The 72,089-nt window shown below is 39.6% G+C and overlaps 3 protein-coding genes across 3 annotated transcripts; 2 read left to right on the top strand and 1 right to left on the bottom strand.

Moving 5' to 3' along the window:
- The first annotated feature begins 27,256 nt into the window (after positions 1-27,256).
- Positions 27,257-28,123, top strand: LOC145812792 (uncharacterized). The gene has a single exon (XM_082908018.1). It carries the CDS (start codon positions 27,257-27,259, stop codon positions 28,121-28,123), a length of 867 nt encoding a protein of 288 aa, XP_082764144.1.
- A 1,087-nt stretch (positions 28,124-29,210) lies between these two features.
- Positions 29,211-30,137, top strand: LOC145812791 (uncharacterized). Its single transcript, XM_082908017.1, has one exon. The coding sequence runs from the start codon at positions 29,211-29,213 to the stop codon at positions 30,135-30,137; it is 927 nt and encodes a 308-aa protein (XP_082764143.1).
- An 11,751-nt stretch (positions 30,138-41,888) lies between these two features.
- On the bottom strand, positions 41,889-45,756 carry LOC114305819 (uncharacterized). The gene is made up of 5 exons (XM_082908016.1): positions 45,543-45,756; positions 45,362-45,454; positions 45,168-45,269; positions 44,753-45,067; positions 41,889-41,987 (listed from the first exon to the last, which is right to left on the bottom strand). The coding sequence occupies exons 1-5, from the start codon at positions 45,723-45,725 to the stop codon at positions 41,889-41,891; spliced, it is 792 nt and encodes a 263-aa protein (XP_082764142.1). The 5' UTR covers positions 45,726-45,756.
- Between the last annotated feature and the right edge of the window lie 26,333 nt (positions 45,757-72,089).

Below are 72,089 nucleotides of genomic sequence, written 5' to 3'. Positions count from 1 at the left end.
GCCTGAAGTGGGCTCAAGTTATGGAATCAGAGCCAGAGATTGGCCTCCTAGATCAGCCTCAAACAAGATGGAAGGTAACCACCCTGACAGAGGGCCTGAATTAGGCCCAAGACAGGGAAGTAGGGCCAAGCAATGGCCTCCACAGGTAGCTTCGAAGCTGGCTTCGAAGGCAGAAAGAGCTAGTTCAGCAACTGAGCTTGTGAGTTCATGGGTACCTTAGGTTCCAGATTGGTTTGTCATACAGAACAAGCCTAAGGAAATGCCTACCTAGAGAAGTGTTGTTGGAGACCAGGATAGAATGGTTAAACCTCCCTTGGTGGCTCCAAATAATTGGGTGTTACTGCTGCACCCAAAAAACAAAGGAACCAGATATGGTTCCAATAATTTCAAGGTCCCAAACGAGGAAGATCCAACGAAGGTACACTTAGTACCAAAAGGATTTGAAGGAAAGTGGGAAGAGTTCTTCATTGGCCCAACCAAAAGGCCAAACAGAGGAAAGAGAAAGTCCAAAATTGGATCACAGTCCAAAATCGACTCCTCAGAAAAGAAGAAGTTTCAGCAAAGAGCAATTGGCTAAAGTTCACTCTGAACTAAAAGCCAAGGAAAGATCCAGCTTAGCAGGTCTTGAAAAGGCCTTGATGAAAAGCGACAGTGAGACAAAAGGAGAAGTTAACCTAGGCCAAAGGAAAAAAATGGTTGAGGAGGAGATGTTTGAAGCCTTCATGGCTGAACGAACATTTTTGGTCAAAAAACTAGCAGGAACAGACCATTCGAAGGAAGTCACTAGTACTGAAGTGCCAAAATGCAGCATGGAAGATGCTTTTGAAATAACTGAACAAGTTAGTCTGGAAAAGAAACAAGTGTAGCCAGTAGTTCAGTTTGGCTCATTTCTTCCAGTGTCAGTGAATATGGTGCATATACTACCACAGGAGTTCCAGGCTGAAGATGGAAACCAAAAAGGTCAGGAGATTGACCCTATTCTAGTTTCTAGTGAAGATTCACAGGTTAGTATGGTTCAAGATGAATCTAAAGTGGCCATACCAATAGAAACTGAGGAAGAAGTGAGTATTAATCTCTCACATCCTTTTGAGTATCCTACAACATCCATGACATAGCATGTCAAGCCCTTGTATATCAAGGATTTTTTCGATGAGATACAGATGAATAGGGTATTGGTGGAAATGGGGCAGCAGTGAACCTGCTTCCGAAATCCTGTTTGAAGAAACTAAGAAAAAGGAACCCCAGATTAATCCCAACCAGCACAACCATTGCTAGTTTTGTTGGGGATAAGCAGATAGCTCAGGGTATTCTACCCATTAACCTGAGTGTGGGAACTAGAGATTACATGATGACAATCTTTGTTATTGATAATAATGCTAAGAATAATGGTTTACTTGGCAGGGATTGGATTCACACTGACAAATATGTGTCTTCCTCTCTACATCAGAAGATAATGATGGACTTATGCAATGGAGAGACAGAGGAGATCAATGCAGACCCTTAACCCTCAACCCTTTGTCGCTTGTGTTGACTTTGCAGAAGCCAAGTTGTATACTGAAGAAGTGACACCACTCAGTATATTGAGAAAACCTGATGGTTCAGCCGAAGTGACGGCTGATGAGGAAGTGGCACACTTGAAGCACTTAGTACAGGAGAGTGCCGATGAAGAATTCGTCATCAAAGATGATAATGATGCCTGGTTATAGGCAAGAAGATGAAACCCAAAAAGCCAGACCTTTGGCTTTAGTCAAGTTTTCAGCATTGGACTTAAAATCAGTAGTCCAAAAAGTTCAGATTCAAGAGAAGGAAGCCATGGTAGTTAGCTGTAAGTAGGAACAACAACAGGTCAGACCTGTGACCTTTGATAAATGCTGTACATTGGACATCGAAACAAAAGTCTAGGAAATATAGGAAGAAAAAGCCTTATGGACAGACTTTGTCTTTGAGGAAGAAGGCAAAGATGTTGGATCAGAGAAAGTGGGAGTAAAACAAAGCACATAAATAGCTTCAAGGACAGAAGAAATCAAAAGAGAAGCATTAGTGAGTTCTCAAATACAAGACCCCTTGGAAGAGGTTAATTTAGGGAAAGGTTCTGTACAGTAACCCACTTACATCAATGCTTGGTTAAGTGCTCTTGATAGGGACCAATTATTAATGGTTTTAAAGAAATATAAAGATTGTTTTGCATGGTCTTATAATGAACTGCCAGGATTTGATAGGTCATTAGTAGAACATAGGCTCCCTATGAAGCCTAATTTCAAGCTATACAAGCAGAAGCCAAGAAAGATGAGTCCTGAAGTGATTTAGAAGGTCAATGAGGAAATTCTTAGGCTCCTTAAGGCAGACTTTATTAGAACAACCAGATATGTTGAATGGTTATCCAATATTGTGCCTGTGGTTAAAAAGAATAGTAAAATGAGGGTATGCATTGATTTTAGAAACCTGAATTTAGCAACTTCAAAAGATGAGTACCCCATGCCCATAGTAGACTTATTGGTAGATAGTTCAGCAGGGCACACGATTTTATCTATGATGGATGGGCATTTTGGTTACAACCAAATCTGCATTGTAGAGGAGGATGTCCATAAGATATCATTCAGATATCCTGGGAACATTGGCACCTTCGAATGGGTTAAAATGCCATTTGGCCTAAAGAATGCTGGGGTTACATATCAAAGAGCAATGAACACTATCTTTCATGATCTCATTAAAGGATATTTAGAGTGTTACATTGATGACATTGTAGTAAAATCCCAGTCCATGGAGGAACATTTGGTTCACTTGGAAGTAGCCTTCGAAAGAATGAGAAAGTTCAAGCTGAAACTTAATCCTCTCAAATGTACTTTTGGTGTATCAACTGGAAACTTCTTGGGCTATGTAATACACAAGAAGGGAATACAGATTGATTAGAATAAAGCCAAAGCCATCATTGAAGCCAAGCCTCCATCAAGTAAGAAAGAAGTATAAAAATTCCTTGGACAAGTTAATTTTCTTTGAAGATTTATTTTTAACACTGCAGGGAAAACTAAAGTATTCTCTTCCTTATTAAGGTTGAAAGATGATGAGGAGTTTGTGTAGACAACAGAGTATCTAACTGCTTTCGAAAGAGTTAAAGCTTATTTGGCCAAACCTCCAATGCTGATGCCACCATAAAGTGATAAGCCCTTGAAGTTGTACATTGCTGCAGCAAAAGATTCATTGGGAGTTTTCTTAGCCCAGGACAATGAAGAAGGCAAAGAGCAAGTAGTCTATTACCTTTGTAGGTTTTTAAATTCTTGTGAATGTAAATATTCAGCTGTAAAAAAGTTGTGCCTTGCATTGTGTTTTGCTACAATGAAATTAAGAAACTATCTTCTGCCTACAATTGTCTTAGTAATTACAACCACAGATTTGGTTAAGTATATGTTATCTAGACTTATGTTAAGAGGAATAATTGGCAAATGGATACTAGTTTTATCAGAATTTCATCTAGAATATGTCCCCCAAAAGGCAGTAAAATGACAAGTTTTAGCTAATTTCTTGGCAGATCATCCATGTCAGATAGAAAGCCAAGAGATAATGGATCTTGGTATGGTTAATATTGAGCCATGGAAAATGTGGTTCGATGGATCAAAAGCTAATGGTCTAATTGGAATTGGTGTGGTGATTAAGTCACCACAGGGGGTAGAAACCACACTTGGTTTCAGAGTTGATGAAATTATTTGTTCCAATAATCAAGCTGAATATGAAGCTTTAATAATGAAACTGGAAATGCTTATTGGATTACAAGCTCATACAGTTGATATATTTGGGGATTCTCAATTGGTGGTCAACCAAGTGAAAGGAATTTTCAAATGTCAAAGGGCAAGCATATTGCCATACTATGTTGTTGCATTACATTTGCTTTCTCAGTTTCAGATAGCAAATGTGACTTATATCCCAAGATTCATGAATGACAAAGCCAATGATGTAGCTCAGAAAACTTTGAATTTCAGGAGAAAAGATGACACTCAAATGAACATAAGTCAAGCAGCATATCAAAAATTAATACCACCTTTAACTAAAAGGAATGTAGTGTTATAAGTCAATCATAATGACTTATAAGATCAAGATTGGAGGCATCTAATAATGCAATACTTAATTAGCCCATCTTCGAAAGCCAACAGAAAGATCAAACTACAATCTATGCAATACATAGTGTGTTAGACTTATTTATTTTGATGATTTATTTAATTATGTTTTAATTTATTTGAAAGAGAAAAACAGAATCCAAAATTTGTTTTGATGATTTATTTAATTATGTTTTAATTTATTTAAAAAAGAAAAATACAATCAAAATTTATTTTGTCCCATTATTTCTCACCTAAACCTTTATCCTAAATGTTATTAGAATGTATTTAATATTTGATTAAATCAAGAGTTCAAATAGCCCAAAATAGAGATTCAAACAGCTTAGCACAACAACAGTTCAAAAGGTTCAAGTGGAAGATATTCAAATTTATAATAATGGAGTGGAAGATATTCAAATTAGTAATGATGGAGTACAACGACTATAAATTCAAATGAATACAACGGCTATAAACGGCCATAAGTTTCATTATATATACCAAAGCCTCTAATGTAAACAAGTAACAAAAAAAATTAGAAAATATTCTTTGATCTATAATCACTCATATCTATTATTTGAAACATTCTCTGAGAAGTGTTCTTCAATTTTTGTTTACATCCTCTCTCAGAAATTATACACTGAGCCTTATAGCATTAAGCTCATCTTTCCAGTGTGAGATTTATAGAAAAATCAAAGTTTCATTTTATATATCTATCTTTGAGAGATAATTCTTGTACCTTTCTGTGAAAGCAAAAACACATTCTTTTTAATCTTGTAAGAGTGTAATACACTCAGTGTTCTTGACTTAGAAAGTCTGTGTAAAATCCATGGAGGATTGCTCCATTTGTAAAGAGCTTGCTAGCACCCCCGTAAAGCTAGAGTATAGTGGAAAATCACTAGTGAAGCTTGAGGAGTGGACGTAGGCCGAGTTGAAGCCGAACCACTATTAATTTGTTTGCCTCTCTTTCTCCCTTATCTCTTTATTTTATTTAAATTATTGTAGCTATATTTCACATTTTCACTGTGTTAAAATCATTAACTGACATAGTTGTTAGAACACTTGTTTTAATTATTTTTATTTCATTAACTATATTTATCTATTGTGCTAGTCATAATTTTTATTAGGGTATTATCAATTTTTAATTGTAAAAACCTAATTCACCCCACCTCTTAGGTTGTCTTTTGGGTAACAATTGGTATCAGAGCCTGGGGCTCTTGTTTAGATTTAACAATCTTGAGTTTTTGATCCATAGCAACCATGTATTCTACTTTCTCTATTGTAGGACAACCTAGCAATAGGCCACCTCTCGTTGATGGTAGTAATTACATTCATTGGAAAGAAAAAATGACTTTGTATCTTCAAGTTACCAATTATGCTTTGTGGCTCATTATCACTAAAGGTCTTAAAACCCCTACCAAGGTAGTAGACCATATCAGTGTGCCTAAACTTGAGGATGAATTTGATGAGCGTGATTATAAACTCTTTCAAGCTAATGCTAAAGCCAAGCTTATTCTTGTGTATGAACTAGATGCAAATGAGTACAAAAGAATTTCTGGGTGTATTACTGCTAAAGAGATTTAGGATAAACTGGAAATCACCTATGAAGGAACTAGCCAAATAAAAGAGTCTCGGATTGACATGCTTATTCATGATTATGAACTCTTTACTATGGAATCATTTGAATCTATTTTTGAGATGTTTTATAAATTTACCAATATTATTAATGCTCTAAAATCTCTTGGTAAATCTTATACTAATGGTGAGTTTGTAAGAAAAATACTTAGGTCTTTGCCAAATGAATGGAAAACTAAGGTTACAGCTATTCAAGAAGCAAAAGATCTAACAAAATTAAGCATTGAAGAACTCCTAGGTTCACTCATGGCTCATGAACTTTCAATGATGGATGGCAACAAAAGGAAGCCATTTGGGGAGAAAATGATGAAGTAGCCAACCTGTGTCTCATGGCTCTTGGAGAAGAAGAATCCACTCAAGATGAGGTAATTTCTAATTATGTAAAACTTGAAAGTGCTTTCAATGAATTACATGACATATTTAGAAATGTTTGTGTTAAGAATTCTAAATTGAAGAAATTAGTTATTTCTCTTTCAAATGATGTGGGTGTTTTAAAAATGAAAAATGCTACTTCGAAAAATGACTTTACGTCTATTGCTAATGAGAAAAACATTTTGAAAAACAATGTTGAGGATTTAAACAAAACTCTTGAAAGTTTTGTAAAAGGAAAAGAAAACCTCAACAAGTTTCTTGGAAATAAAAGATGTGTTTTTGACAAAGTAGGCATTGGTTTTGATCTTCCTAAATCTTTTATGAAATTAAATGTTCTTGAGACTAATCCCCATGGACCCAAAAAAGTATAGGTACCAAGAAAGAAATCAAGATATTTTGTAGGTGGAATCTCAAAGAATACCGAGGACTTCGAGAGGAAATGCACAACAAGAGTGTTCAATCTAAATAGCAAAATCAGCTCCTACAAGAAGAAGAATGATGAAATGAAAATCACTAAGATGAACAAAAGAGGTAAATGAAGGTATAACTCCTAACACACTTTTAAGCTTAAAGTTCTATATTCTTTAAGGTGTGATTTGTGTATAATAGGTTGTGTCTAATCATTGCTTCCATGTAACTTAATTGTACTAAGTTTGCTAAGTCATGTTCTGTTAGTTTCTTTCAAACATTCATTGAACTAAAAAATGAGAATTATATTATTTTGAGGAATGCCTATTAGAATATGAATGATTCATGTATTCATTAACATTTTATATCACGTCATCCATTGCTATGAAAAAGAGATAAGAAGTGATAAATTTTTTTGTGAGCATACTTTTCATATCTTATATATGACTTCATACTAATAGGTTAATTCCTTTTTTAGTCATATCTTTGTAAAATCAATTTTGATGTCATAGCATGTTTTTGAGATGTATACTATCTATATATTTTGAATTCTATATTTGTGATATCAAGTATATGCTCAATATGAAAATTGCATGCTTATATGTTTTACATTAGAATATTTGAATGAGTTGTGAAATTCCTTGATTATGATCCATCAGCAATGTCTAAATGAAAAGAAATATCATACGTTTGTAGAGACATTGCATCTATCCTATTGAATATCTTTTGAATATGGATTATATTAGCATACATTTCATGAAATGCTTTTGATTGATAAATTGTTGAATTAATTGTTTATAACATTCATGTTGTGTTCCACATTAAGTAAAATGTTTTATCACACTTGAGTATGCGGATTGAATTGATGAAAATGCCTCTTGATAATGTTATGTGATTAAATGAGATTGTTGCATCATTTCTTAATAAAACAAAAAGCATAACACTATTTTCTTATGCACATTATGCTATGTGCTACAACTTGAAAATTCTGAAAAATAGCATTCCAAACTCTTGTTTGATCATTGAATTATTTTTCACCTTTTGAGTTTGTGATAAGAAGTTATTTGTGCTGTATTTTTATTGAGTAATAGTGATTGTTCTATGAATGCTATATTTACGCAAAATCATATTAGAAAATGGTAACACCAACTTAGGGAGAGAAATCATTTTGCTAACATACTTGTTAAACCCTTTTGAGATGAACTCTTCATGAAAGAAAATTGAAGATTGAAAAGCTTTTAACTCATGAACCAAATGTATGCCTCCTACACTCTTTTAAGCTTTTGAGGTAAAAATTTTCTCTTATATCCTTTGTAACGCCCTCAAAATAGACCCATTATATATTTGTCACTGACATGCAATATTTAAAGTAAACCATTCATTATCTCATTCATCAGAGTATTTCTAAATAAAAGCATTACATGTAACATCAAATTAAATGCCCTACGGGCTTACATCTTTTCAAGCCAACACTTGGACACAAAAATATGAGTTCTAACTCAAATACAAGTAAAGCCCTAGGCTTGAATGTTTACATGTACTATCAAATCAAAACAACTAACTGAAGATAGTCTTCAAAATCCAAAAGTCAAATCCTTCCAAGCTAAGTCCTTGGAGGTAGCTTATCACCTGAACCTGAAAATGATGTTTCCATAAAGGGTGAGCCACAGCCCAGTAGAAAAATACTAAACCAAATATAAGCATTGAATAAAGCTATAGCATTCAATAGATGGTTAACCAAGATAATCAATTGTATCATTATACAGTCTCATGACACTAATGTCTAAGACACATTTCACTTTCCATTATTATCAACATGGCTCAGAACCTGGCCAAACTTACAACAGTGAACTATATATTATATTCACATTACTTTCAATATCAACAAAACAAATGAGACTCAGGCTCATATCAAAACACTTCATATTTCCCGTTTGATACACATTGTAGTGCTGTATCAATAACATGTAAAAACACTTCAATATAATAAGCACACATAATAGTGATGCTAATGGAGTCCATCCCCTATCTCCTCCCAAACAAAAATCCGGTTTAGAGGTCCATCCCCTATCTTCCCTTAAACCGTGGAGTACATCCCCTATCTCCTCCCAAACAATATGCATATGCAATGCTCAATCAATACATGTAATTTCTGTATTAATTCAATAGTCTAAATTTATGACTTAAACAAATTGATTAGTTTCAATTTTCCCTAATCCACATGCAATGTCTACAACAAACACGACTATCCTCCACCGATAGCCCAAAACAGTTACTTCTAGACTGGAAATAAATATATCAACAATTCAATAGGCGAGTGATTTTAATTATCCAACTACACCATTTAATCAATGAATTCCTCAATTTCATGCATCTAACCAATTTCCCCAATTTCCTTAAATTAATCATACAAATTAATTTATTAATACAACTAGGGTTTTTCCCAAAATTACCAAAGCACTCCCAACATATCAAAATACCAAAACTTAGAACAAAACTTATAGGATGGAGTAGGAAATCCCTACCTCGAAGAAAATAACCCGAATGGAGAAGACGAAGATGAAGACCTAAATTCCAAAGTGCTCCAAACCACCAAACGTTCAGATTAAATGGAAGCCCTTGACTCACTTTATCTTTTTAATAAAGGACTAAGGTTAGATACTCACCCCAGGTAGATCAATTCTTAGAGAGAAGGCAGGTTTAGAGAGAGAGAGACTCTCAAGGGGCGGTTTTTAAAAGTTAAGAAAGAAAAGTAGGTCAAAAAGTGATCCAAAAAGTGAAATCACGGACTGATGTAGTCGACTCCCCGCTCGAGCGTCCAAACTCCCGCTTGAGCGTCGAATACGCACTCCCAGTACTTTTGCAGAACCAGGTCCCCGCTCGAGCGTCCAACTCCACGCTCGAGCGGCACTCACACATTTCCGCTCGAGCGTCCAATCCCACGCTCGAGCGTCCAACACTGCACAGGAAATACTGGATGGGTGATAATCCCGCTCGAGCACCAAAACCCCCGCTCGAGCGGACAAGCAACAAAAGAATCCCCGCTCGAGCGTCAAACTCCCGCTCGAGCGGACAGGTCAAAATCTGGGCAACTAGTTTTGGCATCTAAACTCAACCGACTTGTAACAGACCCGCCCAACACATCCTATAACTCAAATACAAAGAGATTAAAGGACGACAACAACCAATATATACTGACAGGATCCACGGAACCTAAGTCCGGATACAATAATCTAAAGGAAAAAGACCGGGGTCGCTATATCCTTTGACCTAATACTGTTATTACTTTGATATGAAAAATATTGATTATGCTTCATATGATTCGCAATGTATACTCTTTGATGATACTCTTGCCTAAGAATCATGCCTATGCTTAAATGTGTGCTATATATTGAAATTCAAGATTTTTCTTAGCATATGGATTGCTATACATTGAACATGCTTCACTTTTTGGAATTACATTAGCGTCACGAGATTATATTGAGTTTAACCTATTATGAGCAATATTTTGTATTCTACATAATGCTTGAGCTATGATTGTTAAATCTTCTAGATTGCATTTTGGTATCTTTGGTAGATTGCATGTTGGTATCATTTCAACATCCTTATTGGTAGTATTTGGCATCCTATTTGATATTATTGAGGAGAACATTTCAATTATAAGCTTTCATTTATCATATCTCCTATTAATTTTGCCAAATGAAACAAGGGGAAGAATTTAAACTAGATTATTTTTTTAAAAAAAAAATCTCCTCAGATTCTATTCTATTTTTGATATCACACTTATGAGCTTGCACCTCACATATTTTTTTTAAAATTATCTTGTATAAAATCTGTACGCCTTTGCTCAAATCGATTGTTAGATCATACTCAACTGCTTCACATATACTTTTAACAATTTGGTATCTCCTTAGTTCTTGCTTGAAAATAGATTGAAATAACATGAATTCTTCATAATGGATAAGCTCATTGATTCATTGTTGCCATATTATCTTGCTACAACAACATGTGTGTCTTATTCTTGACCTTTAGAACTTCTCCTTATTGCACCCATGGCATTTATCTAAACTTGTTGCTACAAAAATCTGGTTCAACACTCACGAACAAAATATATTGAAATTCGACATCATTTTTTAAGAGATCATGTTCAAAAGGGGATATTGTACTTGAATTTGTAAACACCGACAAGTAATTGGCGGATATTTTCACAAAACCCCTAAGCGAGGATCACTTTAATTTTATTCGTGGCGAGCTTGGAATGTCGATTTCTACTTAAAAAGTTTTGTTATGACTGTGACACTTGAATTTTTGTTAAAATGATATATGTGTATTGCTACATTGATATGGAAACATTTATATTAGTTGAATGCTCACAAGTCCTTCATACATTTATTCTCCTTAACAGTTTGCTATTCTGCATTGAGGTAAAATTAATTTTGCATACATCGATTTTTTTAAACCCTCATGGTATTATTTTTTCATTACCATTTCAGCAACACCAATGTCCTATTAAGTTCAATTTTTGTTGATATTATTTTATTTTATTTTGCTATTAGGCTTAACTTCTTTTATTTTTATTTTTTTTCTCATTATCGTTTTTTTTTTGTTTAGGCTTAATTTTCTTTTTTTTTTCTCTGCTTTTTGATTTCATTTTTCAATCCTTAAACATAAACACAACAACAAATCAAAATACATATATTTACATAAAAAAAACACCCTTCATTTTTTTACGGCCATACGCCGATCAAAATAAACATATTTACGTAAAAAAAAAAAAACCTTCATTTTTTTTACGGCCATACGCCGATCTTACTTTCTTGCCTCTTCCACCGCTCTCTTATTCTTTTTATCACCTTGGGCGACGCTTGACGTCCCTACCCCCATGCTTTCGTCGGGAGCGAGCCCTCCCCGCCGACTATCAATAGCCAAGAACGACGTTGCTCCAAATCGGGCCATGGAGGTGGTCTTCCGTTTAAGCTCTTTATTTTCGGCCTTCAGTGTGCCTATCTCTACTCGCGCATTCTTGTACATGCGCTAGAGCAGAGAGAGTTGGGCGTTGACCTGATGGAGCTCACTCGTCCTGTCTGTAGACGGCGCCCGCGTGGGCCTCAATGCTACAGTTCGGACTCGATTTGTGTCACGGTTCTTAATCTGAACCAAAGAGTCCAAATCTGGCAAATCGTTTTGAGAAACAGATTTTTGAAAAAGTAGTGCCAAACATGGACTGCTTTGCCAGATACAGAGTCGCCACCTAAATATTTTTTATGGGAGAATTTAGGAAACCCTGACTCGGTGCCTTCGACCTAAATATTTTTTATGGGAGAATTTAGGAAACCCTGACTCGGTGCCGAAGGCCACATGTCCGTCATCACCGGAGTTGTCTCGGCTCGGGAGCTTGGGTACGATCGGGGAAGGTCAGCTATGAGCACCCCCTTTCGCCCGGTCCGAAGACCGGCCTCTACTAACCGTGATATCCGTTTTTGAAAACTTTATGTGTTCCTATTCCATTTATTAGCCTAGAATTACTATGTTATGCGCGCAGCAAACAAGTATAGACTAGATTGCCTAATTTGGAAATAAACATTGCATATCCGTTCGGTTTGAAAATGCTTTGGAATTTGCTACTCGCAAGTAGGCTAAAATACGGATTTCAACGAGTTTTTCCAACTCAAACAACCCAACCTTCACCCACAGGCATTCAAAACAGTTTAACACATAAGCATCTAGCCATATGTTAAGCATGCTGTCATGGCAATATTCACACTCATGTGATATGCTAAAGCGGAAATACTTACATAGTACTCCGTGCCAAAACAAAGAACTTGTTAGCAAACATGCATGATCCAAGTCCATGCGAAGTGCCTAATGCATCGCATACAAAATGTTGCTAAGATAGGCTCGGCTAATCCTAGACATGTCATGTGAAAATGCACAATTATCACATATTCAATTTTTGATTTGAAGTACGAATGCAATTAGCGTGATGTACCGAGCCTAATGCATGTAATACAAATGCATGGATGCACACATGCGTAGCATAAGGTATGCTAAATTAAACATGCCCTAATCTACCACCGTAAGCAGGTAAATAAAAGGGAAGAAAGAAGTGGGGTTGGAAGACATACACACCACCCACACACACTTATTACAGATTTACCCTCACTCGGAGGGACCGAATAAATATTACAAATTAATTAACTACGCAAGCTAATTAATATTACAAATTAACTAATTTAATTAACAAATTAAATAAATTAATTAAAGCAGGAAAACTCCTCGGGAAGCGCGCCACCATGTATGGGCTGCCTCTGTTTTCCTTCCTTTCCTCCTCTGGAGGCTGTCAAAGCCTCAGGACTGATCCCTTGGACAGAGAGGATCACCACCGGCTGATTGAAATTGCCACCGGCAGTGTGGTATGGCCATCGGCACAAAATTGAATCTGTCGGCAGAGAAAATGGTGCCGGTCGGCACATTACACTGCCGGTCGGCAGAGTATTCCTGCAGAACCTGCAACTCACAGCAACAGAGGGCAAAACAAAGCATGGCAACACAATTCAAGGCATGTATGCACCAACCATGTCCCTTATCATTGTGATGACTCAAAGGGACATGTGCCTCGGTTCTCGGACCACCAATCACGCATTTCCATGCATGATGGCCCAAAGAACCAAGTATGCAACTTTGATTTCAAATGTATGCAAACCAATCAAACAAAACTACCAATCCCTATCACCCAAGTCAAGGGACAAGGAATGCATGCAAGATGCAATGCAACCTAGGCATACAAGCTAAGGATGCAACATGGCATGGCAAAGCACTTATGCAAGCATACAAGCATACATATGGCAATGCAAATAAATGGAAAGATGGACTTATACATGAATTAGGCAGCGCTAAAATAGACCTAAAACAGTGGCCATTAATGCCCAAAATGGATGCTAAGCACACATGCACACACACACATGTTAAGACCCAAAACTTAGGCACAATTTAAACAACCCTCAAGCACACTTGAAAGGGACAAACAAGAGCAATTAGCATGCAACATAAGCATTGAAATCATGTCATAAAATGATGCCAAATCATGTCAAACAAGACAAGCAAATGCATGCAAGCATGGTCTAAGTACTTGAGGCAAGTCATGAAGCTTTGAAGCATGTTTTATCACAACAAACATGGCATGCATTAAGCGACCTAAAACAGGTTTTTAGCACATAACATAAGGCCCAAAATACCACTTAGATGGCATCTAGATGGCTCAAAAACAAAGGCATGCAAAGGCACCAAAACATGAAGCATTGCTACACAAGCTTATGAGGCATTAAAGAGGCATGCAAGGTAACCAAACAAGCATGGAAATGGGACTGAAATGGCATATAGAATGATCCCAAATCACCAAAACAATGCAAAGATGGCATGCTACACATGCACATACTCAAGGCCAACAAGCCCAAATACAAAGGAGCTGTATAATGCATGCTAAAATCAACCCAAATACTTATGGACAGACCTAGAACATGGCAAAATAAGCACATAATCTTCACAAGACTAAGCCTAAAACATGCTCCAACAAAGGCTAACAACCTAAGGCACATTAAGGCATAAACAAGGCATTACATGGCAACTATGCTAAACATGCATGGAGTTCCAAAACCAACTTGAAATCATGTTATATTATGGATATATAAGCATGAAAAACAAACCAAACATGCTCAACACACACTCAAGCATAGGCTTCCTTAAGAGGTCAAAATATGCCCTTTTCAAGGACAACAAGGAGAGGGGGTGGCCCTCTCCTTCTTGGGACTTCAAGGCATCATCTTCACCACTGAAATCCCTCAAGATTTCAGTGGTGAAGAGACCTCAACACCAAAATCCCGGAGCTAACACAAAATGGCTCAAAATGAGGCCTTTTGAGGCCTAAGGGTGGTCAACAACCCTCAAACAACAAAACACTCTTAACAAACAATAAAGAGGGCCTAAAAATAGAACTTTTTTATGTTATACAATAAGCACAAAAACAGATCTAAGATAGGTATAAAATCAATGCAAAAATGGGGGAAAAAGGGACTAGAATCTCACCCTTGAAGACCCCTTCACAAATTGTGCTCCAATGGCCTCCTTGAGCTTGAATCCAACACCAAAATCTCAAAACAAACCCTTTAGAACCTCAGCTCCAAGAGGAAGGTGAAACACTAGGTGTTTGTGTGCAATAGTGAGACACAAAACACCTAGTGTGCAAATAAGAGGGAAAGAGAGATAGAGAGTGTATATCTAACCCTAACCCTAGAAAAACCAGAGCTTGGTCTGTATTTTTCTCTCTCAAAAATGTCTAAAGGCCCCCTTTTTGCCTTAGAGAGGGCTCCTCTCTATATGCCTCTTGTAAAGCTTACAAGACAAGCTTTGCAAGAGGGAGATCCCTCCATACACGTGTATGGAGGGGAGCAAAAGCAATACAGCTGTCTAAAAATATCTGCAAAAGCAGATGAACAGCAATCGGCCGGCCAAAAATGCCATCTTGGCCAAAAAGAGTGCCGGTCGGCAACAAATAGTGCTGACCGGCAACAAAGAGTGCCGGCCGGCAAACTATATTGCCGGTGGCAGCAAAAACCAGCCGGTGGCATCTAGCCACTGCCGGTGGTGGGTGGGGATGGTCTACAAGCCCCACCCTGCCTCTCAAAGGCAAGATGCAAGTGTTTGGTGCAAAACCAGACACTAAACGGTCAAGTTCGAGGATCCTGAGGCAAGGCGCGCGAGCCGAGACCTCCGGGAACTCCAAACGAACACAAACATGGATAATCACCGAGTGTTCAAACGGTGACGTCCAAGTCTTGAGGACGGTCAAAAATGGGGTGTCTACACTGTTCTGCAGTCGGTGAGTCAATTTTGTGACTATAGTCACCGTCTCCATACAGGACGTCAGTGTGAAATGATTGGCTTCAATGTTTGATTGAGCTGCCATTCTTTTCTCAATCGACATCATAGGAAGGTTGGGAAGAGTAGGAGCCGGGACACTTGGCCCAGCAGCGCTTACAGGATCATTTAGGTCCGGAAAGAGAGTAAGGTGATGGGACGAGGCCATGTAGTAGGCGAGAGAGATGTAATCGAAAGGAGGGTCATTTTTGGCAACCTTTCTGCTCTGCTCAGTCTCTCTGTTCTATCTCTCGAGGAAGAAGAAGATTGAAGAGAATGATGAAGAAGAGATAGAAGAGAGTGATGTGAAGAAGAAGAAGCAGGAGAGTGTGATTAAGAAGAAAGCTGAAGAGAAGAGGCTGAAGAGAAGAAGACAAGGAGGGAGAGATAGCCGAGGCGAGCGACAATCGAGGAGAGCTACTTTTGTCGGCCAATGAAGCAAAAGCCAGGCCGCGTGGCAACCGCATTTTGCGAAAAAAGAGAGAGACGCGAGAGAGCTGTATGTGTATGTGTATGCATATATGTATATATATGTTTTGATTATCTATTTTTTGATGACATTTATCCCTATCATTTTCCTCCTCCTCCTCCTCCAGATTCTGACTCATGATTTGCTTTTGATAATGTCACAGTGGGAGAAAACTTATGATGTTATGATGTTATGTATTATAGTATTATTTTCAAACTAATCTGATGTTATGTATTTATAGTTTGATATCTTAGTCTTATATCATGTTTCTAATTAAAGCTTATTTATTATACATGTGCTAACCTATGTATTTAGTAATGAATTCAGGGAGCATGACTTTGAGGGAGAGCTTTTTTTACTCCCAAGTCAAATCAAAACATCATTGTGTGCCATCATAAAAAATGGAGAGATTGTTAGACTTATTTATTTTGATGATTTATTTAATTATATTTTAATTTATTTGAAAGAGAAAAATAGAATCCAAAATTTATTTTGATGATTTATTTAATTATGTTTTAATTTATTTGAAAAAGAAAAATAGAATCAAAATTTATTTTGTCCCATTATTTCTCACCTAAACCTTTATCATAAATGTTGTTAGAATGTATTTAATATTTGATTAAATCAAGAATTCCAATAGCCCAAAACAGAGGTTCAAACAGCCCAGCACAGTAGCAGTTCAAAAGGTTCAAGTGAAAGATTTTCAAATTTGTAATGATGGAGTAGAAGATATTCAAATTAGAAATGATGGAGTACAATGGCTATAAACAACTATAAATTCAAATGAATACAACGACTATAAGTTTCATTATATATACCAAAGCCTCTAATGTAAAAAAGTAACAAAAAAAACTAGAAAATATTCTTTAATCTATAATTGCTCACATTTATTCTCTGAAAAATTCTTTGAGAAGTGTTCTTCAATTTTTGTTTACATCATCTCTCAGAAATTATACATTGAGCCTTATAGCATTAAGCTCATCTTTCCTATGTGAGATTCATAGAAAAATCAAAGTTTCATTTTATATATCTATCTTTGAGAGATAATTCTTGTAACTTTCTGTGAAAGCAAAAACACATTTTTTTTTTCAATCTTGTAAGAGTGTAGTACACTCAGTGTTGTTGATTTAGAAAGTCTGTGTAAAATTCGTGGAGGATTGCTCCATTTGTAAAGAGCTTGCTAGCACCCCCGTAAAGCTAGAGTATAATGAAAAATCTCAAGTGAAGCTTGAGGAGTGGACGTAGGCCAAGTTGAAGCCGAACCATTATAAATTTGTTTGCCTCTCTTTCTCCCTTATCTCTTTATTTTATTTAAATTGTTATAGCTATATTTCACATTGTCACTGTGCTAAAATCATTAACTGACATAGTTGTTAGAACACTTGTTTTAATTATTTTTATTTCATTAACTATATTTATCTATTGTGCTAGTCATAATTTTTATTACGGTATTATTAATTTTTAATTGTAAAACCTAATTCACCCCCCTCTTAGGTTGTCTTTTGGGTAACATAGTGTATGGTAATGTTCTTTACAAAAGGGGAGCAGATGGATTGTTATTGGAATGTCTAGGGCCAATGGAGACATTGACAACCATGGCTGAAGTTCATGAAGGCATCTATGGTGCTCATCAACCTGGTATGAAGATGAGATGGCTACTTCGAAGACATTCCTACTATTGGCCCACCATCCTTAAAGATTGTATAGAATATGCTAGAGGTTGTTAGGCATGCCAAAAGCATGGCATGATAAGACATGTATCAATAACTGATTTATATGCAGTTGTGAAGCCTTGGCCATTTAGAGGATGGGCTATGGATATGATAGGGAAAATACATCCACCCTCTTCGAAGCACCATTGTTTCATCTTAGTGGCCGCAGACTACTTCATTAAGTGGGTCGAAGCTAAACCATATAAGGCTGTAGACCAAACTAAAGTTATTGGATTTATTAAAGATTTGATTCACAGGTTTGGCATCCCACAGACCATAACTGTGGATAATGAGACTGTATTTGATGGAAAGATGGTAAAGTCTTTTGCGACAGAGTTTGGAATTAGCCTTGTTAATTCCACCTCTTATTATGCACAAGCAAATGGTCAGGCAGAATCATCCAATAAGTCTTTGAAAAAAGGAATACAGAGAGTTGTAGAAGACAATCCTAGGGATTGGCATAACTTGCTATTGGATGTATTGTGGGCTTATAGGACTTCTCCAAGATCAATTATAGGAGTTACTCCTTATGCCTTAGTATATGGGCATGATGCAGTGTTACCTGTAGAAATTAACATAAAGTCCTTGAGGGTGAGATGCCAGGATCAGTTAGTTCTTGAGTAGTACCATCAGAGCATGTTCTTGGAATTAGAATATGTGGATGAAGCTAGAATTTTGGTATTAATAGCATTCTTTTTCAAAAGAAGAAAGCAGCCAAAAACTATAATAAGAAAGTTAAACACATTAGCTTTGATGAAGATGATTTGGTAAGGAAGACAATACTTCCAATAGGAATTAAAAATCATAAGTTTTGCAAATGATCACCTAATTGGGAAGGACCATATCAAGTTTATAGAGTCTTGCCTTGGGAAGCATACCATTTGAGAAATTTGAATGGGTATATACATCCTAAGAAAATTAATGGCAGGTACTTGAAGCCTTACTATCCAACTGTATGGGAAACACAAGGAGTATAGAAAATTCTAAACAAGAGAAACATGAAAACACTCAAATAATAAATAAAGAATTTATTTTATAAAGAGTTAAGTACATGCAGCCATAGATTGGCCCAAAAGTCAGTATAATGTTTCAGTTGTTCCCTTACAATTGATTATCTACTCTTAAGGGATGGGAACAACTAAATGACTGTAGTCATCTCCTGTCTTCGATCAGCTAGTCCTTCGTTGGTGATTTGCAATTTTGAGGCAGTTCGATCCAAAGCCAGGTTAACTGCTGATAACTCTTCCTCTAATTGAGATTTCTTCTCCAACAGTTGGGCTCGAAATTGAGAGACAAAGGAATGTTGTTCTTTCAATTTAGACACCTCAGCATGTATATGGGAAACAAATTCCTGGTCTCTCAATAATTTCTCCTTTGCAGCTTTGGCAACATGGCAGATGTTGACATAAAAGTCAATGGTAACTGCTGCCTGAGACAAGTGACTTGAAATAGCCATGTTGGATTGCTCAATGACCTTACAGCACTGGAGGAAACCATTCTTGATAATAGGTCTTTGCAAGGCTTCGAATGGGATCCTTGAGAATAATGTCAGCAACTCCAAACAGATGCCCAAATCCAGTGAAGGTGAGGAAGCCTTACTGATGGTTGAAGAGCTCTCAAAAAATTCCAAGAGAGAATCAGCTAGAACCAATGGCTCAGTTTCATTACTGGCTGTTGGAATGGTGGTAGAAGGCATATAAAAAAGGCTAGCTAGTCTAGCTTCAAAAATGTCCTTCTCTTCCATTGACATTGGTGATGTAGAAAGGGCTCTAGTGGTAGGAAAAGATGGTTGCATAGGGATAGGAAAGGAGGATGAAGTGTCCCTAGTAATTTCCATAGTCCTGGCCACCAGTCGGTCAAGAGAAGAAGGGCTGGAGCTGGATAGTGATGGTGGACAAAGAATTGGTGAGCTACCAGTATCTTCTTTGAGGGAATCAGCCATCACTGGAGATGAAGCAATAACTGGGATCTTCTCAGGAGGGGAAGGAGTAGCAAGGATTATAGGGAGAATAAATTGGGCTGAGTTAAAGGTTAAAAGAGAAAGATATGGAGTTAAGCCAAAGCATAAAGATATAGGAATGCTTTGTCTCAAAAAAGGTGTGAAAAGTGTAGAACCAGGAAGTGGGAGTATTGCCTGAACGGGCTCTACACTTAGAGGCATTTTAATGTCAGTCTTCTTTTTCTTTTTTGAGGGTGCTTCTAATAGTCTTTCAACTTCAAATGAAACTAAAGAAGTCCTTATCGAATGAGAATGTAGAGTAGTTGTTGCTACAAAAGAAGAAATACGAAGCAATATTAAGTTTCAGTATTGAAAACTTGAGAAAGGAAACTAGAGATACAAAAGGAAATTACTAGTTTCAGAAGTGGTAGCAATAGTTAGAGAACTGCGAAGGGTATAATGTTCAACAGTTTGTTGCCGCCTTGCAGTTTCTCTTTGGAGTGCATCAGCAGCAGTAGCTTCATCCCTAAGTATTTGTTATTATCTCCTTTTCTCAGCCCTCTGGAATACAATGATCTCTTTGGAGTGTTCCACTTCCACTGCTTTAGCAGATGTTTCATGAATGAAATCCCCAGTGAAATCAGAATGAGAGACCGTCATTTTCTTCTTTCTTTTTAATGGTGTCTCTTGCTCTTTCTCTGCTTCCTCTTCTTTCCTGTGAGCCTCAGGTACCTCCTCTTCAGGACCAAGCAAGAGTTTTCTTTTCCTTTGTTGTTGTTACTTGTTCTTGAGGAGATTTAAAGCTTGCACTCTTTGAGGAGAGTCTCCCTGTTGGGCACCTACACCAAAGAAAGAATTATAAGTAAAAAACAAAAGCATCATAAATGAGAAGAAAAGAAAGGAAGCAACAGTGTGTACCTTTCTTCGAAGCAACTCGAGTGACTCTAGGAAGAGGTGAGGCAGCAGGAGCAGACTTTGTGGTAGCATGGGTAAGAGCTGGGGTAGTATGAGCAGTGGAGGAAGTAACAACTCTAGTCCTTTTGGACTTGGCTTAAGGCATATCTAGTACCACTAATAGATCTTGAGGAGAAATGGCTAAGTGCACTTCCATATTGGTTATCCACCAATTCTGGTACCTTTTCAGTGTGTTGCTTTGGGGAATGAAGGGTAGGTATTCAAAATCAATTAAGTCTTGGATGAACTTGGAGGTTGCCTCTTCTAATCTGGATCTGGGAACTTTCAGTTCTCTGTTCGCAAGGTTTAAGTTAGATTGACTGCAGAAAGGGATAGGGATCCCTTGAGAGAGTCCAAATTGCCTAGTAAATTGGGCAGGGCAATAGGGCTCAGCGATACACTTATAAGCTCTAGAGTTCATAGTGCCAATGAATAGCTCCCTCGGGATCAAAATAGAAGCCCACATATTTTTGTGTTGAGGCCTAGAGCAGGACCTATCGTTCAAAAAGGTCCTCAACCAGGCTGGGCCAATATTAGTTTCGAAGGGGCAGAAGAAGGTGTGAGAAGAAGGGGAAGTTGGGAGTTGGTGAAAGAAAGAAAAGTAGAAGGCAAAGTTGGAAGGATAAAGAGAGACATTGGCTAACTTCATGCCATAAGTGGTAGGGTTTGGTATTAAAAAGTTTAGACACTTAGAACACAAATCAGTGAAGTTTGCAAAAAGCCAGAGTTGGAGTATCCAAAATGGGCTTCCTTAATTGGCATCCATAGGTTTTTCACAAAAGAGGGAACAAACTCTGTAGACATGGCCCAAAACATAAGGAGCTAAGGCCATTTTTTTATGCTAAACAAAGACTTTGGCAAGAGGGGCAAACTCAGGCATAATTCTCTGAGAAGAAGTACATAAGAGGAATTTGTAGAGCCAATACAATAAAAAAGAAAAGAATTCCCTATCAGTCACAGGGCCTTCCTTTTTGTTCTCAGCCTTGACAAAGTCACTATAGGATAAGTTCAGAGAGAGAAGAGAAAAAGGGATATTGAGGTCAGGGTAGTCTGGACTAAAGGGAGTACCAATAGGGGATAACCCTAACAGATGGAAAATGTTAAGGACAGTAGGGGCCATCATACCACATCTAAATTGGAAGAAATTGAAAGTAGAATTCTAAAAACAAAGAGCAGCAGGTATTAAAAATGGGTTCTCCAAAATCGTGAACCTGGATAGTTGAAGGGCATCGAAGAGGCAAAGTTCCTGGAGATCCAATGTCCTAGTAGGGACAACCCAATCATACCATCTCTTCCATTCTAGTCTTACTGTGGGCCAGCAGCGATGGGGTTGGTTCACTCTCCAGCTTCCTGAATCAAGACCGCCTTCATAAAAGAGGCAGTGGTCCTCCAAACGTGAGTACAGAGCTGGAAGCAGAGTAGGGGCCTCTTTAAAAATAGTCCCAAGCACATATTCCTATTGCTCATGGTGGCGGGAAATGAAAATGCGCCCATCAATAGCACTTTTCTTGCCAGCTTTGTGTTTCTCACATTCTTCAGCAATGATCCTCTTTAAAGCTACGAATGGACTCACACGCTCTACGACTAGTATCTTTGAGGAGGAAAAAGCCATTGACAGAAGTTTTAAGAGGACGAAGTTGAGAAAGAGGGTAAAGAAGAGGAGAGGTCAATAGAGATGAAGGGTTTGTATGTTGGGCGAACAAGTGAATTAAAAGCACAAAAGGAAAGGTTTAAACCTTTCTGTCCGAAAGATGCCCAAATCAGTTTAAATGGGCAAAATTCATAAGAAGTATTGAAGGTACGGATATGAAAAGTTTCTCTCAAAAGTGATCGTTTGGGAGGGAAACGTATCTCAAACACTCAGATTGGCTTCGAAATCAAATATTTGGCTTCGAAGCCAAGGTTTGACTCCAAAGCCAGATGACAAACATCCAGTTAGGGCTTCGAAAGTAGGTAGTTGATTTCGAAGCACGTTTCATACCTAAGAGTACAAAATGCTCAGGTTTTGCTTTGCTTCAGAGGTATTAAAGACTTGCTTTTAAGTTTCTTGTTGAAAATAAAGTCCTTCGAAGTAAACATTGAAATACTTTACAGCTAGAATTTGTTTGTTTTAGACTTCGAAGTTGTAAAAAGCCAATATTTGGTTAAGCAGTGAAAAAGCCCAAAGGGCCTTACTCTTTAAGAATAAAACAATGCAATCCTTAAGAGAAGTTTTCATACTTCGAAAAATGTAGACTGTTTTTTCAAAGCAAAAATAGTTAATTTAAAACTGTTGATTATGTTAACCATATGATTAGAATGAGAAGACCTAAGGCAAAGATTGTCAATTATACTCCATATGTTGGAGATATTCAAATTAGGTTTCCAGTATTCCATTAGAAATGTTTAAATCAGGTTTCGAAGGACAAAGTTGGTAAATTCGAAGTTATGATTTTGTTTGATTTGGGCGAATAAAATGGTTACAAGTATGCAATTGGAATATAAAACCAGACCATGCCGAATAAAGAAAGGAAAACCTAGATTTGTTAATATGAAAGTAATTACATTAGAAAGCCTTCTTCGCTACAAATTCAATTTCATAAAAATAAGGAGTAGAAAGAATAACAATGTCATGGAATTTGTTCCAATAGTGGTCAATGAATTTATGTTCCTTTTTTATTCTTTTCTCTATCCTCTCCAAGCTGGGTTGTTGTAGCTGATATGTTCTTATTTGATGAAAAAGTTGTTCAGCTTTCATTTCGAACTCTATTTCCTTCAATCCTTGTTCCATCTCATCCATATCTAGACCATCCCAGTATACAGAATCTTTATTCTTGAAGTCATTATATTCGTCAATAAGATTCTCTACTTCATCCTGGGTTTGAATTCGATGGGCTGAGATTTTGTCCAAAGATTGAGTGGTAGCAAAAGAAGTTTGGTACCAATGGAGAAGCAATGGGAGTTTTTCCAAAAACATCTGAAGTTCTGCTTAAGCAATAGGATTGAGGACATGACCCCGAGTTATAAGGTCACAAGCCCATCAAAAGTTCTTAAGAGGAATATCACCTCCAAGAACATTGAAGGACAAGTGAGAAAAGGCTACAAGCAGAAGTTGAGCTTGATATTGCTCAAATATAGTGGGAAGATCTGGAGGTTGGTAGGAAGGAAGAAACTGATTCTCAAAGAGAGTAAGTCTTAGTTCTTCCGTCCAGTGAGGGTTTTAAGGAAGAGGAGGCGCAGGAGGGTCCATCCTAAAGGAAAAAGGGAACTGGGGGTTATTCACACATTCAAGCCAGTCAGAAGAGCAAAGTTTTGCCTTCTTGGCTAAGAATGACGGGTTGTATCCTTGTGCTTCCTCTAGACGAGGAGTTGCTCGCACTATCTTCGTAGGCATGGAAGATGTGTACCATGCTATAAGTAAGTTGTCTTCCAAACTGCGTCGGCGATCGATGGGTACATAGGGGTAAACCATCCAGCTCCGAGCAAAAAGAGGAAAAGACAGAGGATCAATGAATTCGACGAATCGATGGTTAATTCGCTCTCTTAACTTGGATTCATCAGGTTCTGGCTAGCTTCCCTAACCAGTAGACCTGGAGGAAGAAGAAGCAGTTGTGTTGCATGCAGAGGTTGGTGGGGTAGAGGAAGAAGTAGCTATGTCCCATGCAGAAAATGATGGGACAGACGAAGATTTTACAAGATCCACTTTTGCAAATGCTTGATCTAAGGGTTCGTAATTGGCAAACTTCGGGTCTAGAGGTTGGAACGTTGTGAAAGCTTCTATAACTTGCATAAATTGAGGCGGATATGTGTAATCAATAAATGCATTAAGATTCTTTTGAGGCCTATAATCATTTTCCATAGACTCCTCGTATGCTCGATCAATGTAAGAAAAGATTTGCTTGGCCATAAGGATTGTATCAGTCTTTTCGAATGCTTAGAAAGTGGGACATGTTCAAGGTGTAGAAGAGAATTTAATGCAGTACAAACATTACAATGATGGACATCGGTTACAGTTCTAAGAAAATGCAAAGCCCATGCACGTCCTAGGACGTGGGTAAAGTTCCTTGATCTACTAATATCACCAAGTATTGGGTATATTAGTGCGAGGGATAATATTGGCTGTATAATTTGTAAAAGCCAATCACAATTCAACACGTGGCATGAAGAGGGCAATTTGGGGAATTAATACCAGTTACCAATCATAGTCGGACATGTGTCAGCCCGTATTGATAATAATGGGTCTGCGTAGCACTGGAACGATCAAGGGATATAAGGTGATGTGCCTAATGGTTACTCACAAAGTTCAAATTCAAAATCAGGAGGGAGGCCTAACTGCAAAGGTGGCGTAGTGGGACTGACTGTGAGAGAACATGTTCAGCAATCATGGGAGGATATTTCGACGGTTAGAAGCCCATTTCGACAGTTATCATTGAGAAATATAAATAGCAGAGAAGGCCCCAAAGTGAAGGATCTAGACTCAGATCAAAAAACCAATTTTATTTACTTTGTTTTTCCTTCCAGTTTTTACAGTTCTTTACATTTCTGTACTTCAAATTCCCGTACTGCACTTCATTCATAGGAGTAGTTTCAAATAGCTTGTTGCTGTAAACCTCTACGAGGTTGGGTCAGATCATTGTAAGTTTTTCATTTTATTTAATGAAATTCTGAAATTATTCTTCACTTAGTTGTTATTTACTAAATTCTCCTAAACAAGCCACCAGTAAAAGTCCTCTTTATTGAGGCTGAAAGAACTAAAGCACAATCGTCTGATAATTGGTTGGCAATTAATCTTCTGTAAGGACTGATTGATCCTTGCTAGCACGCTTAAAATTACAATACTAACCTTCGAAAGCCAAAAAAAGCCAACAATTATAAATAAGTATAATGAAACTATTAAATTTTCCATGTATTTTAATAATAATAATAATAATAAAAATTTCCATGTTTTAACTATTAATAATAATTTCATCCAAAGTAACGAAGGGTGTGTCTCGTACATTTGGCCTTATTCTAGAGGTTAAAATTTTATCTTAAGCTATGTTGGATTACTAGACAAGAAAATGATTAGATAAATCTTGTCATTGTAGTAATCACCTTTTTTTAACTTTATATTTAAATACAATAAACCAAATCAAATCGGAGGTCCTCTCTCTAGTGGAGGTTTTGTCCTCTCTCTCTCTATAGTGGAGGTTTTTCTTGCATTGTGCAAGTTTTTTCTTGTGTTAGAAGGTTGGCGGAGGTGGTCGTGTAACGATGGCTGATTCCCTTATCGACCTTACTCGTACGCTATCTCTCACTTCGGAGGAGGACGCAGTTGTGAGGATTGGGGGGGACTCTACAAGCTTGATGATGGGCAAGTCGGATATGTGCCTTGTTGGCAAGTTGCTCACTCGTAGGCCGTTTAATGTTGAAGCCATGAAGAGTACTCTGCTATCGGTGTGGCAACCCACTAAAGGAATGCAAGTACGCGTCATTGGTGACAACCTGTTTGTGTTCGTGTTTGGTCATGTTGTGGATAAACGGAGAGTATTACTGAACGACCCTTGGACATTTGATAAGCACCTTCTAATGTTGGGCGAGATGGATCCAAATATTTAACCATCTGACATTCAATTGACATGGGTGCAATTCTGGGTGCATGTTTGCAATCTTCCTCTAATTCTGATGAATAAAGAGGTTGGGCAAATAGTTGGCAACTCTGTTGGCCAATTCCTCGATATGGATTATGAAGATGGTGGCATTGCATGGGGCCGAACAATGCGAATTCGACTGGCCCTTGATGTTCGAAAGCCCCTAAGACGGGGGATGAAATTGGCTTTGTCCTCTGCCAACCCTATCTGGGTGGATTTCAAATATGAGCGCCTCCCGATCTATTGCTATTTTTGCGGAAGGCTCGGCCACAGCGACCGGGAGTGTGATGCTAAACTCTCTTCTGCCGATGGCACTCGGGTTGATGTTTTGCAATATGAGGCATGGTTGAGGATGGATACTTTCAAAAGCAACGGGCCTCGTCGCACTGGTTCGATTGACCGAGGAGTAGGGAGGAGGCCTCCTGGTGGGCAGGGGACACCGATGCGGATGAATTCTGAACAGGTGAATCAGGAGGTGGGGCACCACAGAGTGTTTCGCCAACTTGTGCTCCGGTGGCTGTGGGAGACGACCGACGTCAGGATAGGAAACTACTCAGTGGAGAATCTCTGAGTCCTGTGATTGATGGCGTTGGTAAAGGAAACGCCATACATGTGGCTACAATCTCGGGCAGTACCATATCTTTACCCACGTCTACCAATTTTGAATCTTTGAATGGGCGAGAGGTTAATGCAGAAGAAGGGCTGGGGCCTCAATCTCAGCAGTCCAGTTTGGGCCTAGATGGGGCCACGCCCCCGGTAACTGAGTCAGGTTTGGCGGCCCAGTTGCCTTCCCTGGATCCTAATCTTCTGATGGAGGTTGAGGATAGCCCATGGAGTGAATCAGTGTTGCCCAAAAAGAAATGGAAAAGGGTGGCCCGTCAGCATATGGATTCCACTACGGCTCACAACCCTGTTACGGGGTCCAAGAGAGTGCTTGAGGAGGTAGCAGTACATGATGGGAATCTGAATGCTGAAACCTTGGCTGTGAAGGCTGGGAAACGATTGTGTGTGCATGGGGGTGATGCCATCAACCCACATAAAATTATTCCAATGGTGGAGGCTGAATTTCAGCCCCGCCGATCCCAATGAATGTGGTATGTTGGAACTGCCGCGGGCTTGGGAACCCACGGTCAGTTTGATCTCTTCAGTTTCTACTGAAGATGGAAGTTCCTGGGCTGGTTTTTCTCATGGAGACCAAGCTCGATTCGAAGCGTATGGATGGGATTCGGCAAAAACTGGGCTTTTGTGGTGGTTTTTATGTTAACCGAGTTGGACTTGCGGGCGGACTTGCTTTGTTATGGCCAGCAGGTATCCAGGTTAGTGTGAAAAGTTATTCTGTTGGTCATATTGATGTCTTTGTAGACGCTGGTTTAGGGGAACAACCTTGGAGATTTACGGGATTTTACGGACACCCGGAAATGGCACAACGGAAAAATTCTTGGGCATTATTGCGTAGACTAGCAACATGCTTCCAAATGCCTTGGCTTTGTGCAGGGGATTTCAATGAAATTTTGTTTAGCCGCGAGAAGTGTGGTGTCATGGGGCATAGTCCATCCCAAATGGAACATTTTCGGAATGTGATCACAGATGCACACCTGGCTGATCTGGGTTTTGTTGGGCCAATTTTCACTTGGTCCAATAACCGCGGTGGCAACGCTTTGGTTCGGGAGCGATTGGACCGTGGGTTTGCTAATGATGCTTGGCAACTCTTGTTTCCACATGCAAAGGTTTATCCTATAGCGTGCACATCCTCGGATCACCTACCGATCTGTGTTGACATTTGTGGGGCTAAAGATAAACGTCAACCTCCTACTAGTGGCCATCGCATGTATCGGTTCGAAGCTATGTGGCTACGGCATGCAAGTTGTGAGCAAATAGTTGCTGATAATTGGCTGTCTTCTTCTAATGCGGATGTTCGAAATTTGGTCTCTAATATTACAAGTGTAAGTTCTTCGCTGCGTCGGTGGGATCGTAATGTTTTTGGGTGTGTCAAGCGACAGTTGAAGGAGAAAACCGAGCAATTATAGCGGTTACTTACGCACAATTCCAATTCTCTGAACGATGTTGCAGACATGGATAAGCTACGTAGCGATATTGATGAGATTTTGGAACGGGAATCTATTTTTTGGGGTCAACGTGCTGGGGCTAATTGGCTTAAGGATATGGACCGTAATACTTCGTTTTTTCATTCCAAGGCCACCCAATGTCATAAGAAGAAGAAAATTGCTGGCATTGTTGATCCTAATGGCATTTGGCAGGAGGATCAAAGAGTGGTGGAGGACAATTTTGTGAATTATTTTCAGGAATTATTTTCGGCGGGTGAGGGACTGAACATGGGGCCAGTATTGCAGTTGATTCAGGCGAGAGTTCCCGATCACAGTGCATCTCATTTGAGTAGACCATTTTTTGAAGTCGAGCTCCACCATGCGCTGTTCCAAATGCACCCAACAAAGGCTCCCGGGCCCGATGGTAAGCCTGCTTTATTCTTTCAAAAATTTTGGCCCGTGGTGGGTCCTAGTGTGACTTCTGCGGTGCTTGGGGTGTTGAATGGGGTTGATGAAATTTCACATATTAATCATACTTTCATTGTATTGATTCCTAAAATTAAGAATCCCAAGCTCATGTCAGAGTTTCGGCCAATTAGCTTGTGTAATGTTGTTTATAAAATAATTGCAAAAATGTTGGCCAATCGTCTTAAAGAGGTGCTGCCTTCTGTCATTTCCGACACTCAAAGTGCGTTTATTCCGGGCCGTCTCATTACTGATAATGCGTTGGTGGCTTTTGAAGTGTTCCATTTTCTTAAGAATAAGAGGGCCGGAAAGGATGGTTGCATGGCGTTAAAACTTGACATGAGTAAAGCCTATGACCGAGTGGAATGGCCATTTATTAATCAGATGATGCTCCTGCTAGGATTTCCGCAACGATTTGTGCAACTACTTATGAATTGTGTGGGGCATTCTAAGCGCGCCGTTTTGGGGTTTGTCAAGGAGCGCGTATGGTCTCGTTTAAATGGTTAGAAGGAAAATTTTTTATCGGTGGCGGGTAGAGAGGTCCTCATTAAGTCTGTTGCTCAAGCCATACCCACTTATATTATGTCCTGCTTTCGCCTCCCAGATGGAGTGTGCCATGAAATTGAGTCTATGGTGTGCAATTTTTGGTGGAGACAAAAAGAGGAAACCCGTAAAATTCATTGGACTAGCTGGAAACAATTGTGGAGTGGAGATTGAAACGGTTTGCCATTGTTTTCACAACTGTGGCTTTGCCATGCAAGTGTGGAGATCGAGCTCACTTAATTTGATTATCAAATCTAATCCTGTTAACAATTGTTTTGAGTGGGTCTGCCAACTCATGGCCACAAATGGTCCAGAACCCATGCAATTATTTATTGCTATTTGTTGGTGCCTTTGGAATAATAGAAACTCCATTCTGTTTGGCAATAAATCAAGGACTGTGGAGGAAGTTGTTTCTTTCGCGGTGAATTATGTTTCTGAATATGTTCAAGCACAAGAACGTGGCCATCTTCCTCCAGCCCAAGTTCGGATGCGAAGGTGGGTTGCGCCACGTGAGGGTGTCTTCAAACTGAATTTTGATGGCTCTGTTAGGACAGCCCATGCCAGTGCTGGTGTTGGCATTATTATTCGGGACTGTCATGGGGAAGTCATTGCGTCTATGGTTGAGCGGATCCAGTATATGGAGGATGTTGATTGTGTGGAAGCTATGGGTGCGATAAAAGCTCTTCAATTGGATTGTGATTTGGGATTGGGACATATTCATCTGGAAGGTGATTCTCAAAATGTGGTGGCTGCAATTCAAGGTAAGGCGGATAACTTATCTTGCTATGGTCATTTTGTAGGTGTGGCTCAAGCGCTCCTGTTGAGGTTCCTTTCTTCAGAAGTTTCGCATGTTTGTCGAGATGGCAATTCGGTGGCTCATTGTTTAAGTAGGCTAGCCTTTGATTTTGAGTCGCCACGTATTTGGATGGAGGAGGTTCCTTCCTCTTTAATGGCGTTGGTGATGTCTGAGGCGTCTTCTTCTGTGTAATTGCTTATTCTCTCTAAAAAAAAAAAAAAAAAACCAAATCAAATCTTAAGTCTCATTAAGTGAGATCGGCTATATGAATCATTCTTCTCAACTCAACTCTATCCACGGCCATTTGATTAGTTAAATTAAAGAGATTCATATCTCTATTTATTACACTAACGCCAATTTAGGTTTGTCCATTCCCCTATCACTTCCTTCTACCGTTACTATATTGCATCGTTTCACTATTGCCTCAGTTGATTTCCGTTGTATATACCCAAACCATCTCAATCTATTCTCTCTCAACTTATCTTCTATCGATACTACTCATACCCATTCACGAATATATTCATTCCTAATTCTGTTTTTCTAGTCTTGTCACATATCCAGCTAAGCATATTCATCTCAGCAACACTCATTTTATCTACATGTTGTTTCTTAGTTATCCAACATTTCGCCTCATACAATATCACTGGTCTAATAACCGTTCTATAAAACTTTCTGTTACCCAAAAGACAACCTAAAAGGGAGGTGAATTAGGTTTTTACAAATAAAAATAATAATATCCTAATAAAAATTATGACTAGCACAATAGATAAATATAGTTATTGAAATAAAAATAATTAAAGCAAGTATTTTAACAACTATGTCAATTAATGATTTTAGCTGTGATATTCCTGTTCCGTAATATGTTAATTGGTCCTTAATATGAGTACGATTATGTGTTTAATATGATTTTGTGTGCTATTATGTGAAAATATGTGGTTTTGAATTTCTATCTGTTCACCGTAGGAATATCTGTATGATTATCTGCTTTGGAAATTAAATTGAAGGCCTTATCGGCCACAGAACCCGAAATTGATTGCGCCATTGTGATTAGCGTGATTTTTAGAGCCTACAGTGAAATTTAATTGAAAATTGATTTGGATCAGATTAATTGGATTAATTTATTCAATTAGTGCCCAATTATTTATTATTATTAAGTTGGTGCTAGTGAGAACTTATGTAAAGAGGCACTATACACTTAATTGGTACACTTGAGCTCAAAAATCTAATTTTGTGCCTTGAGAGAGAGAGGGCCAACTATAGAGAGAGAAAAGGAGAGAATTGTGTAATCTTGGCTCAAGGCTTGGAATTTGAAGATTTAACTCAAGAATTGGCTAGAGTTTGGGGGTTTGAAGCCTCTAGGTAAGTGAATTCATGAATTGTAAGTTATCATCTTGTGAATTCAAGTTTGAATAATGGTCAAGAACATGGACTAAATTGATTATGGTGAAATTGGGTTGGTTTTGTTGAATTGAAGGTCAATGTATGCATGCATGTGTGTAATTGCTTTGAATTTGTATAATTAAGCATGAAAGGCATGATCCATGTAAGATTTCGGTTAGAGTTCATGCTTGTGATCACCATTTGCACCATTTGAGTTGGTAATGAGAGTCATATCTCACATACATGTACAATTTATAAGAATATGAGTCTGAATGTATGAGTTTGTTATGTTGGAAATGAATTTGATGTGAATTGGGACATGCATGTGACTAAATTGTGAAATTGAGCTTCATAATGTTGTAATTTGGTGTTTGTACCATGATTAGTACATGTATATGTGAAGTTTGAGCTGAAAGCATGCATTTAGAGCCTTAGAATTTCGAGTTGAAGCTCAAGAACATGTTCTGGATTTTCCAGAATTTTGATATCCGCTCAAGCGGGAAAACAGCCGCTCGAGCGTGAAATTCGTGTTCCAAATATTTTCTGCAGACATGGTGCCCACTCGAGCGAGGAAGTTCACGCTCGAGCGGGGAACCATGTAGAGAGGCCTTCCGCTCGAGCGCCAGATTTCTCGATCGAGCGTAAATTTGACATATCCAGTACTTTTGCAGGCCTCGTGGGTCCGTTCGAGCGGAGAAGTCCACGCTCGAGCGGGGACCCTGCTTTCTGAAATTTTGAAAAGACATCCTGTGTATCGTTTTCTATTCTCTTTCACTTCTAAGTACTCTTAGGCATGCATTGAGCATTGTAATTGAGTTAAAGAGATAAGAATGAAGCCTAAAGAGGAATATGTGAATTTAGAATGGATCGAATTGTTTGTGACCCTTTTGTGTTCATGGAATGTGTAGGGTCGAGCTCCAGGGCAAACCAACCAACCGATCACTGTGAGTAATATCGATATCTTGAAGTTGTCATTTGTCCAATTGCTTATTTCCTTGTAAGCCTTATAAGTTTGCTAGTTTGAATTACGGACAAATGTTTGATATGAATAAACGAATGGGCCAGAGGCTAGTTTGACATCAATGAATGGGCCAGAGGCCAGTTTAACATGAATGAAAGTTGAATGGGCCAAAGGCCAGTTTGACAAATGGAAGATAAATAGGCCAAAGGCCAGTATGTTTGGAACCACAGTCACTTGACTTAAATTGTATATATATATATATGTTAAATAGAAATATGAATTGGGCCCAAGGCCATTTGAAGCATGTTGTTCTACGTACCGTTTGTATAACTCCTTTATTTGATATTATTCACTAGGCTATCGCTCACGCTCATTCATGTGTTTGTAGGTGAGCCAAGAGAAGTCCAAACCCAGCCCCGGTGAAGTATGTGTGGAACAACAAAGGTTTTGAAGAGTCAGCTCTTGCGTCTCATGCACGAGACTCGTCTTTGCCTTTTTGTCATTTTGTTTGATGTTGTCATGTTAGTGAAGTCTTTGAACATGTCTGTATATAGTTTTCATGGGTTAACTTAGTTTTGGATGATCCTGTCTGTACAGAACATTATGGTACTGTACTTCTGTCGTGAGTTATTAATGTACATATGTGTGGTTTGTTATGATGTGCCATGTAAACACAGCTCTATGGACAAAGTTTTAAATTGCTTCCGTTTGGCCCCTGTTAACTCTGTTAAAATACATTTGGTTTGGTTTAAGGCCGTAGGTAATCTCATGATTACTGGCCGGTTATGTCCTTAACCCACGGGGGCGGGTTCGGGTCATGACATTAGCATAATAAAAATATGAAATATAGTTATAGCAATTTAAATAAAATAAAGAGATAAAGGAGAGAGAGACAAACAAATTTATAGTGGTTCGGTTTCAACTCGGCTTACTTCAACTCCTCAAGCTTCACTTGAGATTTTTCACTATTCTCTAGCTTCACAGGGTGCTAGCAACCTTTTCACAGATGGAGCAATCTTCCACAGATTTTGTACAGACTTTCTAAGTCAAGAACACTAAGTGTACTACACTCTTACAAGGTTGAAAAGAAGGTGTTTTTGTTTTCACAGAAAGCTACAAGAATAATCTCTCAAAGATATATATAAAAATGAAGCTCTGGTTTTTCTGTAAACCTCACATAGGAAAGATGGGCTTAAAGCTATACGTCTTAGTGTATAATTTCTGAAAGAGGATGTAAACAAAAATTGAAAAATACTTCTCAGAGAATTTTTTAGAGAATAGATGTGAGTGATTATAGATCAAAGAATATTTTCTGTTTTTTTTTTTTTTGTAACTTGTTTACATTAGAAGTTTTGGTATATATAATGAAACTTATAGCCGTTGTATTCATTTGAATATCTTCCACTCCATCATTACTAATTTGAATATCTTCCATTCCATCATTACTAATTTAAATATCTTTCACTTGAACCTTTTGGCCTGCTGCTATGCTGCGCTGTTTGAACCTTTGTTTTAGGCTGTTTGAACCTCTGATTTAATCAAATATTAAATACATTCTAACAACATTTAGGATAAAAGTTTTAGGTAAGAAATAATGGGACAAAATAAATTTTGATTCTATTTTTCTCTTTCAAATAAATTAAAACATAAAATCATCAAAATAAATGTTGATTTTATTTTTCTCTTTCAAATAAATCATCAAAATAAATTTTGATTCTATTTTTCTCTTTCAAATAAATTAAAAACATAATTAAATAAATTATCAAAATAAATAAGTCTAACAATTTCCCCCTTTTTGATGATGGCACACAATGATGTTTTGATTTGATTTGGGAGTATGCAAAGCTCCCCCTCAAGTCATGCTCCCTGAATTCATTTCTAAATACATAGATTAGCACATGTGTAATAAATAAGTTTTAATTAGAGACATGATATGAGACTAAGATATCAAACTATAAGTACATAATCATCAGATTAGTTTTCAAATAATACCATAATTTGAAAATAATATCATAATACATAATATCATAACAAAATAATACTATAATACATAACATCATATAATTTCTCCCCTTGTGACATTATCAAAAGGAAATCATGGGTCAGAGTCTGGAGGAGGATGTGAAAAATGATAGTGATAAATGACATCTATACAATTCAAAACATATATATACATATATATACGATTCGCGCGCCTCTCTCTGTTCTGTCGAAAAACGCGTCGGACACACGTCCTCGTTTTTGCATCAGCCGACCGACAAAAGCGAGATGAGTCAATCAAATGTCTCGGCGCGCTCTCCCTATTGTCTTCTTTTCCTCCATATTTTTCTTAATCACTCCCTTCGCCTTCTTCTTCCTCATTCTCTTCCATCTATTTCTTCGTCTTCTTGAGAGAGATAGAACAGAGAGATGGAGTAGAGCAGAAAGGCTGCCAAACTCAATCTGTTCTGTGTTAGGTGTCTGACTCTCCTTGCGTTTACAACTCTTGCTTCTACCAAATGGCCTTATCCTATCCCCTCACTCTCTTTCCGGACCTGAATGATCCCGTAAGCGCTGCTAGGCTGAGTGCCCCGGCTCCTACTCTTCCCAACCTTCATATGATGTCGATTGAGCAAATAATGGCAGCGCAATCAGATATTGAAGCTAATTATTTCACACTGACATCCTGTATGGAGACGGTGACTGCAGTCACAAAATTGGCTCACCGACTGCAGAACAGGACAAGTGAACTCCACCAGGTCAACGCCCAACTCTCTCTACTCCAGCGCATGTACAAGGATACGCGAGCAGAGATAGGCGCACTGAAGGCCGACAATAAAGAGCTTAAACGGAAGACCACCTCTATGGCCCGATTTGGTGCAATGTCGTTCTTGGCTTTTGATAGTCGGCGGGGAGTGCTCGCTCCCGACGAAAGCACAGGGGCAGGGACATCAAGCGTCACCCAAGGTGATAAAAAGAAGAAAATAGCGGTGGAAGAGGCGAGTAAGTAAGATCGGCGTATGGCCGTAAAAAAAATAAAGGTTTTTGTTTTTTGTTTTTGGTTTTTATGTAAATATGTTTATTTTGATCGGCGTACGGCCGTAAAAAAAATGAAAGGTGTTTTTTTTTAATGTAAATATTTGTATTTTGATTTGTTTTTGTTTTAATGTTTAAGTACTGAAAAATGAAATTAAAAAGCAGAAAAAATAAGAAAATTAAGTCCAAACAAAAAATAATAATGAGAAAAAAAATAAAAAATAAAAAAGAAATTAAGTCTCATAGCAAAATAAAAAAAAAAATTAAAATAAAATAATACCAGTAGAAATTAAACTTAATGGGACGTTGGTGTTGCTGGAATGGTAATGCAAAAAAAATACCATGAGGGTTTAAAAAAATCAATGTATGCAAAGTTAATTTTACCTCAAGATGCAGAACCCACAAAAAATTACACAGTTGAGAATAGCAAACTGTTAAGGAGAATAAATGTATGAAGGACTTGAGAGCATTCAACTGATATAAATGTTTCCATATCAATGTAGCAATACACATATATCATTTTAACAAAAATTCAAGTTTCATAGTCATAACAAAACTTTTTAAGTAGAAATCGACATTCCAAGTTCGCCACGAATAAAATTGAAGCGATCCTCGCTTAGGGGTTTTGTGAAAATATCCGCCAATTGCTTGTCAGTATTTACAAATTCAAGTACAATATCCTCTTTTTAAACATGATCTCTTAAAAAATAATTTCGAATTTCAATATGTTTTGTTCGTGAGTGTTGAACTGGATTTTTGCTTAAATTGATGGCACTAATATTATTACATTTAATTGAGATATGATCATAATACAAATTAAAGTCCTCCAATTGTTGTTTCATCCAAAGTATTTGGGCACAACAACTTCCGAAAGCTATATATTCAGCTTCAGCCGTTGATAAAGCAACAAAATTTTACTTTTTGCTAAACCAAGATACTAATGAGTTACCAAGAAAGTGACAAGTGCCACTGGTGCTTTTTCTATCAAGTTTGCATCTGGCAAAGTTGGCATCCAAGTAACTAATTAAATCAAATGCAACACTTCTAGGATAAAACAGTCCCAAATTTTGAGTGCCAACAAGATATCTAAAAATTCTTTTAACAACACTAAGATGTGATTCCTTAGGATTTGATTGATATCTAGCACACATAAAAACACTAAACATAATATCGAGTCTACTTGTAATTAAATAAAGAAGTGAGCCGATCATATCTCGATATTTTATTTGATCAATGGAATTACCTTTTTTATCCTTGTCAAGCATAATGGATGTGCTCATAGGAGTTCCAGCTATTTTTGAGTCAAACATACCAAATTTTTTGAGTAGTTCTTTTGTGTACTTAGCTTGGTTTATAAAAATTCCTTCCTTACATTGTTTGATTTGAAGTCCAAGGAAATAATTTAGCTCCCCCATCATGCTCATCTCAAACTCACCTTGCATATACTTAGCCAATTCCTTACACAAGGTTTCATTAGTAGCACCAAATATAATGTCATCCACATATATTTGCACAATAAGTAAATCATCATTTTTAGTTTTAACAAAAAATGTTGTGTCAATTGTTCCTCTAGAAAAATTATTTTCAATCAAAAATTTACTTAATCGTTCATAACATGCATGAGGTGCTTGTTTCAAACCATATAAAGCTTTTGATAGTTTAAAAATGTGATTTGGAAAAGTATGATCTTCAAAACTTGGGGGTTATTTAACATAAACTTCCCCGTTTATAAAACCATTAAGAAATGCACTTTTTACATCCATTTGATAAAGTTTGAAATCTCTAAAACTTGTAAATGCAAGTAACATGCGAATGACTTCTAATCTAGCAACCGGAGCAAAGATTTCATCCAAATCAATACCTTCTTCTTGATTGTATCCTTTTGCAACAAGTCTAGCCTTGTTTCTTATAATTGTGCCGGATTCATCAAGCTTGTTTCAAAAGATCCATTTGGTATTGATAATGGTATGATCTTTAGATTTTGGCACAAGTTCCCACACTTTGTTTCTCTCAAATTGGTTAAGTTCTTCATGCATAACTATCATCAAATGTTCATCGAATTCGGCATCTTCAAAGTTTTTAGGCTCAATCTGTGAGAGAAAAGTCAAGTTACTACAAATGTTTCTAAGTGAAGAGCGAGTTTCAATACCTTTTGTAGGGTCACCTAGGATTAAATCCTTAGGGTGATTATGAACAAGCTTCCATTCTCTTGGCAAATCATCATTGTTTCCTCCTTCTTCTTGAGGTGGGAGAACAGTTTGTTCAATTTCTTTGTTCAACTTAAATGGTTGGTTCTCTTCTTTGTAGATACTTGAATCTTCCACATTTGGTTCCAAATCTATATTATCACTAACAATTTATTTTTGAGCAGAGATGTTAGTTTCATCAAATGCCACAGGTATAGATTCTTCCACAATAAGAGTTTTTTTTATTAAAAACACGATAAGCTTTGCTAGTTAAGGAATAGCCAAGAAAAATTGCTTCATTAGATTTTGAATCAAATTTACCTAAGTTATCCTTACTATTATTATGCACAAAACATTTACAACCACAAACATGCAAATGACTAATGTTGGGCTTTCTATCATGCCAAAGTTCATAAGGAGTCTTTTTGAGAATATGTCTAATTAATGCACGATTTAAAATATAGCATGCGGTGTGAACGGCTTCGGCCCAAAAATATTTAGGAAGATTATTTTCACGAAGTATTGTTCTACTCATCTCTTCTAAAGTTCTATTATTCCTTTCTACTACACCATTTTGTTTAGGGGTTCTAGGTGCTGAAAAATTGTGTCCAATACCGTGCTCATCACAAAATAATTCAAATTTCTCATTTTCAAGTTCTCTACCATGGTCAGTTCGAATATCAGTAATAAGAAAGCCTTTTTCATTTTGAATTCTACGACAGAGTTTTGGGAAAGAAGAAAATGTTTCATCTTTGTGTGCTAAAAACATAACCTATGTAAATCTTGAATAATCATCAACAATAACAAGACAATAATGTTTACCACCTAAACTAGATGTCCTTGAGGGACCAAATAAATCCATATGCAGTAGTTGTAAAGGTCTAGTTGTGGAAATGTGAGATTTTAATTTAAACGATGTTTTAGTTTGTTTTCTTTGTTGACAAGTACTACAAAGATGATCTTTTTCAAATTTAATTTTTGGAAGTCCAATGACCAAATCCTTTCTCAAAAGTTTAGCACTTAAATCCATATGAGCATAACCAAGTCTTCTATGCCATAACCAACTATTTTCATTATTAACATATAGACATTTAACATCACTAGCATAGAGATCATTGAGATGAAAAACATAAACATTATCGTGACGATTACCAACGAATAAAGCTTTATGATTATTTGTGCTTTCAATTGTGCAATGTGATTTATAAAAAATAACTCGATTACCTTTATCACATAATTGACTAATACTAAGTAGATTATACTTAAGTCCATCAACAAGTAAAACATTTTCAATAGAAGGGTTAGGAGAAATACCGATGCTACCAATACTGATAATTTTTCTTTTCTTGTTGTCTCCAAAAGTAACAAAGCCTCCATCTTTGGATGGCAGTGTAGTAAAGAAGGATTTATCTCCGGTCATGTGTCTGGAACATCCACTATCACGGTACCACGTCCCTTCTTTAGCTTTGGACTTAAATCAAACCTACAAGATGACAATCAAGTGTTGGTTTTTAATATCCATAGTTTCTTGGGTCCTTCTTGGTTAGTTTTGTTAGATCCCTTAACAATCCAAATCTTTTTAATTCTCATGTTTATATTATTTTTGAATGGACAAGAAGATATATAATGGCCTTTCTTTCTACAATAATAACAAGTAATATGAGGGTGAGTCATGAGAGGTGCCTTTTCAAAAATTGTATTGAGATTCTTTTGTTTTTTAATAGGGTCATATCCAATGCCCACTTTATTGAAAACACATCTTTGATTTCCAAGAAGCATGTTGAGATTATTTTTACCTTTTACAAAATTTTTAAATGTTTTTGTTAAATCATCAATATTGTTTTTTTAAAGTAGTTTTCTCATTAGAGATAGTATCAAAATCATTTTTCAAAACAATTTTTTTTTCTTTAATTCTTCTACATTAATAGATAAAGATGCAACAAATTTCTTCAACACATTATTTTTGGCATAAACTTTTCTAAATTCATCTTATAATTCATGGAATGCACTTTCAAGTTCTTCATAAAAAGTAGTTATCTCATCTTGAGTAGAGTCTTCATCTTCAAGAGCCATGAGACATAAGTTGGCTACTTCATTTTCAATTTCATCACTTGAGCTTTCATCTTCACTTTCTTTCCAAGCTGCTACCATGGCCTTTTTGTTTTTTTTGTAGTCTTTTCCATGATTCTTCAATTTTGGACAATCCATCTTCATATGTCTAGGATTTTTGCACTCGTAGCAAATAATAGGCTCTTTCTTGTTATCTTTGTTGTATTCTTTCTTGAAAGGTCTTCTTTCTCCATAATTGTTTTTCTTGAAGTGCTTTTTGAGATTTCTACTAAACATGGCATAGCTTTCATCCTCATTGGAGTTTTCATGTTCTTCTTCATTTGATGACGCTTTGAATGTAATTTCATTTTTCTTTTTGTTTTCAACATTCTCATGTCCTTTCATGGTGATCCCATGAGTTATAAGGGAACCCATAAGCTCATCCAATCCAAGTGTGGAGAGATTTTTGGCTTCTATAATGGCCGTGACCTTTGCTTCCCAATTCTTTGGCAAACACCTAAGAATTTTTCTCACTAACTCACTGTTAGTATAAGTTTTGCCAAGAGATTTCAAAGAGTTTACAACTTCAGTAAATTTAGTAAACATACTTGAAATAGATTCATCAGAGTTCATTTTAAACAATTCATAACTATGAACAAGCATATCAATACGAGATTCCTTCACTTGGTTTGTACCTTCATACGTTACCTCAAGTTTGTCCCAAATTTCTTTTGCCGAATTAAAACTTGAAATTCTATTATACTCCTTAGAGTCTAATTTACAAACAATGGTGAATTTGGCTTTAGTATTGGCTTGCAATAATTTATGATCCCTCTCATCACATTCATCTTCAGTTTTAGGTACACTAATATTATCTGCTAATTTGGTAGGAATTTTTGGACCTTTGGTGACAATAATCCACATGGCATAATCAGTGGCTTGTAGGTATAGGGTCATCTTATCCTTCCAATGACTATAGTTGTTTCCGTCAAACAATGGTGGCCTATTTGTAGCTTGTCCTTCAGCTAAGGTTGCCATGTATCAAAACTCCCAGATGGTTAAATCTAAAACAAGAGTCTAGGCTTTGATACCAATTGTTACCCAAAAGACAACCTAAGAGGGGGGTGAATTAAGTTTTTACAAATAAAAATAATAATACCCTAATAAAAATTTTGACTAGCACAATAGATAAATATAGTTAATGAAATAAAAATAATTAAAATAAGTGTTCTAACAACTATGTCAATTAATGATTTTAGCACAATAAAAATATGAAATATAGCTATAGCAATTTAAATAAAATAAAGAGATAAGGAAAAGAGAGGCAAACAAATTTATAGTGGTTCGGTTTCAACTTAGCCTGCGTCCACTCCTCAAGCTTCACTTGAGATTTTCACTATTCTCTAATTTCACAGGGTGCTAATAACCTTTTCACAGATGGAGCAATCCTCCATAGATTTTACACAGACTTTCTAAGTTAAGAACACTGAGTGTACTACACTCTTACAAGGTTGAAAAGAAGGTGTTTTTGCTTTCACAGAAAGCTACAAGAATTATCTCTCAAAGAGAGATATAAAAATGAAGCCCTGGTTTTTCTATAAGCCTCACATAGAAAAGATGGGTTTAAAACTATACGTCTCAGTGTATAATTTCTGAAAGAGGATGTAAACAAAAATTGAAAAACACTTCTCAGAGAATTTTTCAGAGAATAGATGTGAGTGATTATAAATCAAAGAATATTTTCTGATTTTTTTTTTGGTAACTTGTTTACATTAGAAGCTTTGGTATATATAATGAAACTTATAGCCGTTTATAGCCGTTGTATTCATTTGAATTTATAGCTTTTGTATTCATTTGAATTTGTAGCCATTTATAACCGTTATATTCATTTGAATATTTTCCACTCCATCATTACTAATTTGAATATCTTCCACTTGAACCTTTTGGCCTAATGCTATGCTGGGCTGTTTGAACCTTTGTTTTGGGCTGTTTGAACCTCTAATTTAATCAAATATTAAATACATTCTAACAACATTTAGGATAAAAGTTTTAGGTAAGAAATAATGGGACAAAATAAATTTTGATTCTATTTTTCTCTTTCAATTACAAAAAAATCAAGATTTAGTAGCGGCCAAAAATGTCGCTAAAAGTAGGAAAAAGTGTCGCTAAAAACTAGAACACCTTTGCCCGCGGTTGCAATAGCGGCAGCCAAACCGCCGCAATAGCCCCGTCAGCAAATCCTTATAATGACGTTTTCTGCAAACGCTGGTATAGTTATCTTTATTGCGACGGTTGATGTAGTGACAGTTATAAATGTCGCTATATCTTGAATTTACCAATTACTTGCTAACTTTATAGCGACGGGTCGACTGCTGCTATATCCTTCACTTTTGCGACATTTTGTGAACCGCTGCTAGATTTTGACACTATTCCATCAGTTTTACAGTGTCGCTACAGCCATAGAATTCATTTTGAATTTTAATTACAATGACAGTTATTAACCACAGTTGTAGGCTACGTTTTTTTTTTTTTTTGGGGGGAGGGGGGGAGGTGAATAAGTCATAAATAAATGACAAAAAATTACAAGATACAAGGGGTGTACCCTAGAAGCTAACCAACTATACAAAGACACATAAACGAAAACACAAAAAAACACAATGTAGACAACAAAAACCATCGTGTTCACACGCCACATAAGCAAAGAGAAAATGAGAGCAAGAACAAGGCAAACAAGACAAAAAAAACCCTAAGAGCAACATAGCCTGGTTACACTGAAAAGATCCAAACAACAAAAGAAACTAGAAACCAAACTCAAAAGGCCATATTACAGAGACAATTTGATTAAAAAATGATCAAAACAGACACCATAACCCCTAAGACAGCAGACAATAGCAAACTGTGGGCAAACTGTTGACAGTAAACACCAGCTATAGCACCATGCACCAGTAGCAATGACACCAGGCATCAAAACAAACAACAGCAGCCAACAAAAAAGCCAACAACCTGCTCACATTATATATCTATAACAATACTATTTTATTCTAATGGTTCAATACTCAATAATTGTAAAAGGTAAAAGAGTCTGCATTTTCATAATCCCAAAATATCCAAAACAACTTAATTAAAAGGTTCATTACATAAACCTGTAATACAAAAAAAAATCCAATGTTTCTAGCAAACTAATAGCCCACACCATAATCCAAAAGATAAACTTGTCACATAACAATAGTACTCAAAAGTATTACTCATGACGCCATTTTATAAAGACCTCCATGAAAAATGTTCAAATCGAGAAATGACGTCCATTGTTTGATACTTTCATATTGTCTTATTTCCTGCAATAAAAATAATTGAATGAGATAAGTATCATTTTCAATTTTAAAATCTATAAAGAAAATTATATGATCCAAACGAACTGTAAATCCTACGAGTTGTAAAGTTCTATGGTTATGGTGTAACATTAGCAAAATTAGTTAGTTGACCTAACGGTTAAGTAACAGAAGGGTATTTGTGGGGCAGGTAGAACATATGTTTCTTTGCATGTTCCTTACAAGTTTATTTTATTCACTTTGGTTGATTCTGTACCTCAATCTAGGTTGTGCAAGGCAAAAGGAAAGTCCTTAAAATTTGAAGTTCCACACTTAATGGAAGAAATGTTTTGGTGGATGGAAGACTTGGAACCCCCAGAATTTGTATTGCTAGATGAACCTATAGGAGTGCCAATCAACCGAGCCACTGGATTTAAGAATGAGGCATGATGTAATAATTAAAAGTATATTAGACAGTGGACGTACGGAGGATTTAAGGACAGAGTATTCCATGTTCTAGAATTTATCTATTTAGTTTTAGTTGAGTAAACAAAGGATTCTGGTCCATAATAATTGATGGTTAATCTGATATATATAACAGCAAGCAATTGCTCTTACTTTAATTTTCCGAAACTAAGAAGTAAAACATAAATATATTACCAAACTAGAGAATTCAGCAGTAAGCTTTCAGCATTAAAATACTATTCTTCTTAGTCTGTCACTTGTGCCTTCTTTCTACTAAAATGGAGAGGGAGTAGAATTCAAGACATGAACATGCTTTTGAAGGTGGTGGGTGTGGAACTTCTCGCCAATTCTCTTTTTCTATATGTGTGTGTGTAAAGGTATTTGTTTTTTCTTTTTGTCGAAAAAAAAAATTGAATTGGTTCAACTCATGTTCTCGGAGTATGTTGCCTCTGTGATTGTTTTTAGGCAAATAATTGAGGCAAGTTCAATTCGGTATTTAGAAACTTATTTTTAACTCTAAAAACTCAATCTCTAAAAATAGTGTGCAATGTACTAGAAAGGGAATTAGTTTCAACAAAATGGTTCTTAAAAAAGCAAAAACAAAAATAAAAATTTCAGCATAGTTGCCAGTTTTTCATCGAAATTTCTGAATGAAGACATTCTGTTTGCATTCACTTTTAGTAAAATGCAGCAAGTAGCAACATAAAATATGTTATTGATACACAAGAATTAAAATAAAATAGTTGGCTCTTAGAGGTTTGTGGTTTTAGACGTCGAATGGTTCCAAAGTATGATATAGATCTTATTCTTGTTTGTGTTTCAAATCATCCACCTACCTGAAATTTAAAAACATCTGAGTATAAATTCTTTAACAACATAAATGCTGGTTTATTGTTAATAATCACTCTTGTCAGTTATACAATACTGACTTTCTGTTAGTTTAAGGTGAATGTGAAGTCAACTTGCCAATATTAGCAAATTTTTGTTCGATTGCCCAATTCTCTATTCACTGGTTTGTTTGGTATTTTTACGGATGCCAATAAGGGAAGCAAAGTAGAGAAGTCAACCTATCAAATCCCAATTTTGTCTAAACTAACTAACAATTTATTGGTAAAGAAGTCATTAACAGTGGTTCTAAATTTGTGTCAATGTATGTGTATTGTAATGATGACTTACCTCGATTAGAAGGTTGCATTTCATGATTTCCAAAAGAGGATCTTTGATGTGTTTGTAGAGAAACTTGGTCCGGAATGCCATTAGATCCATCTGTCGCCTAATTTATACAATACAATTTACATAAGTATGCATAAATTTAGAAAAGGATAACATATGATAAATACATCATATAAAAGAATATGTTATATGTAGTTATACCTGCAAACCACTAGAACTATGTCTCTAACTCATCAAAAATGCTACTTGCTCTTTTAAAGAGTTTATTACAGCATCTTGAGCTTGCAACTGAATACCTTGAGTTTGCAACTGATCACGTTGAGTTTTTAGTTGTTCCTTCAACTCAATTATAGTGTCTTTGTCTCTTATTCTCTCTTCATCAGAAACCATTCTTAAGTGGTCAAAACTATTACACATGAAGCCATGCTTGGAAGGAGTAGGCCCAAATCCTAAACCTCGAACACGACCATGATGCTCTTTACCCATCACTTGAGAATAAATATCATTTGGTGACCAAGATATACGGCCACTAACATTTTCTTCGAAGCTACTTGGTTGTGAGCTCATCAAAGCTTCTAGTTTTTCCTATAGCATAAATGGAGAGGGGGGGAAATAAGGAGACAAAGTGATTATTTGCCACAAACACATTAGAATTTTGAAAATGTAACTTATTAAATGGGCATACAATTTTTGCAGCTGCTGCTTCATTGACTGGTGTCCCATCCTTCCTTTTGTGAAGCGGTATATATAATTTTGCTCGATCTAGTGCAATCTTATCTTTTTGCTCCTATGTAACAATCATATCGTTTCAGAATAAATTTATAATACAATGTGCTAACCAAATTCAAAATATAAAACAAGGAATGAAGTTCGAAATACCATATCATATGCATGTTGTGCATAAGTTTTAGATCCTGCTGTATGTGCACTTGTTTGCTCTCGCCGGCTTTCCTTATTGGTTGTACTAAGTTCCTTCAGTCATAAATGCATAACAATATGTTTAAAAAAAATGATATAATGACATTGTATTATTTGATATAAAACATACATCTATGCATACCTGTCCTTCCTTTGAAAACCAATACGCGACAAGGTCAGCATAGTGCTCACGGTTAACTGTTAAAGGTGCAATAGCTACTATATGTGCTGCCGTCTTTGTCTCATCATAGTACTTTGCTTTTAAACTACATTTCCAATTTCTCCATTTCTCTCCCATTGACTTCAATGTTCGATGCCTAATCATATCCCTTCTCTCATCTTGAGGAATGGCAAACTTGGACGACAATTGTATGTTTTTTCATGTTATGAACATTCTTAAAATTATCAATACAATGATATAAACTAAATTTGTGCATTTCTTTGCCTAATTCTCATATTTTTATTTTTACTTCAACTATAATAGGATGGAAGATTGTCTTTTTCACATGCATATGATCTCTCTTATAGTAGAATTATCACAAAATACTTGTAGTTAGAAAATTACCTCAATAATATTCCAACAATCTTCTTTATACTGATCTGGCACTTCATGCCAATTCTTGTACTTAATTGGGCATAAGTGTGGCTTCCTAGCAATGGTGCCTATGAAGCGACTGATTATACCACCCTCTGTAGAAATAGCCTGCAAATCCTTGTTGAAGGTGAGCATAATGCGTTCTTCTGGAGGCAAATTCCACACTTCAACCATACGTGTAATTCCCCGCGTGTTTCGCTTGGTCCATACATCTATTGCAATACAACAACGAAATATATCATGGAAGTGAAGGTTGACTTGTAATTTGTACCTCAACTAAAAATCTAATAATACCTGTATGTTGCATTTCTTCTTCCCTTAACCAGTCCTCATCTAAATCATCTTCAAACTGAGGGTTAACCTCTGATTCTTGAGGTTGAGGGTGTGGAACATGTGATGGAGCATGTGAGGAGGGATATGACCAACTAGGTTGTGAAGAGCCATTTGATCGACTAGGCTGTGAAGTTCCATTTGGCCGATTAAGCTGTGAAGAGGCATTTGAACGATTAGGTTGTGATGTTCTATTTGGCTTGTCCAGCTGTGGAGAGCCAATTGAGTGACTAGGATGTGAAGTTCCACTTGGTGCGTTCAGCTATGAAGGGTTATTTGGCTAGCTAGGCTGTGAAGAGTTATTTGACTGGCTAGGCTATGAAGAGCCATTTGATCACTTGTTCTGGGACTCATTCTCAAGATTGCAAATTCTAAATCATTTCTTTTCCATATCTGCTAGATAAACAATAGACGTAATTAATCAAACACAAAGATATTAATCAAATTAAATGAGCATTTATCATACAGTTTAGTAGTTAAATGTTAAAACCAAGTTTCATTGCTGAAATAAAAATTGTGTCAGCAGTGCACTGTGGTCTGAACAGTTTTCAAAACCAAAAACGCTTCTCACTTAATGTTTTCTTTGACATGGTTCTGTGTATTTTGCAAATCAGGTGGGTACTATTCTTCTCGGTTGTGCCTTCTTCTATGACATATTTTGGGTGTTCATTTCTAAGAAGTTGTTCCATGAAAGTGTGATGATTGTGGTAAGTAATCATCTCAATATTGCCTGCACTATGCTAGAGCATGATTAACTGGTTCAGAATAATATCATTTTTGAGTCGTTAACAGTAATTTGGAACTTTATAGGTAGCTCGCGCTGATAAAAGCGGAGAGGATGGTATTCCAATGCTACTAATTGTCAGCACATCCACCAATTCATTAGAAAGAATAAATAACACATTGGCAGATCAACAGAAAATGATACATGCCAATGACATATTGCAAACTTTTGATAAAAGAAAAGTGGTTGATAGTGTGTCATCAAAGCCCCATGCAAAATAAATAATATATATATATATATATATATAGATAATAATTGAATCATGAAACATTCATTATATAGAGTGGAAATCTATCCAGAATATTTTGCCATTACCAGAATTAAATAAACACTATGAACCTAAATCTGAAAGCATGACATAGTACTAAATGTACTTGAGGCCTTTCCAAGTAATTATTTTATATTACCATGACACTGTTCACAAATAATGATTGAATTGTGATATATTACCACTCTTAACAAAATAAAAGCTTAATAATTTGATTCAATTGTACATCCTAAAGCTCCATATATCACTGCCCCAACAAACAACAGCAACAAAATCAGCCACCAATCACACCAGCATTGACAAAAGCAGCATAAAAAAAAGAGCAACCTCCATAACAGATCACGCACAACCATCAGCAAACAGATTACACACCATAAATCACAAAACACATCAAATCACCCACAACCAATTGGCTACAATCCAGTGAAATTAGCAAAACAGGGCTAGACTTAGCTCCCCTTCCTAATACAATAACATAACATGACACAATAATACTACTACATTCAGACAGGTGCGGACATACATGACTATACTCACCTTTGTTAGAGGGGTGCGGACTTCTTTCTTCTCAAGATATGATATACCTACATTCACAAACTAAAAGTTAAAACCAGAGAGGGTATAAAAACAATATTGTCAAGATGCTAATTTTCCAGTCCAAGTTTTTAATAGCTATATTTAACAACAAACATTAAAATAATATAAAAAACCATCAGTTATCTATTAGAAGAAATATAGATGTCCTCATTAATAACCCATACAATATACTTCAATGGCAGCTAGACAAGTGTCTTGACAAACCCACACAAATTTGAGATCGGATACAAAGTAGCAAATTGATGCAAACACAATCATAAAGAAGAAAACAGATAATTTACCTGGTTTGGCTTACGCCTACATCCACAAGGGGTATGTGATTTTAAAAAAAAAATGCAAAACATGGGTTGCCATACATTTATGAAACTAAAAAATTTGAAATTTATATTCAAAACCAAATAATGTTTCAAAGATTAACATGAGAATAAAAAAATTAAAATCAAACTAGTTGAACTCAACAACTAGACATCCTCATCTAAATCATCTTCATCGATCAGTTGGTTATCAAGTGGAAGTGGTATATTGATTGTCGTTCCATCTGTATCATTTCTAGCCCAATTGAGGTTTCCATTCGCATCCACATGAGTGTCTTCAACTATCATATTGTATGGCTCGTTATCATAGTAAGTGTCAACATCACCATCACACAATTCACTAGTACCAACATCAAACACATCTCTCGCTTTTGTTTTAACAACAACCAACCAATTTTCATGCCTTACATCTCCCACATAATAAACGTGTGAAGCTTGAGATGACAAGACAAATGGTTCATCATTTAACCGTTCTCCAGTATGTATCAAATGCGAAAAATTTAGAAGGTTAAACCTATATTCATCTATCTTGTAGCCTCTGCCTGTGTTCACATCAGCCCAATTGCATTTCAATAATACATATTTCAACTTGTCAAAATAATTGAGCTCAATGATATCAAATAAAACACCATAATACATGGTGCCTCCTTTGGTGGCCAAACAAACCCCACTATTCTGAGTTTTCTTCGATGTCTCGTAATTTTTAATTCGGAACTTAAAACCATTAACAGCATATCGTTTGAATCGTCTAGCTAGAGTGTTTGGGCCTTGAGCAAGCCACTTGATTTCACCAGTAAGTTGTTGTTTTCTTGTGTCATCCATAGCTACAACCTGATATATTATAGGATCCATTAAAATGATTACATCAATCTCTACGCTAAAAATTGTAAATGGTAATAGTATTATTTAATAGCTACATACTTACATATGATCTAAACCACTCACAAAACTTTTCCATATACATCTTATTAAGAACTTCATTAGTTAGACGACGCGGACGACTTTGTCTCTTTATATGCTCCTTGTGTTCTCTGTATATACAAACCTAACTTGTGTTACTATTGCAAGTATTAAAATGGAAAAATCAAACTTATTTATACACCATAACTCATAAATATTGCTTACATTCGATATGGTTGAATTTGATCATTGTTAAATAGCACAAAACGATGTGCTTGTATCCATGACTTTTGATCAAGTTCGATATTCATTATTGCCCCTGTAGAATCTTCAACATTTCTTAAGGGTCGATTGAATATGGTTTCAACAGATTCCAAATATCGCGAACAAAATATTAAGCACTCTTCAGCTATGTATCCTTCTGCAATAGAGCCCTCTGGATGGGCTTTGTTACGAACATAAGATTTTAGTCGTTGGAGATACCTACATGAAAAACAATATAATTATAGATCGACTAAATTGAGATGTCAATGTGATGTAGGTTAAAAACACAAATAGATACAAGTCGTCACGCCTAACCTCTCAATGGGATACATCCATCTATAGTGAACTGGGCCAGCAATTTTAGCCTCAGTGGCCAAATGGATGACTAAATGCACCATAATAGTAAAAAATGAGGGAGGGAAGATTCTCTCCAAATTGCATAAAGTCAATATAATTGGAGATGCAAGTCCATTTTCAGAATTACAGCGTGCTGACAATGTCATTGGCCCATTGGTGCTGACAATGTCATTGTGGATCGAAAATGTGATTCGGAATTACAGCGTGTTAGTCTTGCCTTCGCCATTTTCCGCTCCACGTGCCAAATATCCATGTGGCTGTTGTTGAATATTTTGGACAAAACAGTTATTAATGGCGGCCGATAAGCAATTTCATCTGGAAAAGATGATGTTTGGAAAGCCAATGTGGCTTTCATTTTGCAATATTTCACACCGTCGTTGATGTTTGTTTGTAGCAATCTGTACGACGCTGTTCATGGGCATCCGTTCTTATCTGCAGCAGCATACGCGTTTCCATAATATGTGATGTCTACTGGGCATGTAACTAGAAAAGTAAAGCGAGCCTGTAATTGATCATCTGCTCGTAACCGTGTGTCCCGTACTTCGACTTCGACGCGACCAGTAGAATTAAATGGGCATTGTGGCCTGTAGCTTAGCTTGCATTTGTCAATTATCATTGACTTGAATGTGAACTTCTGCCACATTGCATCTCCTATCTTTGGATTTGCTATTGATATATTGGAAACCGGCAGGTTTGATGTCACGTCTATGATTTCAGTTTCCAAATCCCCCTCCTCGTTCTGGTGAAGGTTATCTGTAAGATCGGCTTGTTGTATTTCTTCTGACATTGTGCTAGCGCAACGGTCTGTTTGAATTGTCAGACACACAATTCTCTTATGCCGTATGAATGCCTAATACATATTCTTATATATCCGAGTTGATAGAGTTGGGAGAATAATTAATTTAAAACGACGTCGCATTGGGCATATATGAGGAAGATGTTCTTGTTTTGAACCCTAAAATGACGTCGCATTGAGGCCATAACTCACTCTCAATGACGTCACTCACTCTCTCAGATGACGCAAGTCACTCTCCAAAAACTTTACTGGTGTTAGAGAGTGAGGGAGTGAGTTATATAGGTTCCCAGGAGCGTCCCACTAATATTACCTGGGACGCTTCCCCCTCCCCCCCGCGCCACGTGTCGTTCCCCGATTGGTGCTCCCTTTCGCATTTTGTGGCGTGTTGTCGGCTAGCGTCTCCGCTCCCCGCCCAGATCTGCGGCCAGGATTAAAAATCTAAAAAGTCAAGCGCAAGCGGGAATTTTGAATTTAAAGAAGGGGCCCATTAGGGGCCGTGTTGATGCATCCTGTACCATTTGTTTGTAGCCGTTTATTTTAATTGTTCTTCCAAATGAAATACTGTTAAGGTTGACCCATTCACGGTCAACATTTTATGCCTATAAAATAAAATCGATGTACTCCATTTAATTGCTGGATTTCACCATCGATTATGGCTACTACGCTCTGATTTTCGCAATGTCGTTCATATACTCCCAGAACAAAATTAAATTTTAGTTGCCACTGGACTACATCCAGTAGATCCGGTGTTTCCAGACGACGTTATTTTAAGCGAAAATGGAGTTATTTAAAAAAAAAGATTCACGTCTAAATCGTTTTGTGATTCCATCTGGAGGATTGAGGATTTTTAACCGTTTGATGAACCGCACTTTTTCCATTTTGACTTGCCCGAAGTGGGTATTGAACAAGATGAACGCCTTGGGGGAAAATTAAAGCTTGTAGGATTGTATATACAGGGTGTAGTTTTACGTTAAACTGGCGGGCTCTCTGAGGTTGTCGCCGATACGCCTGGCTTGGAAAGCGACATGCGTGATGCTCCGACTCAAATTGTGGATTTCAATACATCTGGTATATTTGACAACGGACAATGTGAATTTGTCGTTGTGTTGGATCACTTTTCTAATCCTGCCTATACATCTGGTATATTTGACAACGGACAATGAGGGGGGGGAGGATTCTCTTCACATTAGAGCTACGTGCATTTGGAAGTTCTCTTTGGAAGATGTGCGGGGAGCAAATATTCAGGCAAGCCTGCACTCTTTTCTTCCAAGCTCCTGCCTGTCTGATCGACTTGCGAGCACAACGGCGGTGAGCTACCCGGCGGTGTGTGGCCGGAAAACCCCTCCGACGATCAAGTTAGACACACACACAGGGATAGAGAGAGAGAGAGGACTGAGTTGTGTTTAGTGCTTTTCTCACCAAATTGTATCATCCCTCAGCATGGGGGGCACAGACATGCTTATATACCTTCTGCGCCCCAAATCTACTCCCAGTGATCTCTCGACACGTAGTACTGCTATCCCATCTGTCAGCACAAATCTTGCTGAACATCACCTAACCCGACTGCCAGCCCACTTTACTGGGAGCTCGGCAGTCGGGCTGCAGCATCTCGGCTGTCAACGGCCGTGTTGTGCAGTTAGCCAGAGCGCTCCGCTCGCCGCGCTCTGTTTCGACCGAGCTCGGTTACATCTCGGCATTGCCGAGCTTGGGACAGCTCACGCTGGTTTACCATCGGCCTTCCTGCCGAGCTAACTCTTGGACCGTGGAACAACCACGTGTCGCCTGGCGTTGGACATCCAGCTTGACCGACTTCTAATTCGTGAAGCCAAACAGCCCGGTCCAACCACGCCTTCCCTTACCCGAGCAAAACCTCTAAGGATGGGACCATGCTACCGCGGCCCAACCTTGTTCAACCAAGTCCATCCGGCCCAAATCTGTTTGGCCATTATCACGGCCCTAACCAGATCATAAATCTCCCTCTCAATTGCCCCTTAATTCCGTCCGTGCAAGCGTGACTGGGATTACCTGTTCTGGCCAGGTTAACTCTTCTTCGATCTTTAGTTTTGCGATAGTTCAACCAGGCTACTTTACTTGCTCGGTTCCCTGACTTGCTCGGTCGTCGCTTCGTCTGACCAACATATCCCCTCAACTCTGTCGCCGCCATTAATGGGGGCACGTGTCTGTAGACACCCCATTTTTGGCCGACCTTAAGACTCAGACGTCACCGATTGAGCGCTTGGTGATGTTGCATAATGTGCTCGTTCAGAAGTTTCAGAGTCGCGGCCGTGAGCCCTGCCTCCGGACTTCCGAACCCTCTTCTGTGCCTTGTCTCGGTTTGCGAACCAGACTCGGTTTTCTCTGTTTCTTTTCCTGAGGGGAGGGAGAGGTCCCGCAGACCATCTCTCAGTGGCCGTGGGCTACATTTGGTGGCCGTAGGCCATTTTGCCCATTTCGGAGTCCGGTTTCCGGTTTTTCGAGGCCGTTGGCCATGAGCCTCGGTTCGGGACCACCTAACCATCTCCGTTTGCTCTGATTTTCGGCACACATATTATTTTCTCCCTTTTGAGGGACACTGGGGTCAGAGAAACCCACTTCGTGGCCGAACGCCACTTTCGGTGCTTAACTGGCAATTTTCGGGACCCCGAACTGCGTGTTTCGGCCCCCGAGCATTCGTTTTGCATCGGTTTTCGTTCATTTTTGGCAGGTGCCTTTGTTTCATCACCAAGAAGGTCACTGGAGGATGGGAGGCCAGCAATTATCTTGGCAACCAGTTATATTCCATTTTCGCCCTCCGACACCCGTTTTTTCTCACTTCCGAGCCAATGTTGAACACCTTGGAGCCATTTTCTTCAACCCCAAACCACATATTTGTGATGTACACACATGGGAGGACCCTAAAAGTTTATGGCCGGCCATTAATTCCATTTGAACCTTTTGAACCCCTCCTCAAAATGGCTTGTTCTCTCTCCTGTTTTAGAGTTTCCAAATTCGAACCACAGGGTTGTGAAGAGGAGACCTGGGAGGCCACCTTTTTGTGGTGGCCGGCCACTATTCCAACTTGGCCTTTTTGACCCCTAGCCGGCCGGCTAGGGTAGGTGGCCAGCCGGCCACCTGCAGTCCCAAAACTTGGCCGGTCATGTTCCTCACACAGCACACTTTACAGCTGTATAGCTGTTTCCCCCAGAAAATATCTCAATCCGGGGGATATTTTGTGGGGGAAAACTTGCCTACTTTTCCTCCACCTTTTGCCTCCCTTTGCTCCCTCTTTTTTGTCCATATAACCAGCAGGTGGCATTGGTGATAGAGGTTAGAAAAATTGGTCTTCAAGCTTGGTATACAAAATCACCCTCCATCTCTCTTATTTCCTTGAAGAACCTCCAAGTCCTACACCACCACTTCTTCTACACCACCAACCCACACCCTTCCATCCTCCATTCCAGAAGTTTGAAGGTGTTCTCCAAGGCCTAAGGAGCCACAAACTCAAGCCAAGAGGCAACCAAAGTCAAGTCTTCAAGGGTAAGTTCACTTTCCCTCTTTTCTAGCTCATTTTTGCAACATTTCTTAGCCTCTCTTTCTTGTATATTTGAGCTCCGACCAAAACTGAAAAGGTCATGTTTTTGAGGCCTTTTTCACTTTTTCTTAAGGGCTCAACCCTGTTTGAGCCCCCCATCTTGCACTTGCTTCAATGTCTTCCTTAAATGCTATTTTCTTGCATGCTTTGGCAGCCCATTATGCTTTCATTTTTGGGCATTTTACAGAACTAAAAACAGGCTTATTTTGAGCCCCTCTTTAACATTGAAGAAGGGCTCAACACTGTTTGGGACCTCCATGCTACACTTGCCTTTATATTCCCTCTTTGGTCCCCATTTTTGCATGCTTTGGCAGCCTATTGTGCTTCGATTTTTGGCCTTTTTACAGTACTAAAAATAGTCTTATTTTGGCCCATTCTTCATATTTAATTAAGGGTCTTTGGCCGTTTGTGGAATATTTTGTATACTTTGTGTTATAGCCTCTTTTGAGCCTCATTTTGCATTGCATTTTTAGCATGTTTGTATACTGTTTTGGGGTTTTTACAGTTCTGTAAATGTGCATATTTTTGGTCCCTCTTCAATGTTGTAGAAGGGAATTTTTCAGTTTGGGCTTTTCATATACCACTTGTTTCATTGCCCTCTCTTGGCCCCTATTTTTGCATGCCGTTGTTGCCCTATCCTTGTTTGCTGTTTGGCCATGCTTTGAACTGTAAAAATGCTTATTTTGGGGCTGCCTTGCTACTGTCTATTCATTGCATATCCATATTGTGCATGTTTGGTATAGCTATAGGCCATTTCGGGTCCCAAAATTCATGTTTCGGGACTATTCCATGCATCGGGTGTGTTTTCGCCTCATTTCGGGGCTGTTTTCCTCCACTTTTCAGTGCTGAAATCCCATTATCATGTTTGCATATCATTTTCCATGCCATTGCATTGCATATACCATTGCCTCGGTTTGCGTGCCCGTGTGCACGCATTTCGAGGCACTTCATTTTCATCCATCGGCCTCTTATGTGAGTGTGGCTGAGGCTCTCTCATGTTAGTATAAGTCCATGTTGCATTATATATGCCATTTCCATGCATTTGCATTGCGTATGTCATTGCCTCGGTTTGCGTGCCCGTGTGCACGCATTTCGAGGCACTTCATTTTCATCCATCGGCCTTTTATGTGAGTGTGGCTGAGGCTCTCTCATGTTAGTATAAGTCCATGTTGCATTCTATATGCCATTTCCATGCATTTGCATTGCGTATGTCATTGCCTCGGTTTGCGTGCCCGTGTGCACGCATTTCGAGGCACTTCATTTTCATCTATCGGCCTCTTATGTGAGTGTGGCTGAGGCTCTCTCATGTTAGTATAAGTCCATGTTGCATTCTATATGCCATTTCCATGCATTTGCATTGCGTATGTCATTGCCTCGGTTTGCGTGCCCGTGTGCACGCATTTCGAGGCATCTCCTTTTTACAACATAGTGCATGCTAGGTTGTATCTTAGATCGCATTCATGCATTTCCTCGATTTGCGTGCCTGCGTGCACGCATTTCGAGACATCTCATTTTCATAGCATTGTGCATACTAAGCTGTATCTTAGTTGCACTTCATGCATGTCATGCATATTGCATCGTGTTCGGAATAGGAGTTAGCCCGGGCACGGGAAACGAGGTGCGTTTCGTACTCTGAGTGACGGAACGTATCTCAATTCCCTAGTCACCGACACTCCGGATCGTCCATGATGGAGTTAGGTTCTTGTTGTGTTTATACGTGCATTCATTCTATATTGAGTTGTGCAATTCGACTCCTCGGCCATCATGCCTCGGTATGCGTGATTGGTGGCACGAGGATCGAGGCATACATATATTTGTGAAATACATTGCTATGCCCCTTTCCTGCTCTCTGATGCAGCAAAAATCAAGAATCAGCAGTCTTCCGAGGCTTGGCGCGCATTTTAAGAACAAGTGCAAAACAGAGGCTAATTGGGGCATCCCAGTGGATTTCCGCGTAAGGCAACCCAGACATGCATCATCCATCAGAAGCAAGGCAGTCCCTGGGTTGCATGCCAGTTTTACAGTTTTCTTAGTTAATTTGTTAATTAATTAGGAATTTGTATATTATTTGGACTGTATTATTTGGACTGTAATATTCTTTTATTCGGGAATGTATATTTATTCGGACCCTCTGCGCGAGGGTACAACTGTAATAAGTGTGCGTGAGTGTGATGTATGTCTTCCAACCCCACGTCTTTCTCCCTTTTATTTATCCACTTATGATGGTTAGATTAGGGCATATTTCAATTAGCATACAGTATGACAGCATGTTTGCATTCATTCATCTGTTTTGCACGCACCGGGCTCGGCGCATCATACTAACTGCATTGTACTTTCAATTCCGAATTGAATACATGTTAGCTGTAGCATTTCATATGCCATGTTTAGAATAGCCGAGCCTGCTATAGTTGCATTTTGCATGTGTTGCATTAGGCATTTTTGTATACTTAGGATCATGCATGATTTCTAATGTAGTTTCTATTTTGGCTTGGAGTACTCGGTAAGTTTTATGCTTTAGCATCCTTGCATGCGTGTGAGTGACTGCCATGAATAGCATGCTTACCATGAGGCTAAATGCTTATGTGATATAACTGCCTAAATGCCTGTGGGTGAAGGTTGGGTTACTTGGATTGGAATAAATCATCAACTGTTAGTTTTAAGCCCACTAGATAGTGGCAAAACCATTATTTTCTAAGCCCACCTGCGGGTGGCAAAATCTGCATTTTAAGCCTACTTACGAGTAGCAAACCATCTTTCAAATAAACAAACATGAAATGTTTTGTTCCAATTCAGGCAACTCAGTCTATACTTATATGCTGTGTGCATCACATAGTAACCTAGGCTAATAACCGGAATAAGGACACACAAAGTTTTCAAAAATTGATATCATGGTTAGTAGAGGCCGATCTTTGATCGGGCGAGCGGGGGTGCTCACAAAGTGACCTTCCCCAATCGTACCCAAGTTCCCGAGCCGAGGCAACTTTGGTGATGACGGACACGTGGCCTTTGGCACCGAGTCAGGGTTTCCTAAATTTCCCATTAAAAAACATTTAGGTGGCGACTCTGTATCTGGCAAAGCAGTCCATGTTTGGCACTTCTTTCAAAAAATCTATTTTTTTTCTCAAAACGATTTGCCGGATTTGGACTCTTTGGTTCAGACGTAGAACCGTGACAAATTTGAGAGTCCTGAGCTGTAGTGACCCCAATATGAACGGAACGGGAGCTCGTTCCTCCCGGGGCGTTCGGGGACGTCTACAGTGTCATGCGCTGATTGGTCCTCGAGCGGCCAACCAACGCGTCTGTTAGCATTCAAATTTTTGGCGGTTTTTCCACCTTAAAAGCATGCCCAGCTTCCTTCATCCTACTCTTCTTGCTTCTCCATTCTCTTCGACGACCCAGAGATCGTGCCATCCTTCCCTTGCCATTTCTGAGCTTGTGTTTGAAGGAGGAGCCACTGTCTTCAACTGGTAAGTCCTTCAAGCCCCCTTTTTACTATTTCACTTGGTATTGCACTTACTAGGGCATAAATCTGTAGATTTTAGGACGTACCCTACCCCGAATCCTCACCTGGCCCTTATTCGCATTGCTGTTCTTGATGTTCTTCATTTTTCTTGATGAACACTGAAGATCTGGGGCGGACCGGGCTCCAGGTCTTCTTTTGATCCAAAAAATCATTCAGACCGAGCAAATAACCAGTCTGTCAAAACCTTAGGAGAAACCGGGTAGGCAGAGAACTCGGTCGCTAGACCGGGCTAAAATCTAGTCCACTTGAGCAACCGAGCTCCTTGACTCACCCTAACGATCGAGGTGGTTGACACCCTCTATGACCGAGCTAAAGTCAAGCTCGTTTTGCACGATCGCGCTCACACTTACAATTGTCATCATTTTCCTGCAGAGTCCAAGGGGACCACTGAGCAAATATTGAGGCTCTCAAAGACCGAGCAGCCATCTAGACACCAGTCTTTGCCAAACCACTTCAGCCAAGCTAAACCAGCCGGCTACACATGGGGTGCTTTCGCTTCCTCATTGACACCCCAGCTGCCTTGGCCGTATTCCGGGAAGACTACGGTATCCCGGCAGATGTTCACCTAGAGCTCGCCGAGATCGAGACAACCCCTTGGGGCAGATTAGACCAGTGCCCCTTCACCGTTCTTTCAATTGTTGAAGGAGGCCTCCGCTTCCCGGTCAACCCTCTACTGACCGAATTTCTGCGCCGTACCGGGCTAGCACCCACACAAGTGTCAACCAACACCTACCGAATAATCAACGGCATTCACGAACTAAATAACCGGCTAGGGACCAACTTAGGTTTAGCCGAGATATTGCGACAGTACACTCTTGGGCACACTGGCGATGGCCTCGCCTACTACTTAAAGATTAGGCCGGGCAAAGAAAAAATAGTGACCAGTACCCCAGACAATGACTTACACGACGACGACTTCTTCTGGGTGTTCGGTAATTATGAACAGCCGACGTACCGGGCTGGTTCATTAGCAAGAATTTCAGCGAGACATGTATGCCGTGCTAACTTTCCCGGTCAATTGCCTTTGTTCCATAATTTGAACTTTAACATTTTTCTTCTTTCCTTTGCAGCAATCCACGCCTTACAAGCTAACTACCACTACCCCAACGAGGAAGCCATCAGGGTCGTGCTCTGTTATCGCAACCGGGATTGCAACGAGCTGCTCGGCTACAGCCCGACATACCGGTACTCTGCTCCACGCCGGAGTAAGGTTACAGACTTCCTCCGTGCTCCATCACCTCCTCCAGACCCAACACTACCGGACGTGCCCCTAATCCGGTTAGCCGAGGAAGAGGAGATGGCAAAGCGAAACCGTATCAAAAACCTCTTCATTGTAACATCCGCCGAGATACCGAGCGTCGTCACCCGCGCACCAGCTGCCGGTTAATCAAGTGGCGCGGTGGTGGCGTTGGCATCCCCAACCAGCCAAGAAGCCCGCCGGGCTGGGAAAAGGCCTCGCGCAGATCCCTCTGCCGAGCTGGTTGAAGAGCTGACTACCGAGCAACCCACCGTCACCATAGACCCAACACCGGCATGGCGACCGCAGCTCAAGCACCGGGGTAAGGAGATCCCGGCAACGACTTCCGTGAAGGGCGACAAAGAACATCTCCTTGCCTTTGACCTCTCCAAGGCCCTTCTCCTGCCGAGCGACGTGGTCGGAAGCGACCATGTCCCAAACACCCGGCTGGTCAAGTCGACCGTGAAGTCCATGACCAGGGTAAGAGTCTTAAACTTCTACTCAAATTTTCACAAGTGTTTGCACGGTTTCCACTCTGATCCAATTTTCTTCTTGCAGGCCATCCAGAAGCAACACTTGGTCATGGAACGCATCTATCGACTGCGGCAAAAGGCAAACGATATTGCCAGCTAAGTCCAAAGCCTTCAGACCGAGCTCGGCCGAGCAAAGTCTTCACTGCAGATTGCCAACGCTGACAACACCAAGTTGCTCGGCCAACTTGGCAATGTCGAGAAAAAGAGGGATAAGCTCCAGGCCGAGCTGGACGCACTCAAAGATCCAAGGGAGAAGGAGTGCGAAGACGCCAACAACACCGGCTTTAAGGAGGCCGAGGACAGCTATACGAAGCAGGTCTTTGCCACCCAAGACATCTATTTCAAAGCGGGTTGGAAGTCTGCCTGTGAACAACTCAGTCAAGGTCCTGATACCGACGTGTTTGCCTCTCCGCCAACTGTCTTCCTACCGACCTATCTCGTGCCATATGCCAACAATGTCTTCAGCGCGTTGGAGGCTGAGGCCGAGGAAGGACTTGTAGAAGCAGCCGGGGTAGATGCTAAGGGAGAAGACCACCAAGAGCAGGAGCAGCCCGACCAAACTGCGACCGGCGTCCGAGATCAAAGCCCACCGATCAACCTGGAGGAAGCTGGTGACGAATTCGCTAACCTTTCCCCCCTAGTGTAGTTTTCTTTGTTTTTCTTTCTTTTTGCTCTGCACATGTAACCGGGCTGTTTGCCCCACCTCTTGTACATATTTTTATCATCAATGAAAAGGCTCAATTTTCTTGAAGTGTTGGCACGGTCAGCTGAGTAACCTTAACTGGACAAAATACTTCGGCAACATTAACCATCTTGCTTAACTTAACTAACCGGCAAAGGCATCTCGGTAGTAGATACAGCTGAGCACGTCAACTCTTTCAACCGGAGTAAATCATCTCGGTTGAGAATACCCAGGTTGAGCAAAACATCAACTCTTTCAACCGGAGTAAACATCTAGGTTGAGAATACCCAAGTTGAGCAAAACATCAACTCTTTCAACCGGAGTAAATCATCTCGGTTGAGAATACCCAAGTTGAGCAAAACATCAACTCTTTTAACCGGAGTAAATCATCTCGGTTGGAGTCTCAAGTTAGCAAAACATCAACTCTTTCAACCGGAGTAAATCATCTTGGTTGAGAATACCCAAGTTGAGTAAAACATCAACTCTTTCAACCGGAGTAAATCATCTCGGTTGAGAATCTCAAGTTGAGAAAAACATCAACTCTTTCAACTGGAGTAAATCATCTTGGTTAAGAATCTCAAAACTCAAAGCAACATTAAAAATGTTGAGGCAAAGATGAGTCACTTTTATATATTGACAAAAATGAATATTACATGAAGTATAAGGAAAAAAATTCCTTTGCACAAAATGAAAGTTAAAGCTAGAAATAATACAGCTTGAGATTGGCTGCACTCCATGGCTGGGGTATTCCTCTACCATCCAAGTCCTCCAGGTGATATGCCCCCTTGCCCGCCAGACCGGTTATCTTGTAGGGTCCTTCCAATTTGCCCCTAGTTTGTCTTCACCTGGCACCAGGGTATTGCCCATGACTTTCCTTAAGACCCAATCACCTACTTTGAACGGTTTGGGGTGTACCGTTTTGTTGTATTTCCTTGAGAGCTCTTGTTGGTAGACAACGACATGGATGAGAGCCTTTTTCTCGACGCTCTTCCACTAGATCTAGTTCGAGGGCAATGGCTTTGGCGTTCAGCTCGGGTTCAAGACTTTCACGTCTGAGGGTGGGCATGCCGACTTTCAAAGGTATGACTGCCTCCATGCCATAAGCCAAAGCAAATGGAGTTTTCCCGGTAGACCGCCGCGGGGTTGTTCGGTATGCCCAAAGGACGCTGGGGAGTTCCTCAGCCCACTTTCCCTTGGCCTTTTCCAGCCGTTTCTTCAACCCATCAAGTATGATCTTGTTCGACGCCTCGGCTTGGCCATTGGACTATGGGTAAACCGGAGTAGAGTTGTAGAATTCAATCTTTAAATCTTTACAAAACCCTCTGAATAGGCAACCATCAAACTGGGTGCCGTTATCAGAGATCAGAATTTTGGGGACGCCAAACCGCGTGACCACATTCTGCCAGACAAACCGCTTCACGTCTCTCTCCTTGATTGTTGCCAAAGGCTCCGCTTCAACCCATTTGGTGAAGTAGTCTGTGGCCGCGATGAAGAACTTTCGGTTGCCTGGTGCTGTTGGGAGCAGCCCCACTATATCAAGCCCCCACATCGCAAAGGGCCAAGGGCTGGTGAGGGGAAGAAGTTCCCTGGCCGACTGGTGGATCTAGTGGGCAAACTTTCGGCATTTCTCACACTTGCGAACATATTTCTGGGCGTCGGCTTGCATGCACGGCCACCAGTAGCCTTGCGAAATAGCTCGATAGGCCAAGGACCTGCCCCCTGTATGACTACCACAGATGCCTTCGTAAATTTCGTAAAGGAAGGCTTCCACGCTGCTCGGGTGCACACACTTCAGGTAGGGACCGATGAAAGACTTCTTGTATAAAACGCCTTATGGAGAGAGCCAAAACCGCTCGGACTTCACCCGTACTTTATGTGTTTCCTTCTTGTCGGCTGGAATGGTCCGTTCTCTGAGAAAGAGGATGATAGGGTCCATCCAAGAAGGACCTAGCTCAGCGCAGAGTACTTCTGTCTGCCTGGTTTCCTCAATGCTGGGTCTCGAAAGGAATTCAATCAAAAGAGGGTTGGAAGATGTGCTGTCGACCATAGAAGCAAGGCCAACCAACTCATCTGCTCGGCCGTTTTCTTCTCGGCCAATCTATTGGACCTGATTGCCTGAAATCGCTTGGTGTGGTCTCTGACCAGAGCTTGGTACTTCATTATTCTGTCATCCTTTGCCTCGTAAACCCCAGAAACTCGGTTAACCACAAGCTGGGAATCACTGTAAACCATTAGCTCAGATGCTTGCATCTGAAGCGCGCTTTCGAGACCGGCCAATAGCGCCTCGTACTCGGCCTCATTGTTGGATGCTGGGAAGCCAAGGGTGATAGAATGTTCAATAGTCAGTCCATCTGGCGAAATTAGAACTATACCCAGCCCGACACCGTGACGGTTCAAGGCTCCATCAACAAAAAGTTTCCACATTTCGCCGACAAAGAGCTTCCAACACTCTGAGGGGTCCTAAGAAGCTTGAAGGTTGATGGGATCATGGTTGCTCGGCTGTTCGGCTTCCGGTCCCGTGCTGAGCGGTTCCATTTCAGCCCCCCTTGGTGATTCAGCGCCGGACTCAGCAAGTTGATCCATAATGCCTAAGTCCGTAGGCGAATCGCCAGGTTACGGTATTATGCCGGCCGTAGGCTCTGTCCTAAGCGGTTCCATTTCTTCCCTCCTCGATGATGTGGTGTCGGACAAAGCGGGTTGGTCTGTGATACCCAACTCCGTCATCGCATCATCGGGCTGTAGTATCGTATCAACTGAAGGTGCCTCAGCGGGGCGCGCAAGTTCCGCGTCGCCAATGCCGCCAAGCTGTGGTATTTTGGTCGAGCTTGCATTCACCTCTTCATATTCCACGGAAATATCGACCGGGCATACCGGATGAGTTCCAGGTGACAATTCAACAACAAAGTCGGCCAAAGCTTGGGCTTTTATGGCAGTGCGCGGCTGGAACTTCACATCAAACTGTCCCAATTCGACTGCCCACTTAAGAATCCGATCGGAGAAGTCTGTCCGTTCGAACAAAGCTTTGAGAGGGAACTCGGTCAAGACGATGATGGTATAGACATGGAAATAGTGTGCCAACTTCCTTGAAGCCATCATCAAAGCTAACGCAAGTTTTTCTAGCGACAAGTGCCTCGACTCTGCCGGTAGCAAGGTTTTGCTGACGTAAAAGATGGGTAGATGTTTGATTCCTTCCGACCGGACAAGCACCGCACTAACTGCATGCTGCGATACGGCCAAATAAAGGTAGAGTTCTTCTCCGGGCTCCGGTGTGACCAACAACGGCGCTGAAGACAAATATTCCTTGAGCTCGGCCAAAGCCCGATCACACTTTTCATCCCATGCGAACTTTGATTTCAAGGTTTGAAAGAAAGGGCGGTAGTGATCTGATGATCGGCTTATAAATCGGTTAAGCGCGGCGGCCATTCCGGCCAGATGCTGCACATCCTTAGCCGAGCTAGGCTGTATTAACTCTTGCACGGCTCGGATTTGTGTAGGGTCTGCTTCGATATCTCAGTTCATGACTAGGAAACCCAAAAATTTTCTAGATCCCACGCCAAAGGCACACTTAGACGCATTCAGGCGTAGCTTGTGCTTTTTGAGAATGGCGAACATCTCGGCCAAATCGGACAAATGGTCTGGTTGATGCCGGCTCTTAACCACCATATCATCAATATAAGCCTCCATTGTCCGGCCTAGCAGAGGAGCAAACATCTTGGTCACCATCCTTTGAAAAGTTGCCCCGGCGTTCTTCAAACCAAAAGGCATGACTTGGTAGCAAAAGAGTCCCCTTGGTGTAGTAAACGACGTGATCTCTCGATCGGGCCCATGCATGGCAATCTGATGGTAGCCACAGTAGGCGTCTAAGAAACTGAGCCTGTTATGTCCAGCCGTTAAGTCCACAAGCTGGTCTATTCTAGACAGAGGAAAGCTGTCTTTCAGACAAGCTCGGTTGACAGTCTTGTAGTCAACGCAAACTCGCCACTTCCCATTTTTCTTGGACACCACGACCATGTTTGAAATCCACCGAGGGTAGTGCATTTCTTGAATTGCTCGCGCCTCAAGCAAGTTCTTCACTTCCTCTGCAACTACCTCGGCGTGATGCAGCGTCGATCTCCTTGCTCGCTGAATAACCGACTTGGCTCCGGGAAAGACATTGAGATGATGGCATATAAAACTCGGATCGAGATCGGGCATGTCGTAAGGTGACCATGCGAAGACTTCGATGTTGGACATCAAAAACTCAACCATGTCGGTCCTTTCTTGGGCTGTAAGGCTTGAGCCAAGCAAGAAGAACTTGTCTGGATGCTCCGTATCAATGCGCACTTCCACCAATTCCTCGACAGCTTTGTCCTCGGCCTTGGTGCCCACATCGTCAAGGACTCCCCGATCTTCCGGTCCCTCAATCATTTGAACGAAGCCATTGGCAGCTCGGCCCCATTGACCGCCACGAAGTATTGCTTCGACATGACTTGATCGCCCTAAATCTCCTCGATTGTCCCCATAACCGAGGGAAATCTCATTACATGATGATAGATCGACGCTACGGCTTGCATAGCGTGAAGCCATCCCCTTCCAAGGATCAAATTATAAGTGGATGGCACCTGCAACACCTAGAACTCCACCTGTTTGACCACGGATCCCGCTTTGACCGGCAGGATAATCTTTCCCAAAGGCCACTCCGGTTGTGAGTTGAAACCAACCAGTGGCGAAGTTGTCGGGGCCAAATCTGTATCCCGGAGCTTGAGCTGTTTGAAAGCGTCGTAGTACATGATCTCGACTGAGCTTCCCTGATCGATCAAGATCCGTTTGACATCAAATTCTTTGACGCGGAGTGTAACCACTAGGGCATCGTTGTGCGGCATCTGAATACGCTCTAGGTCTCTTGAGGAGAAACTGATCACATCTTTCTCTTCGGCCTTCCCCCTCTTGATCGCAGGCGGAACCGACAAAACTTCCCTCATGTGTTCTGCCTTCTTGATCATACCTCTGAGCTCGCATACACGCGCCGGTTCCACTATGCCATGGATGACATTAATAACCCCTTGTGGAGGCGCATCTCGGTCATCCGGTCCCCGCGGGTCAACCGGAGCTTGATTGGCCTTCACGCCCCCATCAATGTAAAGGTCCAGGTGTCCGGCTGCAACTAGCTCTTCCAAGTGTTGCCTCAAAGGAAAACAGTCCTCTACCTGGTGGCCTCACTCCCAGTGAAACGTGCAACGGTACCTCGGATTGAAGCCCTTTTGTCCGTCGCCTAACTTAGCAAGAAACCGGACATACTCCTTGTCACGGATTTCACTAAGTATGCGATAAATTGGAATCTTAAAGACCGTGGTGATGCCTGTCCTTGCTTTCAACCTTCTGTTTACATCAGCTACGTCATCCCGGGGGTAGTCATCCCTGTCATTCCGACGTCCCCTACCCCAGTTTTTGCGATTTGAGCCACGGTCCGATTCCTCAGCACAGTCACTTGATCGGCTGGACTCCTGTCCGACAGTGTGCACTTTACCAGCTAACCTCTTGTCCGCTACTACCGGAGTTTTGCGGTAGATGCTGACGCATCATCCTCCACACGGATGTGCTCATTGATACGCTGCATTAGCTGGTCCATGGATGTCAGCTAGTGTATGGTAAGCGAGTCCCGCAGTCTATGTCCGACCGGGAGACCTCACTTGTATTGTGTTATTGCAAGGTTGACCGGGCAATCCAAAATCTCATTGAAGGTCTCCCAATATCTGGAGTTGTATGCCTTCAATGTGTCGCTCGGTTCCATCTTGACACTCAGTAGATGGTCAACTTCCTTTGGTGTTTTTGTGTTGGTTTTGAAGCGCGTCACGAAGGCCTCGGCCAACTGATGCCACATTTCTATGCTCCCCTCCGGCAACCTCTCGAACCATTTTAAGCCTAGTTCGCCTAAACTTGACGGGAAGATAAGGCACATAAGTGCGTCATTCTGCCTATGCCCGGCCATGACCTGGCGGAAGTGACTCACATGTATGTAGGGGTCGATTTTTCCATCGTAGAGTGTGAATTTAGGCTGGTAGAAGCCTGCCGAAAGCGGTGTTGTTTCTATCTCCAGGGAGAAATGGGTGGCATTCAGCCTTGCCAAGTCTGTATCTAGAATGAGTGGCGCTGCTTGGCGGGGTGGAGGCATTCCGACCTCCTCGCTGGCGTGAACCCCATAGGATAGCCGCTGGAACGCCGGCACCCTCTGAGCCTCCTGCCGGTGAGCTCGTTCCTTCAAGACTGCTCGCAAATCCTCTGAATGAGCGGAATAAGAATACCTCGACGTCGTCGCCAAACGTGAGGGTCAATAGGTGCTGTCTTGCGCGCTGGACTTCTCTTCGTGCGGGTCAGAATCTCCAACCTTGTAACTTTTGGTGATAGAAATGGACGCAGTGTGTCGCTGACTCTGACTGCTTGAACGGCGGGGTTGGGTGCGCTCACTGTGGTTTCCCACTCCAGCAACACCCTTCCCTTTAACATGCCGCTTCAGCTCCTCCATCTCCGCTGCCATTCGCCGGATGACGGCGTCCTGGTCCCTTAACTTGTGTTCCAGACGTCTGGCATGTGATTCTCTCCGCCGTCGATGACCGTCTGGACTCCGTGAATAACCATAACTTCTTCCGCGCTTATCCCACGCATCTCTTGAATGTCCTCCTGGAGAAGTCTCTAGGTCCGCCATTGGAGGAACAATGGTGGGATGCCCTTCTCTCCGTCTGCCTGACTCCGGGGTGACTCCGTCAATGGCAGACAACGGAATCTCATCTTTGTTCGCCATGGATGGCGATCAGATGAGCCTAGAAGACAAGGTTTTGTCTTTCAAACCTTCCCACAGACGGCACCAATTATGCGGGGAGCAAATATTTAGGCAAGCCCGCACTCCTTTCTTCCAAGCTCCTGCATGTCCGATCGACCTGCGAGCACAACGGCGGTGAGCTACCCGGTGGTATATGGTCGGAAAACCCCTCTAACGATCAAGTTAGAGACACACACAGGGATAGAGAGAGAGAGAGAGAGAGAGAGAGAGAGAGAGAGAGGACCGAGTTGTGTTTAGTGCTTTTCTCACCAAATTATATCATCCCTCAGCATGGGGGGTGCAGACATGCTTATATACCTTCTGCGCCCCAAATCTACTCCCAGTGATCTCTCGACAGGTGGTACTGCTATCCCATCTGTCAGCACAAATCTTGCTGAACATCACCTAACCCGACTGCCAGCCCACTCTAGTGGGAGCTCGGCAGCCGGGCTGCAGCATCTCGGTTGTCAACGGCCGTGTTGTGCAGTTGGCCAGAGCGCTCCGTTTCAACCGAGCTCGGTTGCATCCCAGCATTACCGAGCTCGGGACAGCTCACGCTGGTTTACCATCGGCCTTCCTACCGAGCTAACTCTTGGACCATGGAACAACCACCCATCGCCTGGCGTCGAACATCCAGCTTGACCGGCTTCTAATTCGTGAAGGCAAACAGCCTGGTCCAACCACGCCTTCCTTTACCCGAGCAAAACCTCTAAGGATGGGGCCGTGTTACCGCGGCCCAACCTTGTTCGGCCAAGTCCGTCTGGCCCAAATTTGTCTGGCCATTATCATGACCCTAACCAGATCATAAATCTCCCTCTCAGAAGATATATCATAAGTTTGTACTCCAACATCTCATAATTCCTTCAATTCTTCAACTAAAGGCTACATGTACACATCTATGTCATTCGAAGGGGAGCTCGGACCAGGAATACGCAATGATAGGATGAAAGAAAACCTTTTCATGCACATCCATGGAGACAAATTATATGGGACCAATATGACCGGCCATATACTATAACTAGTGCTCATATTCCCATAAGGGTTAAATCCATCTGCTGTCAACCCTAACCTGACATTGCGAAAGTCAAAGGAAAAATCTACATATCGACAGTCGAATGTTTTCCAAGCCATAGAATCGGCAGGATGCCATCATTTGTATGGCCTTCAGTATGCCATTTCATAGAAGCAGTTGTTTTTGAAGACATGAACAACCTCTGCAATCGAGGTTTCAAAGGAAACCACCGTAAAACCGTTGCAGCCTTTTTATTTCTCTTTTTAGATGAAGTACTTATATTTTGATGCAAATCATTCTCATTTGTTGCCCACCTTGAAGCACCACAATGACACACTTCATCATTTGCATGTTCCTTTCAAAATAACATACAATCATTAGGACAAGCATGAATCTTTTCATAACCGAGACCCAAATCCTTAATAATCTTCTTGGCATCATAAGAGGCTTTCGGCAAATTTGCATCTGAAGGAAGCATATCTTTCAAAATTTGAAGCAACATTGTGAATGAGTGGTTGCTCCATCCATTAAGACATTTCAAGTGATACAGATGCACAATTGCTGACAACTTGCTAAAATTCTTGCACCCTTCATACAAAGGCTTCTCAGTATCTTTCAGTAAGTCGTAAAATTTTTATGCATCTTCATTAGGATTTTCTTGAGGTCGTTGTACGCTTGGACCTTGATCAGATGGTTCTAGTAAATTACTTTCTTCTGCATATTCATCTATATTTTGGGTGTGCATGGGAAACACGTCCCGCAACATGTCACGTATGTCACCATACTCGGGTCCTATTTCTTCAACATGGCTTTGACTAGTTCTACTAGAAGTCGTTGCAGACATAATTTCCCCGTGATGATACCGACAATTATAACCTGGACTAATTCCATAAGATAACAAGTGATCGTGTACAACTTCTAGGGTCAACATGTATGAATTCACACATCTCATACATGGACATGGAATTGTTCCATCATTAGATACATTGTGAGAAACAAACTCCAAAAATTCTTTAATCTCTTGCATATAATCTCTTGACAATCTATTCTTCTTCATCCAACTCTTATCCATTGATAATTAACGAATTGAAGTACCATGAAACAAAATAAAAAGTTAAATATATTATAGAACGAGGTATCTATACTAACATAAAAAAGCATTACACAATTTAATGTAGGTACACATAATTGAATTATTTGTATATGACTTTTCCTGTATATATTTTCCTAAAATTGAACTATTTTATATTGATACATTTCAGATTCATTTCAAATCAATATCTGCAAATTTATAGGATTAGTTGATCTAAGTTTTTTTTTTTTTTTTTTTTCACAGTTCTCATCTAATGAGTAAGCAAAACTTTTTTTTCTATGAGTTCAAGGTTTTTGATTTACTGTGTTTTTGTACTTTTTGTCCATAGAATTCAATGACATGCTTTCCAACTAGAGTAAACAGTTTTATATTTTAGCACGTCATCGTATTTAAGTCACAATCATCTTACTTGGGTCACATCACTTCTTATTTGAGTCACATCACCTCTCTACTACATCACTTCAAACCCAACCCATATTTCACATTTTTTCATGGAAAGTCAAAAATTATACTAATCTAGCATTTCCCAAACAATCCCTAAGCCTTGTCTCCCATGGAAGTGGTTCTAAACCCTCTGCACAATTCACAACATTGCAACATATATGCACAACACTTTGTTAGGGTTCATCCTGTTCACTTGCCTTTTCTCATACTAACCTCTCCCAATTACGAAACTCATAACATAAGTTAAGGTAGGTATAAAGCACATGGACTTTACTTGTACACTACATTAGTGCTCATTCTTAGTCGTTAATTATATTCTGGTGTGTAATTGGTTGTTAGTTTTGATAATAAGATTTGTAGCTTCTTTGTGTAATTAATGAGGCAAACTGGTTATATTGTCTTAGGAATGCTTGGCAACAACTTGGGGACATGAACCGAGAGGTGGCTACAGAGCAATATATAACCCTTTTGTCAAGGAGCATTCCTGGGTGGATGGGGGATGACACAAAAGTAGTATTTTCCTTCAGCATCTATTGTTTCTCTACTTTTGAATAATTTTTACATTGAAAATTGGTAATTGTATTTCTTGAATAACTCTTGCCACAGGATAGAAAACAACTTTTCTCAAATGGAAGATCATATTTTTGATCAGCAAAACAAAAGTTTTATTGATGACAAAAGGTGCAATACATGTGATAATTACATCAACAAAGCCGGGGGAATGCAAAAGCATCATAACTAACCTCTACGATCCCAACTAGGTTGGCACCGCAAAGGGGGCACAATCATATGCAACCATAAACCAAAGATTGGTGAGAAACCAATCAAAAGAAAAAGCAGCAGAAGGTAACTTAATAGCAGAAGAGTAATAGCAGCAACACAATAATAGCAGCAGAGTAATGTATGGTAGCCCAAGCATATCTGTATGTCTGTATGGCAGTCCGAGCATATCAATATGGCAACCCAATCAACAAACTAAAACCTGAACCAATAACCCCACAGAGCTAACAGCCTACCAGTTGACAACAGAGCAAACCTAATGTACAAGAGCCAAACAAAATAGAACCTAATGTACAGCAGCCAGGACAGATCTTGAACTTGGAGAAAAATAAAGCTGAAGGCCTTGTATTACAAATCAAAGCAAATCAGCATAACATTCTACTGCTGAGCAGTCCAAGCATATCTGTATGACTTGTTGTACCCAAGATGAGTAATGAAGGAATAGGAGCAAGATATTAGGGAAATTGTTTTGACTTATTTTAATAGGTGGACATATTTATCGAGAGAAGTACCCATTTGTAACAAGTCTGTTCCATAAAAACTAAACTCCAACTGAGTTAGAAACAGAGAGAATTAGAATGTTTAAACTACTCAGCCTGTCAATGTCATTCTCCTGGGTTTTGAGATTTTGAGAAGTATGATTTTCAAGATGTATGCAATCAATTTACATGATTATCTTAGTCCATGTCATGTTGTTGTTGATCATATAGTCAGTGATTTCATTCATATTTATTCTAAATTGTTCAAACTAAACCTAGAAAGACCCTTGTGACACCAAGGGTCAATTGTTACCATTAAGAGTGGGACTCTAAGTGACTTGCAGTTTGTCTTTAATGTATTACTGTTCTATTTCAGTGTTTTGGACTCAATTATATTGTGTTGGCTGATGTAAATACTGATGTTAGCAGTAGCTCTGCAATTATTTTCTTGCTAAGAGTGGGGAGTGCATCCTCAGTGAGATTCATCTAGATGTTTGTCTTTATTGCAAGTTAAGCTGTGGTATCATTGTTTGTGTCCCTATTGTGTTTTATTCTTCTTTTGTTTTCCTTCAATATGTATTCTGCTATTCTTTTATTCTTGTTCATGTTTTCATTTCATGTAAAATATAAAAATAGCTTTGTGAGACAATAGCATCTAGAGAATTCTTGCCTAAGATAGTTTTATGAAAGTAACCATTTCCACTGAATTCTTACCTATTTAGCAAATTAAATAGAATCTAGAGTGAGCTTTTAGAGAGACAATAGATGCATCCTACTGAAGCCATCCCTATCATTGAACTGAACCAAACTTCCCGGTGACTTGTGGTCTGGGAAGAATGTCTCAGTGTCTGTATTGCCATGATAACATAATAGTTTTACTAGACAATGGGCATGAAATATAAATTCTGAAAAAGATCGTTTCATATGCACCTTTAGCTCTAATAAGACTCTCATCAAGAAACTCTTTTCTAGACTAGATTCTGCAATTTTATTATTTCTTTGTACATGTAACAATTACATTACACAGAGTTGAAAATGACTGCCTCTCTTTCATGTTTTCAAAATCAAAACAATGATAAGTTTGAAAATTCTCATTGTTGATAATTCATTCTCAAAACAATGAGCAGTTCAAGCATCATGCCTCACACAGATCACAAAACAAAATGAGCCACTCTAAACTATACTGAGCTCTGACCATAGTATCTACAGGGGCACCCTCATAGTATCTGCACACACCAATAAAACCCCAACACCTAGTCATATCAGTCCACCACTAAGCCTGACAATCCAACAGGACAGAATCTGAACTTGAACCTACAGGACCAACAACAAGC

Source organism: Camellia sinensis, chromosome 15 (genome assembly GCF_055761805.1).
Source record: "Camellia sinensis isolate YWXY chromosome 15, ASM5576180v1, whole genome shotgun sequence".
In the NCBI taxonomy this organism is placed as follows: domain Eukaryota; kingdom Viridiplantae; phylum Streptophyta; class Magnoliopsida; order Ericales; family Theaceae; genus Camellia; species Camellia sinensis.
The sequence above is the reverse complement of the archived record's forward strand: the minus strand, read 5'-3'. Positions and strand labels throughout refer to the sequence as shown.

What these genes read in the sequence shown, in the direction of transcription:
- LOC114305819 (XM_082908016.1), bottom strand. Translation starts at nt 45,725, where the DNA reads ATGATTAGGCATCGAACATTGAAGTCAATGGGAGAGAAATGGAGAAAT. An exon ending in CACAACATGCATATGATATG is followed by an intron (nt 45,270 to 45,361) that starts GTATTTCGAACT and finishes ATTGTTACATAG; the next exon opens with GAGCAAAAAGATAAGATTGC. An exon ending in AAGCAGCAGCTGCAAAAATT is followed by an intron (nt 45,068 to 45,167) that starts GTATGCCCATTT and finishes TTTATGCTATAG; the next exon opens with GAAAAACTAGAAGCTTTGAT.
- LOC145812792 (XM_082908018.1), top strand. Translation starts at nt 27,257, where the DNA reads ATGGAAGTTCCTGGGCTGGTTTTTCTCATGGAGACCAAGCTCGATTCG.
- LOC145812791 (XM_082908017.1), top strand. Translation starts at nt 29,211, where the DNA reads ATGGAGTGTGCCATGAAATTGAGTCTATGGTGTGCAATTTTTGGTGGA.